The sequence below is a fragment of the Dreissena polymorpha genome, chromosome 4, assembly GCF_020536995.1.
Source record: "Dreissena polymorpha isolate Duluth1 chromosome 4, UMN_Dpol_1.0, whole genome shotgun sequence".
Lineage (NCBI taxonomy): Eukaryota > Metazoa > Mollusca > Bivalvia > Myida > Dreissenidae > Dreissena > Dreissena polymorpha.
In genome coordinates, this window is record NC_068358.1 from 130,594,725 (window position 1) to 130,666,813 (window position 72,089).

At 33.4% G+C, this 72,089-nt stretch overlaps 2 protein-coding genes and 2 long non-coding RNA genes across 6 annotated transcripts; 1 reads left to right on the top strand and 3 right to left on the bottom strand.

The window, feature by feature from the left end:
- The first annotated feature begins 28,756 nt into the window (after nucleotides 1-28,756).
- On the top strand, nucleotides 28,757-30,537 carry LOC127876490 (uncharacterized). 3 transcript variants are annotated; one of them, XR_008047886.1, is made up of 4 exons: nucleotides 28,757-28,792; nucleotides 29,288-29,401; nucleotides 29,655-29,813; nucleotides 29,967-30,537. It is a non-coding gene; the product is annotated as an uncharacterized LOC127876490 (long non-coding RNA). The 3 variants fall into 3 exon arrangements; XR_008047887.1 differs by lacking the exon at nucleotides 28,757-28,792 and adding an exon at nucleotides 29,142-29,160; XR_008047884.1 differs by lacking the exon at nucleotides 28,757-28,792 and having other exon boundaries at nucleotides 29,201-29,401.
- A 776-nt stretch (nucleotides 30,538-31,313) lies between these two features.
- Nucleotides 31,314-33,959, bottom strand: LOC127876489 (uncharacterized). Its single transcript, XR_008047883.1, has 4 exons — nucleotides 33,813-33,959; nucleotides 33,200-33,304; nucleotides 32,682-32,821; nucleotides 31,314-31,952 (listed from the first exon to the last, which is right to left on the bottom strand). It is a non-coding gene; the product is annotated as an uncharacterized LOC127876489 (long non-coding RNA).
- A 1,981-nt stretch (nucleotides 33,960-35,940) lies between these two features.
- Nucleotides 35,941-40,637, bottom strand: LOC127876464 (uncharacterized). The gene is made up of 4 exons (XM_052421770.1): nucleotides 40,289-40,637; nucleotides 38,484-38,676; nucleotides 36,595-36,767; nucleotides 35,941-36,186 (listed from the first exon to the last, which is right to left on the bottom strand). Exons 1-4 carry the CDS (start codon nucleotides 40,535-40,537, stop codon nucleotides 35,965-35,967), a joined length of 837 nt encoding a protein of 278 aa, XP_052277730.1. The 5' UTR covers nucleotides 40,538-40,637; the 3' UTR covers nucleotides 35,941-35,964.
- Nucleotides 40,638-64,245: 23,608 nt separating this feature from the next.
- On the bottom strand, nucleotides 64,246-65,313 carry LOC127878784 (QRFP-like peptide receptor). Its single transcript, XM_052425313.1, has one exon. It carries the CDS (start codon nucleotides 65,311-65,313, stop codon nucleotides 64,264-64,266), a length of 1,050 nt encoding a protein of 349 aa, XP_052281273.1. The 3' UTR covers nucleotides 64,246-64,263.
- Nucleotides 65,314-72,089: the final 6,776 nt, after the last annotated feature.

Consider the following 72,089-nt stretch of genomic DNA (forward strand, 5'->3'; position numbering starts at 1 on the left):
TTAAATAGCGTTGATGCCAGTGATATGGATGTCAAAGCATGACGGTGAAGATGACTCTTAATTCGTTGTATGAGACCGATTATGAAAATGTTTGTGTGATCCAACCACATCTTCCCCTTCATTTGAACAGTTGCTACCTTTCCAATGAATACTGTCTTTAAATTAGGCCTTTTTACATGTAACGGAAGATTCGTTTTAATAATGCATCGTTACACAAGCTATGAAAATTCTGTTTTGCTAATTTTCGAAATGGTTTGCATATTGCACTGAAAAGTAAAAGTAAAAAAAGCATTCGTCCACCGTGTTAAAGTTGGCATCAACTTTGGAACTCAAGTGTTTGTTTACTTTCCTCGAATAGTCTTGTGCACTGAAATTTAAGCTTTCGCTCAAGCCGTGGTTGGACTGCAACGGCTCAAGTCACCAATCTGATTTTAATACAAAATCATAAACTTTAAATATGATTCTCTTTTTACGTTTTGAATTGTTTAAATGTTTTGCGCACACCTTGTTTTTATAAAAAAAAGGCGAATGTCTATAAAATGTTCAGCCAGCAAGTAAACAATTGGCGTATTGTTAAACCGTCTCTGACGTTAGACAAACAAGTATTGATTGACATTGAAAGTCGTTCAAATCGTTACATTTAACTCTCCGAAATAACGTTTGTCAGCCGTGGAAAACTGTATCTATTTACTTAAGTACTAAATATTAAATGGAACATTTCTGTGCTTATGAAATAACTAAGCAAAATAGTTATATGCCATTTTCTTTCAAGCTTATTGCTACTTGTGCATTGTATCATTGTGTGAAACCCCGTTTGTTAATTGTACTAAAATATCGCAAGTTAGCGATGTGCTTTTACACACGAATCAATGGGCGTACAAAGTAAAACAACTCAATTCATGGGATATTAATAGTGTATTAACCGCTTTATAACATATTGTCGCAATTTAGAAATAATTTGTTTGGTTGCACAATTCCATACACTAATTAAGTATCTTTATTAATATTAAAACAATATTTCTGCAAGTGCAACATGATGTTAATTCATAGTTATTCACCCAATAAGTTGTCCAGCTACTTGTCTTCACTAGCGTAAGATCAATGGTGTCTGACGTTGTCAAGTTTATCTCTAAATGTGAATTTTCTCGCGCATGATATAAAATTCATTAATTGATATTTGAAAATGCAACTGTTTTCGTAAGACACGGTTCGATAGTCTGGCTGATGGAATCGTTAACGTGCTTTTATCGTTTTTGTTGTGAAACTCTTTAAACTGAAATAACAAATGTTAGAGTATAAAATTGTTCTACTAATCATAAACCTTTTTATAACATAGCATTTTGAGGTTTGAAGGAAATGCATGTTCGATATTACCATACTGTCAGTGTTTGAAGTTATTAAACGTGTTTGATATTTGTAAACATAGTCACTTATCAAATATGCTTAGCTCAATCTATACGTTTTCTCATTTTGTAACGTTTTAGTTGCTCTATCAACACATCGGGACAGACATGGTAAATGATTTAAATATAAGTTCAGTATGGGTATTGGCTATATTGTCGATAAGACGATTACAAAATCGCGTACTATAATGTGTATAATGCTTCAAATATATTTGGACATTTATATATATTAAACAAGTATTTGAAATTATAATATTCTTTTGAGTTTTAATTAAAATCACAAAAAGAGCAGCATTTTTGAGTTGTTGCTTTCGACCGATCACATATTTACTTACAATTATCAACTCTAATGGTTATACTTATTTAACATATATACGATTTTCGATATCTCGTTAATAAGAGGTGATTTTTGCTGAGAATATACTTTCTTTTAAAATAAAATATAACAGTGGAACGTGTCGTCCCTGATAATTCTGTGTGAACTGCACTGGCTTATCTGGGACGACACTTTGCGCACATGCATTAAACCTCCTTTTCACAAGGCACGGCTCATGTGTACTAGTATAATCTACTTGGGTGATTTGAAAAAAGTTTTTCGTCGCTTGATCCCTTCTATATGAACACTTTAATATAATTAAAAAATGTAAAGACATATTATGACCGCTTATAAATATGATATTTACAACATTTTGATTCCTACGGAATATCCCGTTTATGACAACACTTAATGTAAGTTGTGTTATAAAACATTTACTTATTCGTTATGACTAACATTAAGATTTGTATTATGTGAACTTAAACATTAAAAAATCTAATTCGTACAAGAAAGATCTCAATCGTTTCATTTGGCGACTGTTCTTTAATCAAAAACACATCCAATATAAATACATTCATAGTTTCAATAATATACAAACACTCGTAAACAGTTAAATGTTTGTGCACACATCTCATTTAGTAATAAATACTTAAATTACACACTAGGTCTAAAACTGATCGGTTGCAATATATGCGGTAGATTTGTTATTTAGTTTAGAAATCAGTGCATGCATATATATTTGTATAATACACATCTAACTATATATAGTAGCATATTTGTACAGTTTTTCATGCCATTATCACCATTGCGGGGTCATTATAAATTATTTATTATCGGCCCTAAGAATGTGTGCGTATGACGTTCAACTGGAAAAAATGTCGCCCACATTCAGTTTAAGCTACAAATCGACGAAAAAATCAATCATAATTTGATTATTTAATGACAGGTTATTTGGATAATACAAATATCGATTGAAACTGAAACTCCGCTTCACATTAGATTGATGCCTCTATTTCGTTTACCGATATTATCGACCGCAACTAATCTTTAGGTCAAAACAATACTGAACTGTTCTATAACGTTGTCACACAGGTATTAACAATATGATAAAAGGTTCGAGGTCGCCTTGATTTGAATCGAAGTACATAACCCCGTGTTTATATGTAGTGTTTATTTACACATCAAGTGAATTAGTTGGACCAATTTTCACTGAGTTCCGAATAATAACTGTGAAAATGCTCATTATTAATTAATTGAGATCTAGTCATAATGCCTTATATTGTACATTGAACAATAATTTCTGGTGCGCTAAAAAACATTTATACAACTTTAAGCACTTGAAAATCAATACATCAACTTATTCAAGTGTATCTTTTAAGTTTAGTTCACAAACATAATATCTTAGAATCCGTATTTTGTCAACATATTAACGTTGAAAGAGATAGCACGTGTCCTAGGCATATATATTTAGAAACAACGGGTTTAATTTCACTCGCAGTAAAACATGTTCATACTATAAAGAAATTCTTTTTCCTCTCTAAATCACCACAATTTGTGAAATAAAAAAGTCTTTATATACAAATTACGACTCTTTTTTTTACTTGATCTACAAATTCAAAAAATATTTTGTCACACATTAAATTGGTGTACAGTACCATGTATTTATGCATTATTATCTTTCAACGTTGTATATTCATGTATGCATTATATTTTACCTCTTGAAAATAATACTATAAATTATAGTTCTACAATTGCTTGTATACGTATATACTAATTTATATGTGAGAAACGTTCTGGGAAAACCGGACGTTATGTAAGTGCGTAAAGTATCGTCACACATTAGCCTGTGCAGTCCGCATAGGCATATAAGAGACAGCACGTTCCGCATAGACCGTTAAGACGATAGTTCATATACGCAAACAATTCAATAGATCGGAAATTGTAGTAACTGATAAGCCTATGTGGACTGGGGCGACAATGTGCGCACAAACATATAAGTCCGTTATACCCAGAACGAGACTTATTAACCCATTTATGCCTAGTTGACTCTCCCATCCTTCTAAATTGGATCAATTTATTTCAAAAATTTGGGATGTCAAGTATATTTATTTCTATGTTTAGAATATTTCATAAAGAAATTCCTTTTAAGCAAACAGCACAGACCCAGATGAGACGCCGCATTATGCGGCGTCTCATCTGGGTCTACGCTGTTTGCTTTGTCCTTTTTTAGGACGCTAGGCATACATGGGTTAATATGTAGGCTATGAGTTTGTATAACCTTATTTGCTGAATCAAAGTTCGTGTTATTAATGTTGTTGTATGTGCATAATCAATTAAAAAACCGACCTTTTGTATGATATACGCACTATAACTATAAACCGTTTTTTTTTTATAAATTGATACACAACGACAAATTGAACAATATTTTTTTCATGAAACATTGTTTGTTGGATTGTCTGCAACGCTTAGATAGGAACTTTAAGATATCCTTCCATATTATACCATAGGGCAGTATTCGTTTATATATATTTCTAACTAAACGCTCGCTCAGCCAATTATTTTCTTTTTTTGTTTTTGTTTAAATACTTCAGTTTAATTTTACTGTAACATTAGTAAAATGTTCGAAAAAAAATGTCCCAAATGTTTGTTTTGGCAATTGCTCTAAACACAAAATAACTGGAAACGTTGTGTCTGCATGAGATACTGCTGAATGATTTACAAACATGTTCAAACTTTTATGGTGGACATATTTTGAGTGTCATGCAAGTACTCATGTGACTTTAGCTTTGTCAAGAACATTCTGTTAGTACAGAGTTAATTATACATACTGTTCAAAAATTTTCATAAATATACTCGGTTAAAAAGGGGCTTGTAAAATTGTATACTATGCGCTTTTGTTTCAACATATGTAACACATTTCACTAAGTCAATGTAACACAAACAAACCGTAATGACAATAAGTCAATATAATGAACTGCACTTGTATTACCTCGAGGTTATCTTTCACGAAGTGCTCCGTTGTGAATCAGTACTCCAGATAAGTAAATCAATATGTTGTCTTATCTTAATAAATGTCGTCTTTGATTTGTTGATGCAGCGACGATGGCGTGGAAACAGTCAAATGTAATTCACACATCGTGCAATAGTAGGGTATTTCAAGACAGTAACGTTACATGGGAAAAAATTATATATAGTTGATTGAATGTGACACTTGTCACAAGTTACTATGAAAAAGCATGGGTATTGAGGGAAAGTTATTTTACAAAAACTGAAAGCAAGAATGAATTTGATGTTGTTATAGTATAGTCGTACAATAAACATTATTTTGCTTAAATGTTTATTAATTTTCACATTAGGGCATGCATCGGTGTGGCCTTTTGGTGATATCAAATGTGCTTAAATTTAATAGGACAAAAATAAAGTGTTTGCTTTGAAATTCGCAGTTATTGTTAAAGTTAAATTTATACCACTTAGATACAAGATTGAAATGTTTATGCTTCGAATTATGCATCGTCTTGTATGATGAGAAATGATATTTGGTTCTCAAAAAGCTTCGATTTGATATTCTTTAAGACATTTACAAACGAAGATAATAAATAAAAAAAAGTAAAAAGACAGCACTACATGTACACATGTATTTATAAAAAGACAAAAATGAAATGAAACATAAGGGTATTAAATGCTGACCTAGTTGTCATATTAAGAAAATTCACCTTCATTTAAATCTCAGTCAAGTGTTATCATCCCTAGACGATAATTACCGATACAGATGGTATCAATTCGATCAAATAATAAGGTCAATCAGCCATGCTTTTTTTTTTTACAAAATTGCTTGTCTAAAAACTGGGTCCCAAGTAAACAATCGCATAATCACATACTAAATTGTCAGTTTACACAATATTATTTGCTTACAAAGAGATAGAAATTAGACCTTTTTAAGAATTATACCATGATAACGGCCGTGATTTCATAATAATCGGTAACACAGTGTATCGCTCAGTCGAGATTTCACACGACATGGTTAGATTGGAATCCAACGTTCACCTATAGATTATTCATAACAGAGAAATAAGTGTATACATAATTCACAAATGTGTATTTACACAATCAGATTTAGAATGTTCAAAAACATTATTACCAGGGCTTTTTTTTATTGAATGAGACCGCGACCGATTTAATAATGTTTTTACATTTCCATGTCCTTTGTAACAGCATTGTAAAAAGTTGTGAAGACCGCAATTTTTAAAAACAAATGTTTAGGCCGGTTCAAACTACCTTCTTTGCTTAATGTTTCATTAGATGATATAACCACCGCACGTAATATACTAATAAAGCACAATACCAAGCATTAACCATCTTAATAAGGCAGCTGGAGCTAACACTGTTTACAGTTTCGAATAGTGTACACATGTCCTATATGCAAACTAGATGGTGTTCAGAATGTTCAATAATTGTCTTCACATTTGCGGTAATCATGGAACATATTGTGTTCATCACAAACAAAGTGAAACTCAAGTGGCATCTTGAGGAGATTTTCATCACTTGAAAGTCCTATATTTTAGGACAATGACATTGTGCGATTCATTAACACAGGGCAAAAACAAAGGATAAAGACAGACACAATTGAATAAAGCAGAAGTAACCGCCTTTGAATTGTCAATCTTAATCATACGATTGGGGGTTTCTCACCGTAATAAGGAAGCATAAACATCATAATTGGTCCAGATCTATTCATCGAACATTGCTAAAACATTACTGTGTAATGTTGGCATTTGGGTTTACACATGTACGTTAATAAAACTTGTTCGAATCATTTATTTAAAGTTTCGTTTGCTTATACTTTTAAGAGTTACCCTCGAATTAATTCGCGAGAAAGTATGGCTTCATAAAGCTGTATACAGTTTTTTTTCCAATATCTGTTGATATATCAATATAGATACATTCCCGGAAAATATCATATCGCCTCCTTAGTGCAAAAAGGTACCATATTGCATTAAAATTAGAAGACCAATGGCACCTTTTTGCACTAAGGAGGCGATATGGTATTGTACACTACTGCGACACAGATTAAGAATTAAAATACAATTTTTATGATTAGTTGTTTATGTTAATGTTTTTGCGAAAGAGCTGCTCAGTTGTTAGGAGCAGTAATATGATGGTTCGATATGGTTATTGTCATATATAATATTAAACAATCACTTGAAATTCCGCAATAGGCATCAATGTCTAATAAAAGCATGAAACAATATTCTAAAAAATATCGTATTATATTTATAGTGATTCATATTCCAATATTTATAATTTGGTTGTATGCTGTTCAACAGGTGCCAATGAAATCCCACCAGATAACTTGTGGGAGCGGGGATTGCGCTTTTAAAATGGGACACCATTTCCGTGCTAAAATACACACTCTCTTCACTGCATGAGTAAGTCGAACATCTTTGATGAACGCTTCCGTGATCTCAGGATCAGTTGCAGTCAATTTATTTTCTTGTGATATTTTAATTGTTTCTCTGGGCACAACATGAAAACAATTACACATTTGGAAAATGAAGTTAATAACAAATGGCACTCATATTGTCTGGGAGTGGAAAATACCAACGTTCAATGCGTGTATGTACATGGGTTGATAGCGTACCACACATGTGTGTGGGCGTGCAAATAATTAGGCGCAGTGAATTGAAGCTGAAAATGACACTTATTGGCAAAATGTCCATAATAAAGAAGATTATGACAGTAACCATGGATCGTTTTGAGACAAAATGGTATGTTTCAATAAAATGTTAGTTGTTCTTCTTTTACTGTAGGCTAGTAATCAGAAACACTTTTTATTTGCTTTTTAAATTAAATATCAGTAGTGTAATGCATCAGCCCTCGCAAAAAACAACATAATTATGGAATTTGAACATGTTTAACGGCAAGATATAAAGGGTCATACAGAAATCATTACATTGCTTAAGACAATTAATCGTAACCACTGTACAAACAAGCCTGATTGAAAATCATCTGTTTTCGTAAAATGACATTTTTTTCTGAAGATCCAGTTTGAGGTTTACATGAAACAGCTATGCGAGTTTTGAACGCATAACCAAAGATTAAGATCATGAGGGAATTGTAGTTATCATGAACACGGGCAAAATTCTTTATATGCCCATAACAATAAGATGAATTAGGCTCACAAATGTCAGTTGGAAATGTAGCAGATAAATCATGTCCGTCAACGTAATGTTGTTAGCGAAACTCATTATGTAGCGTAAAAAAGAAATTCCAATGCCTTTCCTCTTTTTGTAATGCATAAAGTCTGAGAATAAACAGTGGCGTTGCAAAACTCACTACAGCAAGTATAAACACACCTTTTTAAGTGTAATATTCTTACAATTTTAGAGCAAATATAAGTGCACTTATAACTTTACAGTGCAATCAAATGATATGTATTTCATATTTTATGTTTTACGATAAGCGTTATATTTTATAGATTTATCATCTGTAGCACAACACCACCAGACGTTGGCCGTTAAGTGAAGAAGAATGTCGCTTCGTTGAATGTTTAATTTTGATTACCATATACCACACACACACACCTTTTAATATTGCAAGAATATAATCAATCTTCAAGAATTGACTAACTAGCAGGTCTTTGAAGTTATTATGTTCTATAAGGTCACCCATATGTCTTGCGCACAAGTGGTGCCATTATGTTCTATAAGGTCACCCATATGTCTTGCGCACAAGTGGTGCCATTACGTTCTATAAGGTCACCCATATGTCTTGCGCACAAGTGGTGCCATTATGTTCTATAAGGTCACCCATATGTCTTGCGCACAAGTGGTGCCATTACAGCACTCCCTTGAATACCAAACTTTAATCATGTTTATATTTGTGGTGCGTTCATAGTATTGTAAGTCTTGTACAGTTGAAAGGAAACTTGACCAAAATAAATATTCTAGCAAATAAAAACAAACATTTCTTGGATGATTAGTTAATGTGTAAGAGCTTATGTGTAAGTCTTCAATACACATAAGTCGTTCAAATAATGCGATAACAAATAAAACAAATAGGTTAACTTAGGTATAAACGTGTTTATCAATTATTTGAATTTTCGTTCACGCTTAATGAAATTATAAAACAGATTCTTATTTTGAAGTTATCGATATCGGAGTCAAATTAAGATGGGGTTCCTTTTCTCTAATATCATTTATAAGTTAAGTGTCTAAAATTATGATGAGAAGTACATTTGTGACGCTTCTGATGCTTGTCAGGTTCAATAATGTGTTTAATCGTCAAGAAGCACCGGACTAGCAACTTTTTATTGGACTTAAGCTCAATATATTTGATTTTAAGTGCGCTATACTAATGGATATACAAACAGGCACGAATAATGCAAAATGTGTATGGTCAATAGGTTATAAAAAAGCACATGAAAACGATGCAATTAATCGTCTTGGTAATCTATTGCACATCAAATACATTTGTCGGTAGAGCTGCCATAATTCTAAATTGATTATGTGTTCGGTCTAACCAATTTAAAACAAAACATACAGCATCTATAACAATCCGAATATTTGCCTCATCGAAACAGGTCGTCATTTGCATTTATAATCGATCGATGTGCCACATTTTTAAGGAGCTATACCACACTTAATTTTGAATATTGCAATGTCCCATAAATACAACCACACATTGCGGCAATAAAAAAACAACATGTATATTTAACCAGGTAAAACTATTCGTTGATCCATTACAATTTCTAAAACGAGAATGCGTCCATTGTGTTTGGTATGATAACGAACATTTATTGATTTGAGAATATTCCGAATTCCAGCGAAAATGCGCGAATTGTTAACGAGATTGTCATTTATATTCATTGTGTTGTTTTTTAATGTAAATCATGATGTGTTGGTTTTACATTAAATGGGAAATTGCGTGTACTTGACTCACCGGAAATTAACAGATTTTTAACCCTTTTCTTTATTTCGTTTGCAATTAAATTTGCTGTACTTTCTTTGTTTTATATTTAAGGATTCTTAACGTCATTATCAGCGATTTTATTTGGAAGGTATTTATTGCAGGATTACGAGTATTCTATGGTTACTTAATACGGAATAGTCTTAAGAAATAAGATCTCCGTGATCGGGTTGCATTATTGTAAATAGAGGTCATTAACATGCAATCGGCATTAATATTTTGAATTAGTTGTGAAACTTTTAAACTACACTCACACAATTTTAGCAGACATGTTAATTCCAATACTGGTGAACGTTTTGATAACAAGTTTTGAAAGGGGGTTGAAGGGGCGCCCTCAGCAACAAATGATGCAAAATAAGATGCGCACCTTGGAACGTTGTATGGTTTTGAGTACATTAAATATATTTACGCAGATTATTCGCTCCGCTTGGCTCTGTTTGGAAAACTGCTACTAATAATGAAAAAACTTATAGCAATTACTCGCTTTAAGTTTTCTTCCAATAAAGTCATTCGGTCAAATAAAGAAATAATACACATTTAATACAAGGAAACATATACTTAACATATATGCCTCCGTATCTCAGTGGATAAGGCGCTTGCGTTGTAATCCAGAGGTCACGGATTCGATCCCGGGTCGGGGCACATGTATGCTAGTCATGTTTCAACGGAATGCTGACTGACAAATAAAGGCTTAGCTCGACATCAAGACGTTATTATAATTATTACTTTATCGTTGCTTCTTAAGATTTTCAATGGTAAAACACAGTGTGATTGAAAACATATCGTTCTTGACCACAAGTTGTATCAGGGTGAAGAATCAACGGGGGTTTTAGGGATTGACACACGGGCTGGACAGAATACAATCACACCGTTAATAACTTTATGTTTGCAAATATCACAAATTATCGAAATACATTTTCAAAAATCTTAAGTGCATAAACACAGTATCTTTGCAGTTTGTGCCAATATTTTAATGTATAAGAATAAATCCTTGAATACGTCTGAAATCGTTGACAAAATTTCACATTGCTTGAAGCATTACAAATCGAATTTTGAACACAAACACAGGCTTATTAAATGCACTAGTTGAAATTCTTCAGAACAAATGTTTATAAAAAAAATTTGAAATGAAGCATCACTTACCTTCGTGTTATCATCCATTTAAGTTAAAAGGGGGACCCCCCCCGAAGTAACGTGATCCTGCATTTTAGTATATGACAATATAAAATACGCTAAAGCGGGCTCCCAAAGACGATATTACGCACGCATACATTTTACATAATCATGAGCGACGACTATATAACTATGCTCGATGAAAAAACACAGCAAATACTGCAATCTGGCGGCATGTCGAAAATGGGTTATTGCTGATCTCGGAAAATGTGAAATAACATGAATCTTTATTGTGTTATTTTGACGTGGCGTATTATATCCAACAATTTCATTCAGTAATATAAAGGCAAATGATAAAGGATGCCATTAAGTAAATGTTAAAAGCGAAAACTATACACGTGAGAAAATCAGGGTTGTCTTGCGTTTATCTTGTCGGTTGGATTAATTGTTGAATAATTTACATGCCACACAATACGCGTTATATCACTAAAAGATACTAAGTCGAGCACATATTTCGGAATCAAAACCGCTGTATTATGGAAACAGAACGTCATTTGCATCTACAATTGTTTGTAAAAAGATCTAAAGATTGTATGCAAGTTTGATGTACGATCTTTTAAATAAGAGGTTGTAAATACGCGACATATTATAAATGGCAAAGGTTTTGGAAGAATCACTCCTACGGGAATTGCTAGACTATAATATGCGATCTTTTAAAGAGCGTGTGTATATTAATTACTGCGTCTACAACACACCATGTTCATATTTACACATGGTATTTGTATGTCAGCGAAGCATTGCTAAAATTTGCATTGGGGTATACTACGTGCAAATCAATAGTTGATAGTTTTTCGACTTTATGTCAGATCTTCGCATTGTTATTCAATGGACAATTTCGTTAATATAATTATATTATTTCTAAGATACATATAAACATATAATTACTCTTCATATACCATATTTATAATAAATTTTAACAGAAAATCATAATTGTTTTGTTAGTTAAAATGTTCCAAAAATGCCAGTATTGTCTTATTCTATACCAGTACACATTTAGGAATCTATTCCGTTTAAAATTGAAACAGGTCGTCCTTTTGGATCTTGAAATGCTTTGCTGATTGCAAACTATTTGAAAATGCACTATAGTAATTTCCACATGCAAGTAACGATCGGGGTTTGCACAGGCACTATCTGCTGAGAATGCGTTACATTCAGATATGCGTTGTTCACGCAGACCACTATGAGCCTAAGCGGTGATAATGCATGATTAAGTTCAGACCAATATATATAATCAAGTTAAATTCGATGTTTTTAAATTTGCGACAAGAAACCAAAACACCTAAAGCAAATGTTATTTCAGATATCCTGGAATAAATTGACTAGGTCAAGTAAAAACAACTATTTATACGCATTAAAGATGTCATATTTTAGAAAATAACAAATCTGGTATATCCATGTCAACAGACGATGCGCCTTTAAACGGATGACTCGATCATTGATCTCACGTATATAACTCTTACAAATATAAGTAAATTTATGCTGAAACTATTAAATTGCTTCATTGTATGTCCGGTATTAGTTAAATATTATCAAAATTGTCGATGCTTTTCAGTGATGACTTCTTTATAACGGATGAAGAGGAAAAGGCTAGGAATCACGCTAATAAAATTATTATTGACAATATAAATGTTATAAACCTTATAAGGAACGGCATATATAAAATGTAATATGTTTTGTATATATATATTGATGACTATAAAAGTTTTTTTTTTAAAGATTCGTAACTCATTGTTTTTTTTTTCAAAATTCACAATGAAGTTCATTAGATATCAATTAGGTGTTGAGAGTAAATGTCAATATGAAAAATAAATCGGACCTAAGCTGACAACAATTTGACAGATAAATGAGTGTATGTGCAAATGATTCAGAGTGCGTTTCACTAACATAGCGTATATTTACGTAACTTTAGGTTTACGCACAGAATTTACGCCGAACGAAAATTAATGCGTACGCCGTTTCACTAAAATGTGCGCAAAATTTACGCTGCGTGTAAGTGTTGTTTAGCCTGTCAGGTGCGCGCGGAAGCGTAAGAAAGTAATCGACTGCAACAGTATCTACTGTAAAGCGATATTTTACGATTTTTTACATGTGTTAAATTGTAATATATTGATAAAATATGTTACATAAACACAGATATATAGATAGATAGATAGATAGATAGATAGATAGATAGATAGATAGATAGATAGATAGATAGATAGATATATAGATAGATAGATAGATAGATAGATAGATATCTAGATAGATATCTAGATAGATAGATACCTCTATATAATACCCTCCGGCGACAGACGATACCTTTCAACGATTTCCTTTTCGCTTATACCTCAGTCACAAATAGACACCGATAACCGTCCGATCAGCGGCCGACGTATTTTTCCGCTCATCGTGCTGGCGACCGGCTGATGATCGCACGGAAACCGGGTCAATTTGTAGCATCGGGCGGCGTCCTTAAAATTTTACCCGAATCGAGTTGAGATCGAAACAAGATCGGACGATCATTGCACGTGTATTGCCCGGCGATCGCCCGATATCGGATTCATTGAACGTGTATCGGAAACAGTAAAGGTATTTCCCAGAGGCATATAAATCGGCCGGCGACCGTCTGAATGCCGGAGGGCCTCCGCACGATGCCCGACGGACGCCGGACGATGCCCGTTATGATACACGTACAATGAATCCGATGTCGGGCTCACGCAGGGCGATAACCGTTCGTTTTTTCGATCTCAACTCGATTCCTTCCCGGGCCCGATGTCGGGTAAAACAAACTGTCATCCAAAACAGATCGGCGTTACGCCAATATTCTGATTTACGCGAAGTACATATCTGGCGTACATTTACGACAGAATTTAAGCACTGAGTTAATTTACGCTGTTTAGTGAAATGCGTTTTTGAGAAGAAGATTTGCGTACGCAAATATTTACGGAAATTATTTGCGTATGCAGCTTAGTGAAACGCACTCTTAGTATTACACACTTTGATGGAATGATCCAGTGTAAATACGTTGCAACACGTGAAGTTCTCATGATCACGTTCAACGAATGTACTATTTACAGTCCTCTCAAATACGTACGGTTTATGAAAAAGACAATGTCTGAACATTACGGTCACAGACGGAAATGACAGATATCGATAGACAAATGTGATGTGCCAATTATTTCTAACAACGAGATCATCTTGGCCATTTAAGTTACGTCTTGACATATCAATGAACAACCCTCCATAAAGTGAAAACGAACAAGGTTTCTTGCAATTATTTGATATGTCAATCACTTTTAACAACGGAAAACAAACCAGTTTTCATCGTATTCTGATGAAGATTTTTTGTTTGAAACTTAAGCATTAGGTTTGACAACATTTCAGAGTGACTTTTCCATTGAAGATTTCCTAAGGATGATGTTTAATATGAATTATTCGTCAGTTATTATAAATTTGCGTAACATATAACGCATGGATAATTACTTGTATTAAAGACGTATAGAAACCTATATATCGTTAATGTGAAAAGCGTACACAACAGTTATAAAACTTAAGAAGTACGAACATAACTAAAGGTTATTATCCTGGAAGTGTTTTGCATCAGGTAGATCATTGCTTGCATAACGGAGATTACTGAAAGTGGAGTATATGCGGAGCTTAGCGTATTAGTGTATATATGTAACAACACCTGAAAGATTCCTAGCCAATTCGCACAGTTGGAAAATCTCAACAGATGCCTATTAACATGCATATGTGTTCAAACAATACACCTAGCGTTTAGCACGCCTTTAAAAATGATATATATCGTCAATAGTTGAATTGCGTGCGGAGTGTCATTTATTTGTCTCAAACATGAGATTGTATGCAATAGAATTCTCTTGTTTGTTTTGTCTACTAAGGCATCAATGCAAGCTTAGTCGAAATCAAACATTCATTTTAGAATATTTATTTGATTCTTATTTATATCATACGCCGATTTGCATATTATGATTTTACGTGGAAGTGCGTTTACTTGAAGACACGTCTTTCATTGGCAATAAAACATGCCTCCCTTGCTTCCTTTTGTACATTCGCATTGAATGGCTATACGATTTTGCGATTTTGCAAGGCGACATTTTGGTATTGTTTTTTGAGTCCATTTATGGTACCACGCTTAATACGTTTCCTTTAACCGATTGCGTAAACGGAACACAATGCAACAAAAAAAGTATTATCTTTGTTATTGTTCACGTTTTTTAAGTTGAATGACTATATTGAATTTTAAATTTAATTGCAAATATTTTATTTCAGTTTATAGTATATAACGGAGTTACATTATTCTAAGTATTAATACTCAAATTAAAAGGTAGATTGCAGCGTCACCAACTTTAAAAATGTATTTTTATATCAATATTACCTAAGAGTTAATATGAGCCTTGTTCTGAGAAAATTGGGCTAAATGCATGTGCGTAAAGTGTCGTCCCAGATTAGCCTGTGCAGTCCGCACAGGCTAATCAGGGACGACACTTTCCGCTTTTATGGTACTTTTAGTTTCAAGGAAGACCCTCCTTACCGAAAATCAAGTTTATGCGGAAAGTGGCGTCCCTGATTAGCCTGTGCGGACTGCACAGGCTAATCTGGGACGACACTTTACGCACATGCATTATGCCCAGCTTTCACAGAACAAGACACAATTATGTACAACATGGATTTTATAAAGAAATGCTATAGACATATTTTCGAAATCTACCATTAATACAGGAAGTAGACTTCATAATGTGTCAAACAAGAGGAATATTCTTTTTTTTTATAATTCTACCGTGAATGAAACCTTATTTGATTTGTACGAAATAAATAATTAAAGCCTCCGACAATCATTTTAATTTGCTGATTTAGTGTCTGACGCTTATTTGTTGACATGGGGTTTCTATTTTTTTGGAGCAATTTAACATTTTTATATAGCTATAAATTATTCAAGGTTTCTTTATATTTGCCACAGTAGTAGTAATTTAGAAATTAAAATAAATAGCCATTGTGCATGGTCAACATTTATAAGAAAACACACACACATGTGTTCAGAGTGCACCCATGAACAGAATTACACTATAAATGATGACTTGACCATTAGCCCACTGGCTGCAATTAATTGCAAATAAATAATGAAAATGTAAACTTTAAATGTAGTAAACTCTGATTGTTTTCTTTTTATTCGCAATGATATTTTCTTTCGAAAAAACACACCGTATAATTTCGTGCAAACGAAACGTATTTAATAGTGCGAAACATAGCAACACATAGCATATCTATGAATGCCCCTTACTACTCACTAAATACTAGCGATTAGTGAAGCTGAATCTGAAAATCTGTCAATCTAGATAAATCATTTCAGTAAAAATCTAGTAAAACACAAAACATATCGTTATATTACATTTAACTAGCCTTTCTTGATACATTTATTATAAAAATTGCTATGCGCATTATGTATTTATAAATATATATTAATACGACATCGAATAATGTATTATCTAATTGTCCAACTTCAAGGTTCTTTCAAATGGGGATGAGCGAAGCTCTCTCGGTCGCTAGTTCTACCAATTTAGCATTTCATATGATGTGCAATCGTATGGAAAGACATGAAGATAAGTGTGCGCTACGTTAACTCCGCGTAATTCGTTTTGCATACCTCTAATAGGACATAGTCACACGACATTTGATTTGGCTTCGAGCTATAAAATGCATTCCGTTGAAACTGACATGGGGAATAATACGTATTAAAAAGGCTTATTAACCTCTAACTGTTAAATACTTGTAAGACAAATGGCATTTAGAGGCAAAGCGCAAACACTCACAATATTAGCAGATGTTGGGTTATCAGAATTAGCCCTGCATGTACAATTCAAAATGAAATCGCAATCTTACACACGCAAAAATAACGCGTCTCGTAAAATATCCATCTGAAGAAATACTATTTTTTCATTTCTGTTTAAATATTTTGCTGTATTTTCGAGATTATATAGTCTCTTTCAAAGTAGTATTTTCCAAGTCTTTCTTGTATTACCTCCATAAAACGTTTAAGGCTAGAACAATTCCCTGATGTAAATCAATCGTTTATAGTAACATGTATGTCAAATGGATTCCAGATATGTAAAAATGTATTGATGGCCCCCAATAGGCAAGTTTCCTATTCTTCGTTTCATAGGGAATGTAAAATATATTTAAAAAAGTGTTGTCCTAAGAAAGATGTTCGACTTCTATTCCGTGTTTATAGTAAAATACAAGCTTCGTTCTGTCACCTTATTTAGTGACCATGAATATGTTATAGTATTGCAATATATGCAACCATACATTACATGTAGAGCTATCAGTATTTGTACGCAATGTTAATCTAAGTAAAAAGTGGCATTACTATGTTTAATATGATGACAGAGTGACGGGACGTAGTTGTTTAAATTGTATGAAGATTCAAAATATGTTTGAAGTTTCTATAGAACATAGCGTTGTTACCAAGACCTTTTTTCATTTAGTTAGTTTGCTATTGTTTATACCTTGCCAATACATCAAGAATCTGAAGAGAAAGAGTAAGTTTCACTCCTTAGGGATCACACTACATGTGGATGCCGTTAAAATAGATGAAGAATCAAACAGTGCTGCGGTCAAAACATTTTTGCGATGAACGATAGTATTGGTCGCCTTATTTTCCGCGGCTAGAGATTGTAGATTCTACCTAGTGTATCATAAGATAATCAACATAACGATCTAGAAGATCTACTTCAACATAACGATCTAGAAGATCTACTTCAACATAACGATCTAGAAGATCTACTTCAACATAACGATCTAGAAGATCTACTTCAACATAACGATCTAGAAGATCTACTTCAACATAACGATCTAGAAGATCTACTTCAACATAACGATCTAGAAGATCTACTTCAACATAACGATCTAGAAGATCTTCTTCAACATAACGATCTAGAAGATCTACTTACGGAACTGGACGAAGATCTACTTACGGAACTGGACGAAGGCAAATCGCATTCTGTAAATATTTATTGAGAGTCTAAGGGACAGAATAGAGAAACGCATTGTTAATTTACGACGTGTGAAAACATATAATGGCCAGAAAGTGCCAAACGAAGAACACCACACGGACCCCCCCCCTTCCAGATATTTGACATAAGTCGGATCTGACAATATCGAGATTCTCACACCAAAGTAACAATGATTTCTCTGTTGTATTTCATGGTGATGTGGTAAAGTGAGTAGACGACTTTGGACTGGTTCCAGGACTGGTTCCAGTTTTCCGTTATTTCCACAACACCATACCTTGCAGAAATTTTCATATTTCCGTTCGTTAGTTAATGACGGCACGAGTTCGTGTATAACGGGTTTCCAATTGACCAACGCTAAGCACAAGGAAGGCGTCGATTTGCTCATCAATCAACGATTCGGTAAACTATGAAAACATTATAGACGTACTGATCCAACTAGACCCGCCGAGCAACACTGCTGATAGTCTATAGTCGACTATCGCGTCATTCTATAACGTAATTTGCAGCCCTGAGATAATCTATGCAAAGTGGAAAACAATGTAAGACACCAAGCGTCAGAATGTGTTCTGCCATTTTGCGAAAGCGAACGTATTGCATCAACGTGAAGTGAAAACTGTTACGGATTGAAGACCACCGAGTCCAGAGTTAATTTTGAACAAAAGAAATAGTTTAAATAACGTTTCTCTCGATGACGATCTGACTTCCATTCCAGACACCAGCGGCGTATATCTGGTCGGTGCAAGATGACGACAATCTTAATCGGGGAAGTTATGTTACACAGTTAATGCCCACGGTCACTATTTAGATTTGCGAGAAATGACGAGGCGCAGGCATTCACAAATCGTCCCATGATGAAGATATCCCCTTTAGAAATCGGAGCGTAAACAAATAATGAAGTAGACTAATAACGTTATTATGAAAAAGAGACTATTTCAGTTATAATAAGTGATTGGACACAATACTCCAGCTATATTATTTTGTTCTGTGAAGTGTGTTAAATATTTAATAATACATTTAGCGTAAACAATTTAATTCACGATGTTGGTACTTTTAATTGCATTCACATTGTGTTCGACATAATTTGAGATTTAGATGTATGGTTTGCTATAAAACAATATTTAACACCTGTAAAGGTCTTTGTAAGCACAGGTGGTTAGCGTATGGCTATGATATTAATTAGTGAAAACATCATTTTGAATGATAAATAATCATACTATAACGAAAAATTAACATTAATGAAAAAAAATCACGATCAAATATATATATAACAAGGTATGCAACTCAAAATCACCCCAAAACGGGGTGCATCGCTTTGAACAGCCATATCTTCATCAATTGTGCAGCGATTTTCACGATCCTGGTCTTATTCAACGCAGAAATGAATTTCCTTTCTGGAAATGTATATGTCTTGTAATATGTTTACAAATGCTGGGTCAACTTTTTCGGCGTAAGCTGTATTAAGCCAGCTTTTCACCTTAGCTGACCTTTGTAAGTGTCCAATAAAATTAAAATACAATTTCCCGCGGCTAGGTACGAATGAATACACCTCATTTATTCCATTGGCTGATTTGAGTATACCACCAGAACATTGGAAACATATCCGCGTCTTTGTAACACTGTTTTACTGTATGAAACAATTTTATCTCTAATGAAAGGCTTAATAGATAGAACAGTTTTACACTCAATTCTCGACATCAATACAGTTTGTGCGTACACCTTTTATTTTCAGAGTATTACCAGCGCAAAAAACGTTTATACTTAAAAGGCTATGTTCTCATATTTAGTACTTACTTCCATATTCCTGTCAATATGTTAACATGTAAAAGTTTAAAGAGCAGTGGAAGCGAGGCCTCACTTTAAAGCATTGCATTTCAACCCGCGAGGTTTCGGGTCAATTCGCGGACATTCAGAGTTTATATACAGGTCATCACCGGAGTTCGCGGCCAGTAAAATAATCGTTATATAATAAAGACGCTTTCCGTGAACTAGGTGACTTGGAATTTTCTTTAGACCAGAAATATGTTAAATGAATATATTCAGCAATATAATTATGGTATGTCAATAATAGATTCTTATGTGTTTTCAACAATACAATGATAAATATTATTTTTGATAAATTTAACAATAATTATTCCACCATATTGCCTAATGTACTAAAGTGATATTATGAGCATGTAACAGTTTACAGTTTCTATCGCAACCGTTGATTATTTTTGATGTTTCTACTTCATATACACTTATATTAATTAATGCACCATCAACATACTAAAACAATATACCAGAAAGAGAAAAATAATGCATTTGAATATCAACCGTACTTTCGTTTGACAACTGATCATGCGTTTACGAGTTGAACCTAAATTTAGTTTTAGTGCAGATTTGTTCATACGACACAAAGACACAATATTGTTTTACGGATCATTTCGGCTTACAGGACTGGGTGGGTCACGTAAGAATATCGAATATAAAATATATTTTTATTAACATCTGGTAGCAAGGTGAGTTGCAGATAATTGATCAGTAACCACATTTTAACTAACTATTTTGACCTGTTAATTCTTTTCAGCTCAATTCAACAGTGCAAAATGCCCATAATATCACTTTAAGCATGAGCACGATGATTCTCGATACTGTTAATAATCGAATCAAATAGCAATGCCCGACAAACCACTAAAACAGGTTTGTTCGAAGAACGCGCCTATAAATACGTTACTTCTCGTGTGGCCGGTTGACTCATATGTTTAAATTTCACTTCCATTCTTCTTTTGGTTTTCTGTTTTGTATCTATAGGTTTATGACCAGCAATATGTTATAATGTAAAATAAGCCGCGAAAACTCCCCGTAACATCCCGTACTGCGTGTGATGCAGCTAAGAACTGCACAGAAAAAGACATTCGCTATCCTTGATCTCATTCATTAAACTATTAACGCCGTATATCTTTTTTAAAGATATTTCTTGTTAGAAATAACACGATACACAACTCGCATGACCCAGTTGACAATGATCACACATATGAAACAAGTGCAAAATAAGTGTCCATTTAACTTTCTAAAGTTAATGTATTTAATTTAAATTGAAGACGGCTCTATGAAAGTTAATATATTAGTGTAACTCAAAAGCGTGTCCATATTCTGGCAATTCTCTCATATGTTTTCGACTCCAATTTATACAATTTGCAAAAAAGTACATATTCAGTTTTAGTCACATGAAATGTTGAAGTTTTTTACACTGCAGGACTGTGCTATGCCAATACAAAAACTGTCGTTAGCCCTAAAAAAGGATCCATTACTTTACTCTTAAAAAAAATTAAACTTGCGCTAAAATAGGTTCTAAGACGAAGATACAATTTATACAACATTTCATAATCTTACCGTACAAGGAGGCAACTAGTACTAGTAATTTACCGTGAGTTTGTTTCAAATTTCAAATATATGCTTATGATAAAGAAGCTCTTGTTTATTCAAATGCACACTCACCCAAGAGATGTAATCATTTCTATTGGTTGTAATAAATATGAGCTAAATCTACCTATAAAGACCTAAGAAAAACCAAAGTTAAGTTGTATTATCAGATGTTTAAAATAAACAGAATATGAAATTATGATAGAAGGATCTGCATTTTATATATATTGAGTTCAACAAAGAAATATTAACAAAATATTAGTACAACGTCACGAAATAACATAATAATATTATTGCTTATTTTGTTTAGCTAAACATTTTCATTAGTTATTCACATAATATGTAAAACATTTGTCGTCTTTATGGTGGACGTTCCTAAAAGCAACATGCTTATGCAAACATCCTGACACTTTCCTGACCTTATCCATGTATTTTGCGTGCTGTTATTTATCATGGAGTCTGCTTCTCTAAGAGAATTCGACATCACAATAATTAAATACATTTACTGTGTGTATCAACGGAACGTCGCTCATAGTTATAAGGCCATGCAGAAAACTTCAGTGGCAATAGGTTTTTTAGTTACGATGCATTCGCTTTGTAAGACAATAATACGTTTGTACACGTGTGCCAATAATCGTTAAGGTATATAAAGAAACCTGAATGTGTCGATAGTTTATTGCCACACATGCCGACACTTATTGCCGGTATAACAAAAAACGTTGCTTTTCTTCGCTCAACATTTGGCACAGATTCTGTTGTGTACTATCATTTATCTTATTTGGAATTTTACCTCACGTTATTTTCTGTTTATAAACAGTTTTGTACTTTGATTACTTTGCTTATCGTTTCAGTGTGTCAATCCTATCAAATACACTCAGATATGCGTTCGTGTAAAAAAAATCTTACACTTCTATAACATAAGTTAACAAGTCATTTAAATAACTATTTTCGGAAATTACTACTTAAACTATTTGTACGGGAAGAACAAATACAAAGTGTATTAATATTGACCGACCAACATATTTAACCATATATATATGACAGATTCAGAAATGATATTGAGGAGTTATGATTTTCCCAATTTTTTTGATAATGTTGACAAATAAGTATCGTAAATCAATTGGTCGTTGAAATGTCAATATGACCGACATAACGTCAATATCCATTCTGCTAATATGATTCACAACCAATATGGTAGAATTTTTTTTAGGGGACAACATATAACACTGTTTACCATTTGACTTCCCTGTGTTAAACGTCTATGTAAAGACCTCACAAAGTAGTAATTCTACGTCTCATGTGACTTATTTTGTCAAGCTCTCCGCGCACTTGGGGTATAAACCAATACATCGTTTTCCTTGACGGTAAAAAACGAGAAAATCTAATTTCCACAGAGTATGCTTGTAAAAGCTGCATCTGTCAACCTTCATTTTTTCATTTCAAATGCTTCAAATTTTTAGTCTTTGGAGTCGTAACATTTATAATTTGCTTTCATTTTGAACTGTAAAAAAATTCGATACGACTTCTAGTCAGCTATACTTAAGCTAATTAACGTTCGAAGTACAAAACGCACACGAATACTTGTGTCAGTAAATTAATAAAACACTGTTCATGGTATGAATTTGTAAACAAATAAACACAAACTTATTGATATATATGCATATCTTGTAAGAATAATGTAGGGATTCTCTTGCTTATTATCCCCCGCCAGAGGCGGAGGGATATTGTTTTGGCGTTGTCCGTCTGTCCGGCTGTCCGTCCGGCACTTTTGTGTTCGGAGCCATATCTTGGAAGTTCTTTGGTGGATTTCATTTAAACTTGGTATGAGTATATATATGCATAAGAGGATGATGCTCGCCAAATGGCATTGTACACCATCTGTTAAAAACAGACTTATGGCCCTTTGTATCTTGAAAAAATGCTTTTTAGTGTCCGGAGCCATATCTTGGAAGTTCTTTAGCGGATTTCATTGAAACTTGGTATGAGTATATATATGCATAAGAGGATGATGCACGCCAAATGGCATTGTACACCATCTGTTAAAAACAGACTTATGGCCCTTTGTATCTTGAAAAAATGCTTTTTACTATAGGCACTTTTGTGTCCGGAGCCATATCTTGGAAGTGCTTTGGCAGATTTCATTTAAACTTGGTATGAGTATATATATGCATAAGAGGATGATGCACGCCAAATGGTGTTGTACACCATCTGTTAAAAACAGACTTATGGCCCTTTGTATCTTGAAAAAATGCTTTTGACTATAGGCATTTTTGTGTCCGGAGCCATATCTTGGAAGCGCTTTGGCGGATTTCTTTGAAACTTGGTATGAATATATTCCCGCGCCAGAGGCGGAGGTATATTGTTTTGGCGTTGTCCGTCCGTCCGGCTGTCCGTCCGGCACTTTTGTGTCCGGAGCCATATCTTGGAAGTGCTTTGGCGGATTTCATTTAAACTTGATATGAGTATTGTAAACGTTGAATGTTTTTGTGGCAAACGCACGACTTATTAATTCACCTAAATAAATTGTGAAGGCTTAAGAACCTTCCTTTGTCTTAGTTTTGTGTTATTGTCCTCCGTCCGTCCATCTATCATTATGTTCATCCGTCCAATTTGCACCCATCCTCAAACAAAGCATATGTTGCGGGGGATAACCTTGGGCCTTTCAGGCCCTCTTGTTTTAATTATAAGGAGATCGATTGATATGAAAAATCCTTGCCATTATTCGAATCTGTGATCGCTCACTTTCCTTTTTTACTTTCGGTATGCAAAAAATATTTCTATTCAAAGAAACTATATAAACAGCATCTTTATGTACGTATTAGTGGACTACCGTTTTTTCGCCATAGTAATTTAGAAACTGATTCATCTCAGTAATACATTTATTTCTATCACATGGACGCAGTGTGAAAAACAATCAAAGCTTCATATGAAGCTGGACAATCTAATATTGCTGCCATTTCTGATAATGCAAGACCTATATGCCCGGACAGTCAGGCCCGAAAGCTTTTGCATCAAGGCATGATTGAGTAAGATGGACAGGGGAAGAGAGATTTTCGCCATATTGTAGCACTTAGTTTGGTGACGCACGTATTTGACATTTTGTTGTTTACGGCGAAAATTAATCTTCATAGAGATTCCAAAACGGTATATGGCAATAATACGTTTGTTTCTAAGTTATTATATTAAAACTAAAGACCGCTGGAATGATTTACAATTTATATGATATAACTTGATGTGACTATCATTTGAACGATTTGGTAAGTGGCTTTAGCCATATTTCCGTAGAATATTATTTGAAGAGTTCTGCATGTTTATTTCTTCCTGCATTGTTTTACATGTACTCATAACGATAAACTCTTCAAAAACCATTTAGTGTAGGAGTGTAAAAACGCGTCGAAAAAATGTTTTTTAATTTAGGTACTAGAAATTGGCCGTGTTTTGTGAAAGGGGGTTTAATGAATGTGCGTACAGTTTCGTCTCAGATTAGATTGTCCAGTCCGCAGAGGCCAATCAGAGACAACACTTTCCGCCTAAACTGGATTTTTTCGGACTGCACATGCTAATCGGGGATGACACTTTACATACGTACATGAATTTACCCCCCTTATTCACAGCTGTAATTATAATACAAGGACGAGAAACGTGTGGTATCAAAAGTTTTCGCGGCACATACTCAAGCGTTCGTATTAAACCGGGGGGAAAAGCGTTTCTTTAATTAAAGCTTTATCGAGAGCATGTAATGGTCTCGCGTTGTCACCTATTGTCGTATAGGCAGTTTATAAACCCCACAAGGGTTTTAATTTGTCAGCAGTCTTTCCTTATAAAGTTGTCTTTGAATCTGTGAATTTCTGACAATAAGGCAATCTACACATATTCGTATATGTGTATGAGCATGTATGGGACATTATTGTACACTCGATGTTATATTTATCATTTATTCAAAGACGAAAAACTTTGATTATATATATTAATATATTATATATTCATATTTTATACCGTGTATTAGTATGCTGCTACCTTGCTAAGTAGTTTCACATCTTATTTAAGTCACACTTGGTACATACATATAATAATTATTATAATATCAAATCAAAATTAAAATAATAAAATTTGTAGTATATTTAATCATGAAATATTTTATATCAATGTTTGCAGTATCACCTAGCCATGCAAATGGCTTACGATCTCTAATAAAACATGGATAAGTGTAGCCGTCTTATCCCGGTTAAAAGTATATAGTACAATTATCACTGATTTTATAATAAATATAGCATTTATAAATATCATGTTTTTTTTAAAATAACCATAATGAAGTCATATCGTCAAACACAGTTTACTTTCTCGTTTTATGTAGCAATACTCTATACATAACGCAAATGTATATATCACTTTTTTATTCGTCATTTGACAAAAAAGTCTGTCACTTAAGTCCATACGAATCAGGTCCTGTATTATTAATATGATCGAATTATAATACGAAAGCCTAAGGCTTGAATAACAGAAACATTCAAAGAAGATGTGGCATTTGTATTGGATGTTATTTTGTTCAGTGTAGAGTAAACGCAGCCTCTCTTTATCCTTCAGGTGTCGGAATCTCCCTCTCTCAATGCCTAGTGGCAACTTTCTAGTTTTGATCTGCGCAATAAACGACCTGAGGTGATTCGAAACGCACATTGTTAAGCAATTTTTGCACAAATAATGATATTTTATTTTTCGATATGTTCTGAGTTTCGAGGCCCTTCGTCTATTTGTTGATGTCGTTTTTCTTACAGTGTTCGGTGACCATATATACGCTTTTAAGATCCGTTATTTACACGCTGGTAATGCGGATACTTTGATAACAGATGGCACTTCGATAACAGAGAACAACAAAAGCCACGCGCGAGAGGTAAGTTCCTCATTTTTTTTAAAGATATATCCTAAAGATTACTTTTTTAGACAAGGCACATGATTGAGTTTATAAATGGTGTTTGTTTTTATATTGGGAAGACAAATATTCACGGAAGAATGGTAGATATTTCACATAAAAAAAAATTCGGTCGGAAAAAAGCATGAACTGGATGAACAGTAAACATTTAAATAACATAAAACTAATTAGAAATATTGCAATAAAATGTTTGATATTCCAGCATGTAGAGTAAACACTGTGCTTCAAATTCTAATAATTTTATAGTATTCAATGAAATATTAACGAATATACGGCGTGCTTTAATTGGTTGTATTGATTCCCGATAAAGGACACTTCGGAAAACATAGACTTTTAACAATCTGGGCACTCTGATCACAGAGTTTTACCTTCTACATGAAATGCATTTACGTATATTATGGCTATTCTTACCAAACATTCTGAAGTACGAATCAATGTGCATAGTCAAGCGAGACACATTGGGAATCTATGCATAACTTAATTACAAACAGTATATGATTAAAGTGTATCATTTCTTTTTTATTTGTCCACGCTTTTCTGAACAACGTACTACTCTTTTTGAAACCCTACACGCAATTGAACAAATAAATTGCAATACAATGCTTTTTGGTAATGACATGTTAGATAATGACACCAACTGCTTCATTTTTAAAAATGTTCAGATATTTATTAAGACGACAAAGCGTTTTTCATAATGTTGTTGTAGCGCATAGTTATGTATATTCTCCTGGACAGGACTTCACTATCTCAAGGTTGTACTGTATGTTTTATTTCCAATGCTTTACAAACCATGATTTTCTTTTGTATTTTACTTGCGCACTTGTATATTGCTTTCTTAATACAAATGTAATCTTGACCATGTAACTTACAGCTTTACAAAATCACGCTATCGTCACGAATATATGCAATGCAAATAACAGATCAGGGAAACATCACCAATAATGTTGTTAGAACTTTAGGTCCTACCCTTTTTTCAAAACAGTTGTATTTCTATATATGTTTTGTAGTTGTGTAACTGTTTTGGAAATAAAATATGTTTAAACCAATTACAAACACATCTGAAATATAACCTATTACATTGCTCGTTTTCAAAAATCACATTTCAACTAATAAATACTATTTATATTATAATTGCAATTTTTTAATAGGATTTAAATGATTATTTCTCAAGAATATATTTGAAGTGACGACCGGAAATAATTGTTTACATAATTAACTTGATTTTTAGTGGTAACTTTAGATTAAAAGAGATTAAAATACAACGGATAACGTGGATCAACACGATCGTGTTTAATTTTACTTATAGCAGGGCTCCAAATAACGGGGGCGAAGGGGTCTTTAAGAGGCAAATGCTCGTTTGTCCTACATGAAATGTCTTTGGTGCTCATTAGAATCGCATCATCAAGACGATACTAATGCATAACCAAAAACTTAATAAGAGAATTGAAAAATCCCTTTATCTTAAGCTCTGATTATAGGGAGCACTTACTTTAACGTGATAATTTAAGCGAAAAGTACGATTTACCTGACCCTCAATCACTTTATTGTTTGAGTTAAAAGAATTTCAGACCTGCATCGCTACTGATATTTATCTTGAAGAAGCAGTTTTAGCATGTTTCATGACATGCTATCTAATATATAAGTAAATGACCATAGTACATTTATAAGGACATAGTTGTACATGCTTTGGATCAATCGTTTCGTTACAAGGGACATTAGTTAAAAAAATAAAGCTCGTGTACTTTGAGAAGAGTCGATGGTTTGGTTATTCGAAAACGGGATAATGTATATTCATATAGACGGTACTCATCAGACATATCGAATAAGTTTCACATGTATCTTTCACATTCATACAAAATCACAATCATAATCCAAAGGGATAAGACAATGTTTATGCAATTCGTTTTGAATTTACTTCAGTACATACATTTGTTTGCATTGCCTGCTAACTTTAACAGTATTCCACAGCAAATTCTGTATTTTTGATTCACTAAAAAGAGTGTGTTATATCTGGTTAAAAGTGTCGACTAATCGGGAATAAAAGTGCAATTGTCATTGAGATGAAAATTAGGCATCCGACTCTTTAAAATTTTGAATGTTCACAAATACTTTAGAAAACTAAAATGTAACATGTTGTAACATTAATGGATATATTCAACTTTTATTTCGAAAATAAAGGACGTTTTTTGAATATCTCCAAGTATTTTTATGTTGTTGAAATATGTACTGATCACCCAATTCATTCTGACCATCGATGGAATTTTATCTTTTTTTAATATAAGCCACCGCTTTTCTGCAAATTTCTTTCTTCGCAATACGAAGTGTTATACCATTAATCGACCAAAAAATGTCCCCTGTCTGAAAACCAAATGAACAGAACACAAGTGCAAAAGGTATAAGTATAATATGAATAGGCCGTGAGTGCTCTTTATTACTACTAATATACACCCTTTCAGTTATTAACTGATTATAATTACCTCCCCTGAATGACGTCATCCGGGGATACCCGATTATCGACTGTAAGCAAACAAAGAGATGTCTGTTTGACAATGTGTGTTTTCAACGGTGTAAATTGACATAAAATATGAACGAAAAGGTTTGTACTGACCTTATTATTAATAATTTATTATTTTCTTATGCAATTTTGATATTCGGTTTATAATGCTGATAAAGCAGCGGTATTGTTTTTGTCTGTTATATGTTTTCGCGAGGACGAAACGTTCAAACGAAGGATTTTTTACTGAAATAAATCCTGTTTAGAAATGTTGATATAGATTAAATAGGTGGAAATATTGACTTGTTTTATCTAAGGACATTTCGTATTCGTCAAAGTATGAACACTCGTTGGCATTTATATTTTGAAGCAACTAAAGGACGCTCGTACTGGTCTTAGTCATACCGTGCTTTTGTACCAATTGACCATTTTTTTAAATTGAAAGCCAACGGCATCCAATGCAACATATGGTTTGTTAAAAAGCTATTTGTTTGATTAGAGCTTGTACTAAGCTATACCCGGCCTAATGTGTATTAATGTGTAAAGTACAATGAATCAGTTATCATGAATGTTATGAAACAGAATTTTGTTCAACAGATTAATGACCACGACTATGCTGTCCAGTTTTACACAGCAACACCAGTATTCGACTCAAAACCGGATGGAAAACAGATTCAAGACATTACTGTATCACTCGAGAAGAAGTTGAAGGTAAATTAAATTGTTTAGTCAATTGATTTGTTTAAATAACATTTGGGAATAAAACATTTATAGACATATAATAATTAATATCAATACAAATAAAATGAAATTCTTAACCAATAGGATAAAAACACATCTTATTATTTGTTAACCACGTTTGTGGACTTTGTTATACTGATTTTAATGATCCAAAATAATTGGTAAAGTTGTTGTTCACTTGATTTTTTTTAAATATTATTAGTTGATCTTCATAAAATTTCAGTCTAACAGGATCTGCTGTGTGCCCAAATGTCACACCACTGGCTAAGGATTGTTAGAAGGCCATGGAAAGCCCAGCTATCATGCATTTCCAGCTGAAGATGATCCAGTTCAAGCTGTTTGGTTGAATAAAATACGAAGAGATGAAGACAGACATTTTAAGGTCAGTTGTTAGTGGTTTCAGTAAAACTTTAAATGATTTTGTATAAAGAAAAATAAAACATGTAAAGTACTATACATTTTCATGTCAGAAAAATAGTGTTGATGTGATTAAAAAAAAGCACACATATTTATTTATTCTTTTTTTTTCTTTCAGATAAGTCACAATACGGTTGTCTGTTTTCTCCATTTTGAACGTGACTGTCTTGATGAATCTGGATTTGCTAAGCGGAGGTATCTAAAACCAGGAGCCATCCCTACACTATTCGACTGCTGGAAGGACAAACCACATCTGTTGAAGCGAATTTCAAGTGGAACGTGCAATTAACAAGATTAAAAGTTTTCACATATTTGATCAGGTCATTCTGGTTTCTCTGTTTGGGATAATTAATCAAATTTGGACAGTTTGCTCATTGCTCACTCTTTTCCAAGACCCAATTATACCATGTCCTGGTGTTTAACATACATACCATTTATATGAACATTTGTTGTTCGTGTACATCATACTACATGTAGGCTAATGAAAAACCATTGGCTGTTCATGTAATATTTGTACATTTTTTGGCTTTGTATAAAGTTTTTGATAATTATCTTGATATAAGCATTGATTTAGTTACAGATTAATGCTTAAAGAGTACTTAAAGCTACACACCTTGAAATAAAGTACATGTTCATATAGATGCAATTTGAAAGTGTGCAAAATTTTCATTAAATCTATAGTCTAGTTAGCAAGTAATTTATTATTTTTCAAACAGGAATAACTGCTTTTAAAACTGAAAGAAGGATTTCTATATTAAACACGATTATTTTTAACTTTTTAAAGCGCAAAAAAGATGGCTTTCTACCTTGTTACCACCAGATATATTCTAGTTGGCATAATAAAATTAAATCTATAGCCTAGTTTAATAGCAAGTTATTTTTTTTTTCAAACAATACTGCTTTTAAAACCGAAAGTAGGATTTCCAGACGTACACATCCATTTCGACAAACGCGATTATTTTTAAGTTGTAAAGTGCAAAAAAGATGGATTTCTACCTTGTAACCACCAGATATATTCTAATTGGCATAGATAAAATATGTCATTCATACTTAAATTTACTATGCCAAATAAGGTGTGTGGCCTTTACATAAAAATTGTATATACATCTTTTTAATCATGTTTGTTAATTTGTTTTGATTGTATGACTACTGAATAAATAATTTTGTTAATAGAAATTTTAGTTTTTTTTGGGAAATATTAGGTAAAACTAAGAAAGTCCAATGCATATTGAGACAAATCAGTACTTAAGTTCGTTTCCTGGGAAGAACCATTACTGATTCTCAATGGGGATCGAAACTGGTTGCTCCAGATTGCTTAGCAGACACCATAGCAACTAAGACTCTGCTACAGATTTGCGTAATCCTTTGAGTAAAAACACTTTGTAATCAATGATATAAGCTTTATTACAACAGAAATAATGCAAGATAAGCACATTTGAGTAGCATAGTTCATCACAAAACAGTATGAAGTATCATTAATTGTAAGATTCATGATGAAAGACAACATGTGAAAGCTAGAAATCATAAACTAATTTAAGGAAACACAATCTGAAAATTACAAACATTCAGATACAGGTATTGCACCAAAATGAGCTGAGATCCTATGATTATATTGAATGAATAAATGTGATTTGAGGTGAATCTCACAAATACTGACACTAAAATAACACAAAATTGAATACTTTCAAATATAATTTAGATTATTTCAATACTCTTTATTTCTGATTACCGGTTTTTCATGGAGCGGAAACACTTGCATCTAACAATTGTTGAACTGTTACGTTCAGATGTCCATGTGTCGAATACATAACCGTCATGAAAAAACACATAGCCTCGTTGAATAGGCTTTTCAACACCCAGTTTTGAACCTTTACCAGAACTTTTGGTCCATTCCAGAATGTTCATGTACGAAAAGTCTTTGAAGATCGGTCTGGTGCTTTGGGTCCATGTGCATTCTTCCAAATTAAGATGTTCTTCCGCTGTTGACACTGTTGATTGTCCTTGACAGTTCATACAGGACGACTTCTGCTTAGCTGCAAATGGCTGGTCTGGATAAGGATCCACAATTAGGATGTTATCCTGGTTGTCACTGAATTTCTTTACCCTGGAAAATATATAAAAGTAAAGATTTAAACTTTGTAACAGAACATTAAGATTTAAGGTGTTACAAAAAAAGCACTACTCCAGAGTCTGTTTCAGATACTTGTTTTCCACCTAATAAACGCCACCCCTACCTTCTTTGTGACCAAAAAATGTATAAAGACAATTTAACTAGTGGCAACCAATTTCTAATGCAGACTTAAGAGAGTAATGTAACTTATTATGTCAGGGATTTTAATTGAAGCAGAAAGCTGTGTGCCACTATGCATGTTATATACATTGTAAAGTACTATATGCTGTGTGGTCGAGTCAGGCTGACTAAACAGATAAAACTTATTTTTAACAGACTGGTTGACAGAAACATAGAAAAATATTCACAACATGAATGTGCGTTTTTAATATAAAAAGCAGGCTTTTTCCTGGCCATTTTGGGAAAAAAGCAATTGCAGGATTGTGAATTTTTCGTGCCAAAAATCAACTGATTTGGGAAAAACTAATATAAAATAACCCTTCACAATCATTCAAATTAGATGAAAAATCATATTATTTATGGTAATGTACTTTGTTAGATGTCATTTACATATAATTGAGTTAAAATAATCATAACCTCTTCTTTCTTTTTTTATTGGGAATTATTTTTTTCAAATTACAATTTAGGTTAGGGAATGGGTCCGTTTAACTGACCCGTAGATACACCAGGAAAAGGCCTGAAAAGGCGATATAAAATAAGTACCTCAAGCAAAGTTCGGCTTTTGTCTCATTCGATTTCACAGCTTGTCCCCGGCATTTCAACCATATTCGCAACTCTGTAACTTTGCATCTTTCTGGTTGAAGTTGCGGTAAAACAGCGCCAGGGACATCCTTGGCATACAGCTACAAAAAATAAAAAGGCAGGTGTTAAGCATTATTGCTTCTTTAGAAAAAAATCATGTTACTTATACAACATACAAAATTCATCATATTATTTTTTTTAGAAAATGGTTTGAAATAAATATGATCGATACTGAATGTAGTGTAAGTTACATGTTTTTTTTTAAAGTGGCAATAATGCTTAAAACCTGACAGCTGAACTTGTATGCTTTCATGTTGGGTCTCTGTACCGAGTCAATATTTATTAGAGTGTATTTATGGTACATGACTATGTCCGGATATATTCATGCCACCAATGTGTATGTATTTGCATAATTATATTAATAATAAACTTAGGAGTATTTATTATAGTGAATTCACATTTTAAACAAAAAAACAAACCTTATGACAATCACAGTCGTGTACTGTTGTACTTTCTTTTCTGTTACAGGATCTGGTTCAGCCATGGTACTTCACTGTTTCTGAACATAGCATTTGGGATGATTCCTGAAAAAAAACCCACATATAATGCTTTTTTTGCAGCTGATTTTTATATTATTTCAACACTTCAGTCAAACACTCAAAGAAACAAAGGATAGTTTCGGTTTTGAAAGTTTATAAATAGAGATTTTGGTGTAAAAAACATGAAAGTTAAATGACCCGTTCTCCTGATTGGTTTTCATTCACATTCTTCTACTTTCTAGTTCTATTTAAGAATAAAAAAAGCCCCGAAATCATATAATTCCTATGATAAAATCATGATTACAAATATAAACTTTCTGAAAATAACTCGTAATACGCTTTGCTTTCAAAATTTGGCATTTTATACAATATTTACTTTTAGGTTCCAATCCAGGTGTAATGGTATATGTACGAACATGAAATGTGTCTTGACAAAACGGAATGTTTAATGCATTTTTTCTCACTTCATCGTACTTAAAAGTAAATATACAACAAGCGATAGCTTTAATATGCGTCAATAAAATAATAAAAATAAAACATGTGTGCAACTTACGCATATATTGTGCTAAAGACGTTGATTTCTTCAGCGACACAGTAAAATTTTATTTTCTCTGGCGAATTTCTATCCCCCGTTGACGTCACATCCGGCTAAGGGACACAACTCTAACACTAGTAAAAGCGAATAACTGAAAGGGTGTATAGCTTAAATGTTATTTTATTGGGCAGCCAGAGCTTTTTGCAAAAGGGCTTAACATTCCCCCGCATGCTTCGTCACAGGTATAACACCCGTGTCCGTGGCTTATTAAAAGCGAACATAACGCAGCAACATGTGGACAACCCGCTCGCGTGAAGAAGGTGACTTGCACATATACAATTCACTGTGATGGCGTACTTCAAGTTTCAACTCAATAGTTAAAGAAATTAAGACTTAGTTTGACCAAGAAACTTTTTTCAGATCATGTCTTGTGTACAATGACCTACTTCAAGGGCACGCAGCCAAAGGAAGTGTTGTCATTTTGCATGAAAAAGGTTTCCTGCACATCAACACTTATGTTAAGGACATATTAAAACTTGTGATTTAATCGCTTGAAATATGAAGGTAATTTGCTCCGCAAACATAACATATAATCCTGACGGACCGACCGGAAAACGATATATTAAATTGACAGAAACTACTTTCCTAATTTTAGTCCTAATGACCATATAAATTGCCAGACTGGCTCCACATGTAATCACATGGTATGGCTCAGTGTATGGTTGCTGAATACAATATCAGTGCAATAGAGCCAAAGAGTAAATGGAGTGCAAATATTGGTCTTGTTTTAATTACATCGACCTTGACACCACTTGTCCCAGAGGAACGTTTATTGCAATAAGCAACATGTCCAAATAGATGTCCACGTTAGATAAGCATGTAAGCAACATATACACAATATATCATCAGGTTATCGATTTGTTTTATCTTGCACCAGTGTTTTTGAATTTGACCCAACTGGCACAACATGCAGGGTCTCCATGCATCTTGATTTATCTAAAAATTCATCAAAGAAGATACAAAGTACACAATGGAAATTATTCGGTTAAATTGCACGTCTGATATACGACCCTTGGTCACTGATCGTTTGTTATGGCCGTTAAGAAAAACATGAAAAATAATTGATTTTAAATGTAAGCATCTGTAGTAGAAACAAATATATGGACTTGTTTCCGGTTAACGCGTTCTACTTTAAATTTCCATATACACATGTAAGACTTGGACGTCCCCCATATTCCCCTTTTGTCGGGCTACGGCACTTTTATTGTGAAGATCTGAAACAAACTACGGGCGTAGGCACGTTCACATGCAGGTGAATATATTTGTAAAGTTGCATCACTGTTACATCAATGCTTTTTGAATTACCTAAGAAACAAATTGAGCACATATTTTCATTTTGTATTAAGGTGCTACGACTCCGAACCTAAAATTCAATAGTTTTTTATTTTACATAACTTAACTGTCTACGTTAAGAGCATTTGTATTAATACAAAATTGGGCATAAGCCAGCTGAAGGCTTGTCACATTCGGAGTTCAAAGGCAGTGACTTTTGATTAAGAACCTGACATTATATACATTTGTCTGAAGAAGACATTTTAAATACAAAACAGACTTAATAATGTTTAAATTGAACGTCCTGGTTATGGATCTACGTATCTGGCCTCACAATATGACATTACACTTATATGTAAATTGTTGCACACATATTGTAAGAGAAGGTATAATCAAAGACCATAAAGTGTTCGTAAAGTATTGAAAAGTTGAGTTTAAAATTGAAAAGCAACACGAGATTACTGCAGAACAATTTTTATTTCAAATTCAATCAGAAAAGCGAATCAATTACACACTTAAAGCAAATTTTTGTAAACACGTTAGCAACAATAAATTATTGTCATTATACATGTATTCGTATTGTACGGAGCAAATCAAGATTTTAATAGTTGCTAAATGATACAACACATCCCCATTGATTGTTTCTATGTTACAACTAGACTAAATTTTCTTTACAATCTTTAAAATCGCAAACGTGTGGTATTTAATAATTGGTCGAATGGTTACAATAGCAAAAGAAATATACGCAAAACATGATACGTGGGTTAAGAGTTTTCAGAAATTAAGGAATGAATTGAAAAACAAACGTGTCAAGCGTGTTTTGAGCATACGTGCAAATTTAATTTATCAGTAGTGTTACAAACGGTAGCAAGAGTCCGAATAGAATGCTGTGATGCAATTTGTCGCCATGGCTTTTAATGATCAGAGTAAAGTCCGTAGGTTCCTTAATGGCAGTGTCGTCATAGCAACTGATCTTGTACGTCCGGAACGTGCCTGGGGAGCCACCGATTATTCCATTGTGGACGTTGGCAGTCGAGAACGAAATTATGACGGTCTGAGCCTGTAGTTGTAAGAGGCGAACGGTGTAAAAATATATTAATTGTAACACACGCATTTGAATGGATACAAAACAGATAGATAGATAGCTATCTTCTATCTTCATTTGTATTCTCATCCAAATGTCAATTACTTACGTACTGAGTTTTTTGTTTGCCAAAAATTTCAGTCGTAGACTTTAACAACTTTGTTGTTAAGACAAGGAAGACCTTATAAGTTATAGAAAATAATAAACGCATATTGTATTTGAGGTAATTGAATACAAAAGAAGTTAATTAGTTAGATATCAAACTAGTTTTTATTTATATCTTACACATTTGCTAGCCGATTGAAATAGTGACAACATAATTATAAACCTTTAACAATTATCATCTTTAAATGTCATCAATATACTAGATCAAATATCGCATACCAAGCTGCAATCGTATATGGCAACGATTTGGTATCCGTCGATCATTTTCGTCTTGCACATGGCATTTGACACGGAGTCGTACGCCAGGCAAGAGCGGAAACGGAAAGGGTCTGGGTTGCCAATGTACAGTATACCACTGTTTTCAGGACTGCATTGAACCGGTTGAATTTCCGCTGAAAAAGGAGTCGACGATATTCAACTATGTTGAACATATACGCCAGTGCACATCATCGTGAGATGGTATTGATAAACGATGTGAACTGGTGTTAAGACATACACTATTAGGTCAAAACTACCATATCTTGTTGAAGAAATGCCAGAAACAAGAGGACCAAAGGGCTTTAGATCGCGCATATGAGTCATGTAGAAAATATGGTATTCAGATTTTATGATATTTTTGTAATACTTGTTTTTTTTATATCTAAGTCTGATCGTAGCGCCTTGATATGCTTTGAGACCGTATTAGGACAATAAACGTCTTATCGATAAACATGAACGAACACAAATACCCTGTAGAGAGGAGCCAGTTCTGACTTAAGGGGCATGATTGTGTTACCACATTCAATATTAAAGCCCCTACCCTTGTGATTACAGAGAATACTAATTGTAAAACCATTTACAATTTAAGAATTTATAAATAATGTGAACCCTGGGGTATAAATAGTTTGAATCACAGGGTAATGTTAGGTTAGTGGAAGAAAGTTATACTATGGAACACACCAAATAGTGGACCCCTGGTCCGCGCGGTTTCTGAGATTTTTTAACGATAATTACTGTGCTCATTTTTCTCTTAGGAAATGCAAGCTTTTATCATTGGGGCATGACTTGAACAAATAAAACAACTATATGACTTTACATGCCAAATACCAGACGTTTGATCAAGATTGTCTAGGGACTCCATAGGCATGATATGATCAAATAACAGATATCGAACCACTAAATCTAGATCTAATTCCAGAAGATTTTAAAAAGTAATTTACTGATTAAGTCTACATAAATCTTGTCAACCTTGGGAATGGTCATTGTATCCAGGTTCGACCTTAGGCGTAGGATTTCAAAAAATGGTTAAGGACCGCCACATGATGACACATTTCAACCGCAAAATCTCTCAGTCATACGGTTTCAGATAAATGTTTACTGTTTTTTTTACTATATTCATGAACTGAAAACAATAAAACAACAAAACGATGCCAATTTCGACTCCAGCTTTATTATTTGAAATTTCGTAGAGGACCGCCATATAATGCTACACACCAAATATCAAACACCTGACAGTGAAAAGATTATACAAGCGCCTCATGCACACAACTTACGCACGTACCAGTGACACGTTATATAGAACCCACCCTCCGTGAGCACTATTTGCTTAAAATGAGCAAAATACCCAACAAGAAAGGCGTTTGTAAAGTTTGTAAAGTTGTGCAAATGTTGAGTTAGGCGCAAAGTTAAGGTGTGATCTTGACATTGGTTGATTGTGAAAATCCATGTCATCGTATGAGCATTCGAGCTGACACATGCTTCTTGCCAATTATCTTATTGACCGTAACATCTTAACAAAGATCATGTAATAAAGTTAAAATGTGCATGAAAATAGAACATATGCACACATTAAAAGAGCGTACAGGTGAACACACAGATAGACGGCAAAACGACATTCCTATTCCACCTTTCATGATCTCTTCAAATGATTAATGAACACATTACATGCCAATCACTTTGAATACATGTTAAACATGCATCGTCTCTAAAACTGGTTGAGGTGTTTAAAAAAATCACGAAAAAATGCGTAATTATTGACATCTTATAGAATCACTTAATGTGCAATATATTTTACAATGTGAATGTATCAATAAATAAGTGATTTCGTTTCTACTCTGCATACACCTTACCGAGATCGGAAAAAACCAGCTTGGACTCCATGAGGACACTAGTGGTAGCCATTCTTGTGCCATTATCCGTGTCGCCGATGACAAGGCGTCTGACACGACCAGGAACGCTAACGTCATACAAGTCGGTACAAGTGACATCAAGCACGTCATAGGCGTTTGTACCATTTGCAACATAGAGTCGAATGGGTTTCATCTGTAAAATTAATGCAAGACAAACATCTTAAGGTAATTAAAATAAAAAGGACTTTTAGCTTACTTGTGTAGGATCTTTTTTTGGCGTTATGATCTTTGCGGATATAGATCTCCTTCTACTGTAAGCTAAGAAACCTGTAGAAGGTCTCTATAATCTTCTATATAATCATAATATTAATTTATATGCTTTAATACATTTTGAAAACGTTTATATATCTATTTCTTTGAGTCTTCGAACATGTATCTGTATACATGTACATAATATATCATAATTAGTGAATTATTAATTTTTAAAAGTAAATGAGTGACAATGACATGAAGACGTAGCCATGTCAATCATTAATGTGAATAAATACAGATAAGGCACTACGAATTGAAAAGACAAGTACAGCTAGTGGCGTGCAAGCTTCACGAAGCAGTTTAAGCAGCGATGTGCAATAATGCGCTACGGTTGTTTGAATCACAGGGACCTTTTAAAAAATACTCTACATACACTAAAATTATACAAGGGATACAACTGTCAAATTTCCTGCACAACACCATGGTCTGAACAAAAGCAACATGTTCGCTTCCAAAGACATTAATTACACCAAATAACCTGTATACCAGCCAAGACATTGATCTTTCTGAAACTAATGCATTTGGCAATAAAATACGATCTTTTATTACATTTAATACAAAAACCCTTCTTTCAAAAAAGCTAAAAAATGCTTACTTGGACAAAGGTGTGCTCAACCTTAAAACCAATAATTCTAGTTGTAATTTCCATATTCCATTGAAATTCACCTCTTTTGAAGGTACATATTCATTGGCTAGTTTTTTTTAAATTATAGTTTAAAAGAACATAATGACAATTAAATATGATTTTGTATGATTCGTATAAAACTGCTACAATTTAACAATAACAATAATTTTCTTTCATTTTGGATAATACACTTCATGTATTTAAAACATGCGATTTTGTTGGTAATTCTCCACTGCAGTACATCCCGTTCAATGTTACATTACCTTACAAACTGCACATACACATTGTTGATGATTGTAGACACTGTGAACAATTAAGTATTTACGTTGTTTTTGCACACATGCAGTAACATGCCATCATGAAAACTGTCTACTTTGATTCATAAATTTTCTATGGATAACAAAACAAGGTAAAAAGTGCTGAAATTCTCAGTAATTAATAAATTATGGAACAAAATGTGCCATGTGCGAAAGTGGTTGTGCACACCTGTGTCCAAGTTAGAAAATGTAACAGTTTTCTAAGAAACTTCCGTTTCAAACAAAACTATTTACACGTTTACTGCTATACATATAGTTATATTCTGAAAGATAAATGTCTTGGTTGTTGTTATACAGTTTATAATTTGCAGTTATTGCTATGGGAAGCTAATATTTTTCCTTTGTTCAGACAAGGGTGTTGTGCAGGAAATTTTACAGTTGTATCCCATGTTAACTTTTATAGTTTGTAGAGTATTTTTCTTACAAGTCCCTGTGGTTTGAATAACTTTAAATTAAGTGTGTCACGTTAAAAACAATACCAAAATGAACAGTTATGCAATGTCTTATTTGTTGAAAAGTTATTGTACAATACGGCAAAGGTTGCTACTTACTGAACCGCAATTCTTAACTCTGACGAGCTCGTCAATTTTGTTTGCGTTGCATAATTTGTCTTTCGTCATCGCGAAAACATGTGGCATTTCGTTCATGTCTGCGTCTGTGATTACCGGCCACCGTAGATAAACGCCGTCATTAGCACAAGAAACGTCATATTTTAAGGCGTTTATGTCCGCGAAGAAAAACGCCAGCAATACTAAAATAAACATCTTTCTCATAGCATTTGAAAGTGTATGTGAACGCATATAGATGTAGCATTTATATGACAGACTGTCCCGACTTAACTATGGACGCAGGCATACAACTCTATCAGTTATAGAGAAAAACGGCCATGTTCCTCGCGAAACACGAGCAAATGTCTCTATTCCTTGCGAACACTAGCCAGTATGTGTGCACATATTTTATGCCGAACATCTAACACATTTCATATTTGGTATCCTCGTGTTTAATTTGTGTCGCGAATACGGATCCGTTTTGTCTAAACTCTAGGCGTTTCACACGAGGTTCTCGAGGTGACTCCGAGAATACACTGCACACAATAATTGCGTCGTATTAGGGGAACTATAATGCTACAAATTGAAGAATCTCTTCTGCACATCGGACATATATTGGTGTGTTTTCTTATCACAACTATTTACATAGTTTGTGTGAGGTTATTTGGTCATATTTAAAGATTAAAATGTGTCAAGAAAATAAATTATGTACACACACGTACACTAGATAAAAATGACCTTTATATGCCATTAATCAATTAATCACTACGGCCAAGTTCCTTGACAATTTTGTGACGTAAGGCAATGATTAAATAAGAACAAAAGTCTGCGAGTATTAAAAACTAAAAAGGTTTTCTTTATTAATGATTGTTCGATTCATTCACATTATTTTTAAAATCTTTTTTGTTCATACTAAACGTTTGACTAGGTTTTGAATTCGTGAAACTTTGATAGTTACATGCTTTCAAATATGAATGCCGATTTTCACTTGTCATACTATTAAAAGCCGCATGCCCCCGGTAGGATGGTATATAGCATACCGTCCGGCAAACCTTTTTCCGAAGGTTTTTTACGCAACTCTTTCATATAAAGAGCTGATTTTTGGTATGTGGATCTACTTACATGATCTACAAATAAAATCTGAGTTGCGTACAGGCCTATTGATGTTTGGCGAACTAATGGGCGTTGGGCGTGGAGATGTTCTCTGTAATAGCCTTTTTCCGGTTTTCGGCGAAACAGATGAAGTGTGGGTTTCGCAGGTCTATTGATTTAAAGCGTAGTTATGGGCCTTAAACCACGAATTTCTGAGTTTTCAGGAGGTTAATTTACGAAACGCTTTCAGATATGTAGCTGATGTTTGGTATATGCCTCTACATACATGACTTACATATGTAGTGTGTTTCTTTTGAGTGAAAAGATTTTTGGCGTAGCTATGGGGACTTCGCAAGTTTTACATGAAAACCTCAGATTTTGATCTTTGGTATATGACTCTACCTACATGTCCTATAGATACAGTGTGAGTTTCTTTTCGGTCTATCGTTTTTACGAAGAAATGGGTCTCGTAATTAGACGTTTTTTCTATTAACATCGTTTTCCACAGGTGTTTTACGCAACGCGTTTATACATTGAGAAGATTTTAGTATGTGAGTCTTCAAACATAACTAACAGATGAAATTTGAGTTTCGTTCCAATCCATCGATTTTTGGCGAAGTTATGGGCCTTGAACTTCGAAATGTTCCGTTTTCCGGTGTTGTTTTTAAAAGCTTTCTGATATGTAGCTGATGTTAAGTATTTGAATATATCTACATGACTTACAGATTAAGTGTGATTTTTGTTCCGGTCCATTGATTTTTAGCGAAGTTATGAGCCTTAGACTTTGACATTTTCCGTTTTGCGTTTTTTTTTATGCAACGAATTGATCTATTGAGCTGAATTTTGGTATGTGACTACATGATTTACAGATGAAGTGTTAGTTTCGTTCCGGTATATTGTTTTTGGTGAAGTCATGGGCCTTGTTCTTCGACATTTTCTCTATAATAACTTTTTAAATTGTTTTTTACACAACGCTTTCAGATATTGAGCTCATTTTGGTATGTAAGTCTACTTACCTGACTAACAGCCAAAGTGTGAGTTTCGCCCGGTCCATTGATTTTTGGCGAAGTTATGGGCATCGGCCTTCGACATTGTCTCTATAATTACAATTTTAGAGGGTTGTTTACGCAAAGCTTTCTTATATTTGGCTGATTTTCGGTATATGAGTCTACCTACATGACTTGCAGATGCAGTTTGAGTTTTGTTCCGGTCCATTGATTTTTTGTGAAGTTACGTGCATTGGACTTTTCTTTCAAATAAAACTTCCGGATTTTTTTTCCAAAACGATTTCAGAGTCTGTCCAAGGCCCGTCTCTTTTTTTAATATCTATGGTTAATAACTCCGTCATCATGTTTTCAATTTGGATACAGCTGTTGTGTGGCGTCAACGCACATAAAGGGGCATTGTTCACAAACGCAGCTCATGTTGAATTTGCACTTCTGTTTTTGATGAACTCTATTTATTTGGAAAAAAGTAAATTGAGTTTCTGTCAGAACGCATTCAGGTTTTGAAGGTTGAACATTGATAGTTACAGTTTATATCACTTTTAAATAGTAATTATATACTTTGCTATTTGCGTTGACTTTCGATGAAAGTCCACATGCTGTTTCCCGATGAGTGATTTGAATATTTCACTAGCTTATTGGTGTGCATTGGTAGTAATTTTATTATTACAGGCATAACTATATGTTATTGATTAATATTGCAATGTGTTGTATTGGTTGGCTGACATGCTATTTTATATTCATAGGTATAGATATTTAATGATTATTGAATATTTCTGTCGACCATCTAACTCTCTTACATATAATACAATAATAGAAAAACCTGACTTGAAAATGGCTTGTTTTCAGGCCCCTCTAAATGTAAATTGAATATTTAGTGGTGTGTTAATTAAAAAAAATAATGTTTGTATGATAAAGTACAAAACTGTGTATCAGTTATTTTCAAGTTGTAATAATGGTGCAATCAAAATACGCCTTTAAATAATACACGGGGAATATAACTTGCCAAGTCGGGTCACTCGGCATAAATTTTATAAAAATGTTACTTACGTGATAATACGCAACACCACAACCACCACTACCAAGATGAAAAAGAACTACAACAGAACACCACTAATGTCAACATCAAAAACAGTGAAATTACTAATATCTATACGCCTTGAAAGCAAACATTACAAATGCTTTTGCGAATTATCAATTATTGCCCGTATGGTCTTGTCATTCATCATTTTTGGAGGCATTCCCTTGTGGATAGGTAATTGAACATATTCATGTGAATGAACTTTCCTCGACAAGGTTATGTCGGATTAAATGTTATGGCCGGAGTATCTTCAGGTTCAAACGTTTACGAAATTATGAGCTTCAATTGCGTTATTTTCTCCTATTTTCTTCAGATGTTCGGATGTATTTCAGGTTTACCGGTCCGTCTGTCTGTCTGTCTGTCCGTCCGTCTGTCAAATAAAGATTCTTCGGTAATCCAGATCGTTCATAAGATAGGACTAAGCCGGTTATTTCATTATGTTTGTCTATCCATCCGTACGTCTAGAAAATATGAATCATGCGATGATTAAAACACACTTAAGCTATGGACGTTATGAAACGCTTTACGTGGATAGAAGGCCATATGGATGATATGCTCGATATATAAAAAAAAATTCGTCAGACAAATATTGTTTTTACTATGGTTACATAAATAGTCGACACTTTAACCTCGATCTTGGCGCAACGTAAACATTACCTGGCTAATGAAACTCATTTTGTGGATAAATGGGTCTTATTGTGAATATATACGTTATATACGTTATCGCAGTTATTTCTGCTGTCCGTGCGTCGGTCTGACTGTCCGAGAAATATGGGTCATGCGATGAGTAAAAATTCTTTAAATTAAGTTAATTTATCTTTTTAAGTTAAATGGCCGTATTGCAAATTAGCACGTTATTTCAGTTGTTGGTCTCAATCAAATTTTAATTCACATGGTTACTTACATTGTTTGAAAAATAAAATATGCACCCTGACATAAAAATACTTCAACTTAATTAAATGAAACTTATGGAGATTTTTTTGTTATTCCGACACCTTAAACATATTAGAGGGCTGTTGACATATGTTCGAAATATATCGTTGTAAATAAGTCTTGCGGCGGACCGCAGTAAATGGGTGTTCGAAGAATCATACATATCGCGAAATTAACCTGTTCGAATTCCGTTGCTATTATCCAATTTAACGACGGAAATCTACACAAACTGCCGCATCGTCATCATAAAAAATGAACATGTATATTTCCGGACTTGTGGTTTAAAGAATCAAATGCCTATGAGGCTAATATATAAGAATACCACTGTTCACATATTTATAACCCTTTATGCACATGACGCGATTTGTCGTCTTTCAGTTCTATTTTTACGCTAATTTATGGGTTGTCTTAATTATAGTCATATTAAACTTCAGTTTTTGTGCTCTTTGCTGCACATGTGAGATTCAAATATGCATTGCATACATCACGTAGTCTTTGAACGTCCTTCAAGCAAACACTAAACAAATTATGTATAAACCCACCCCGGCCGACTTGCAGGCAAGTCGCCCCTGTTACTGTGACGTTAAAGTGATATTATGGACATGTGTCACTGTTGAATTGAGCTGAAAAGAATTAACAGGTCAAAAGAGTTAGTTAAAATGTGGTTACTGACCAATTATCTGCAACTCATCTTACTACCAGTTGTTTATAAAAAATATATATTATATTCGATATTTTACGTGACTCACCCAGTCCTCTAAGCCGAAATGATCCGTAAAACAAAATTATGTCTTGTGTCGTATGAACGAATCTGCACTAAGTCTAGATTTAGATTCACATCGTAAATCGAATCATTTCTGTCGTCAGTTGTCAAAACGAAACTACGGTTGATATTCAAAAGTATTATTTGTCTCTTTCCGGGATATTGCTTGAGTATGTTGATGCTGCATTAACAAATATACGTATATATGAAGTGAAAACACCAACAATAGGTGTTGCGATAGACGCCTATAAACTGTAAGATGCGCATAATATCTCTTTAAAGCGGGTATATACGATTTTGTCAAATATTTATGAATTTTTATAAAATGTGTAAAAAATTATTATATAAGTTAAGAAGAACATATGTCGAAAATGCGAAATAAGCCAGATATTTAATTCTGAAATTGAAAACGGCTGTACAGCCGAATTCGCCAGCATGTATACCACACATGAACGATGTGAATCTAAACTTAGTTTAACGGTTTATTTGAATTCCCGCAACGATATCTATTCATACGACACACGAACACTAACTCCGATCCTAATACAAAGACGAATGCTTCGGTTATTGTAGGAAAATATGTACGTCACAATCGGCTCGGGCGCTAATTTGTCTTTGCTGCATTTTATGAAATTCGGCTTTAATGTATAATTTTTCTTTCCCATTTTATGTTATTGTAACATATTTTATCAATATATTACAATTAAACACATAAAAAATCGTATATACCCGCTTTAAATATATTGATTTAAAATTAACTGCGTGTCATACTTTTTCATGACTTACCGCCGTACTCATTTACCGTTATATGATCTATAGATTTTTCGACATAACGCATGTAAGCAATTTTCTTGTAACAATTACATGTTATCTATATCTTTGATATGTTGACCTCCCGGGTAACCAAACATATCAATTCAGATAATCGAAGTGTTCTCCATTTGTTGTTGGAAACCTTTTTAATTCTACAAGTCACTGTGACCTTATGAACACAAACTTAATAAGAGGCTTAATTTGCTCTAAAATAATCATTATACAAATTTGCTAGATTGTTGCTAAATATATATGAGGAATCAAATTGTATGGTACAAGCCTGTAAGACCTTGGCATTTGATTTGGGTACCTAAACACCAACAGGTGTCATTATATCCTGCCAAACAAACAGCTTACCAATCAAATCATAAACTCTATTTCTGCATAACTTAAATAAATTAATGTTATAAACATATGTCACCTTGAGATTTAACCATGCAACCTCTTGTTAAAAATTTAACATTTTACCAGTATACAAATCAGCATGATCATAGGTCCAAGCGTTCTCAAAATATAACAAAGATACCAAACTCGTGTGCAACAAATTACTTGTAAAATAAATAATAGAAATCGCAATTATAAGATTAATTCAATTCGTATCCGATTAGAGCTTCGTTTTTTTCTTGGCATTGTATAACTTATTGTTATTATACTGACAGTTTGCTTCTCAGCCATTTTAGATGTCTCTATTTTCATGATTTCTACACTGCCGCATACTATTCTGGTACAAATAAAATGCTCAACATACAAGATTAACGGAAAAGCAATTTACGATAATGTTTCTTAATTTAAATTTTCATTTTTTTCAGGTAAATGAATCTTTCAAATATTGGTTTCAATTCCTTGTAAAGAAACTGTGCTGAGGTGTCATAAACATCAGTTCGCCATTTTAAATAAAATAATCATGTAATCTATTTCGAAGCATTACAATAAAGCTGTTAACATTATCAGATTCTTGATACATCCACCCGTCATTAAAACCTTACTTTTGCAAAAGTTTTCGAACGTCTGATGCCCATGACATGGAGTGAGGGTACTCACTTGCTTCTTTACATTGTCTACGAATAATATTGCTTAAACATAGTTGGACTTTTTTCGTTGAACAATTTTAAGAAATATTTAACTACTCGTAAATTATATTAATATATTATTATTATACACCGGGTTTCTACCAACTTCGGCATACAAAACATTTGAATTTGTAGAAGCTTTCACATTTTAAAGCCATTTCAGAATTTGCGTTGGACTCGCTCAATATTTTCAGCTTTAGTAAAGTAAATCACCTCACCTTGCTTCCATAAATAAGAATTGACACAACATAAGCATTAAACAGATTAAACATGATTTTAAAGTGATATTATGGGCATCTAGCAGTTTATAGGTGTCTATCGCAACCGTTGTTAATTTTTGGTGTTTTCACTTCATATACACTTATATTTGTTAATGCAGCATCAACATACTAAAACAATATCCCGGAAAGAGAAAAATAATGCATTTCAATATCAACCGTACTTTCGTTTGACAACTGATCATGCATGTGAACCTTAATTGAGTTTTAGTGCAGATTCGTTCATACGACACAAAGACATAATTTTGTTTTTCGGATCATTTCGGCTTAGAGGACTGGGTGAGTCACGTAAGAAAATTAAATATAAAATATATTTTTTATAAACAACTGGTAGCATGATAAGTTGCAGATAATTGGTCAGTAACCACATTTTAACTAACTATTTTGACCTGTTAATTCTTGTCAGCTCAATTCAACAGTGCAAAATGCCCATAATATCACTTTAACAGGTACATTCAAAGATTTTGTAATCGTTAATAATTAGTTAATCGCCCTATGCGCTTTGGCAGACGCAGCATGTGTGGGCTTGTATAAATGCGCCGCTGCTTGAGATAAATATTTCTAGATAATTAAAATTCTTCACGATTTAAAGAGAATTGTTGTTGTAAACACAAATATATCCCTTTTTTAATCTTCCTTTATAGAGGTGACAAATTTTGTCTCGGGCAATACTCAAGCAAATTGTTCAGGGATGATTGTTAACCATCAGAGGATTCAGAGATTAATACTGCGTCGTCGGCGAATAATAGAAGATAGATTGATAATTGATCAATAGTAATTCCCGCATTTATATTGGCTTGTAAGTGCAACTCAATATCATTTAAAACGATATTATGGGCATCTAACAGTATATGCTATGTTTATAGGTGTCTATCGCAAGCGTTGTTTATTTGTGGTGTTTTCACTTCATAACACTTATATTTGTTAATACAGAGTCAACATATTAAAACAATATCCCGGAAAAATAATGCATTTGAATATCAACCGTACTTTTGTTTTGACAACTGGAGACATAAATGATTCGATGTACGATGAGGCTCTAAATCTAGTTTTCATGCAGATTTGTTCATACGACACAATTTTGTTTTACGGATCATTTCGGGTTAGAGGACTGGGTGAGTCATGTAAAATATCGAATATAATATATTGTTTTTATAAACAACTGGTAGCAAGATGAGTTGTAGATAATTGGTCAGTTACCACATTTTAACTAACTATTTTGACCTGTTAATTCTTTTCAGCTCAATTCAACAGTGAAAAATGCCCATAATATCACTTTAAGAATAATGATGACATTATCGGCGACCATATCTGAACTTGTAATAAACCGATGTCGGATTCGAAAGATTCTGAATAACTATTCATATGTTTAACACCCAATTGGATCTGATTATACAAAGATCGACAAACGGACATCAATTTACCATCGATACCAGACTTAATGAGCCTAAACCAGAGATGCATATGATCCGTTAAGTCATATGCCTTTTAATATTCTACAAACAACAAAATAGTTTTGCTTATTGTTTATATGTTTATAATATTGCGTCTACTGTACTATAGCCCGGCTTGAAACCGAACTGTGCGTCTGTTAAAATTTCATTAGCAGTAGGCCATTTTTGTAAGCGTTCGCTTAGTATATTTAAGAAATAATTAGTGTACGTCATAGGTTTTTGTCGAATTATCCACGGCCGGAAGTTTAGATGTGTAGGGATTAAATCACGAGTGCGAAGCACGAGTGATTTGAAACCACGCATCTAAACTTTCAGCCATGGGTTATTTGACAACAAAGTATAACGTACACGAATTATTTTGATTCTTACACGTTTTTTACTAAAAATCTTATTTAACTAATTTAGTATTTTATGTCAAGTTCTGTCATAAATACGCCCATAGTTTGTTGTCGAATAACCCACGATCGGAAGTTCTTCTTTGTGTAAATGAAATTTGGCACGTGCCGTGTAAGAATAGTGAATAACAAAAACAAATCACACAGGTTATACCAAGATATAATGATTTTTGGGTAAAGACGGATCGCCTCTTTATAAAGGGGACTCATCAAACCCGTTGACCAGCTGTGTGGGAATTTACAAGACTTGAGAATATGATTAATTAATACTTATGTTACTATGTATTGTAATTGTTGCATGTTGGTGTTTGCATTGTGTTATCCGCTTCTGGACACACTTTATAATTATGTTATATCCAAAGTTTTTATATCGTGAATTCGAATTGAAAATGCAAGACGAGGAATTGGATATTAAGCTTTAATAATGCTGTAAAATCTTTTTTTATTGTAAATACGGTATGTTGTTTACAATTGTTTCATTAGAAAAAAGATTTTGTGAAAAATTCTGGACACAGTATAATATCATTTTTCAAAATTTGATTTTCCCAAGACGATGAATTCAAAAGGACCACATACTTTTTTCGGTTTCTCTTGTGGTGCAGCTGAAGTTTTAGTATAAAACCAGACCTTGGTAAAATGTATTGTCACAAAATGCACATTACTACTTCGATTTAACCAAATGTATCGATGTTCTGTCTTTTAGTTTCAGAATTTCAAACGATCGGTCAATGAGGTGGTATTGACAATATATTTTGTATTCGTCCATGTTTACTTGAATACAATTTAAAGCAAGGATTGTTCACAGGAAATATGTAAGTTTTATTAGCACTGATTTCAGCAAGGTTAAGCTCTTTCATTATTGTTAAGAAGCCTAGTATATTTAGATGCTAAAACAATAAAAGGTCAAATAGTTATCTGCAGTACAAGAACAGGGGAATTTGCATTTTTGATTATTAGCATTTTCCTATTTTCTCTTTACAAAATTATTTGATTAGTCCATGTTTTTCGGAGATTAAGAGTGAAGTTATTCAATCTATACCGACATGCCTTCAGGGTACAAAACCGCCGATGCAATCAATGTCGCATGATTGTTTTATTTTGTACTGGAAAAGATAGCCTCAAGGGAATCCGTTAACATTAAATTAAAAAAAACACATACTACTCGAACTTGGCATACGAATTCAAGGTTTACTTTGAATATAAATAAGCGGATAATTTAAATTGAAACCGATGTGAAGTGCTTAAGAATTTCGTTTTGTTAGCGTCAAAGTAGTGATAAAGAATCTGACATTTAAACACTAGAGTTCAAATTCGTAGTTTAGGCTGGATTAAAATATTTACGGGCAAATACTCCATATTCGTACGTCATTCTTCAAACATAACATTTTATCAATTTTTACCCGGCTTCAACAATCATATGTTGCTTGGTTACGTCGAATATTGTGCTTTTTCCAAGAAGTATTTTGGTGTTTGTCGTAATTTTTAGCCACCTCATATCGTAAACCTTCAAAATATAAGCAGAACTATTTAATAAAAAACGAATATGATTATAAGAGTGCTAAGTAAGTGTCGAATGCATGTACGGTTCCTTACTCTATAATGACAACCTTAATTACTTGTCAATAATCTGTAATAAACGTTTCTACTTTAACTAAATCATTTATATGTACCCGTGTGTACCCGACATATTAACACAACTTCTGTGAAATTCTGTGTCAGTCGGTAACCGAGATGTATCGAGATCAACCGAGACCGAGACAAAAATTTACCAGTCGAAAACCGAGATTTACCGAGACCGGAAACGGGATGTGAGGTACTTTCAGTCAAGTGGTTCGTTAACCAGATAAAACTCGCACAGAAAAGAAACGTGTACGCTTTCTAGGTTCGAGTCGGCGTTGATCTTTATGCAAGATTCTTCAATCCTGCATATACCTTGGGTGGGAATTTATCATGAAATAATGCGTGCGGCTTCTAAGCCTTTTTCCTTTGATTTAAGGAGTGCAGGTAGTCGCAATTGTTGTTGTATGTGTGGCCCATTGTGAGTAATCACATACGGTGTTAAGAAGAATTGCTGTATTGGGATAATGTACGCAGCATCAACACAATCCATCTCGATCAGTGCTTCGATTGATGGAATTGCTCTTGCTAAGAATAATTAGAGAACGCCGGACTGTATAGTGGATTATTATAACACATTTATTCAAACACACAGTGGAATTAATCAGCCACGAAAAGATCACTGAGTTTTTAAAGCGCGTTTTAATATGGTCTGATTTTTATGATTGAGCATACTTGTTATTCCGTTCGAAACATTTTACTTTTACTTTTCGAGTCGTGCTATAAAACATTTTACGTATTTAAGATAAACTTATGTATGTTTTCGGTTGGTTGTTTGAATAATCATGATGTTTGCAAAGAAACTTAGAGATTTTCACTGTTTTGGACTCTGATGGTTTTTGTTTTAATGAGCGTGATACTGTTAGCTGAAAACATCAAACATGAGGGCAACTTATTTCAGCAGCAACATTGCTTTAGTAGCAGTTTTGATCACTTGTTTTGACTGGTTGCTATACATAAGATTGACTGTACTTACAAAAATATATTTTGGTTAATTGTAACAAGTAATAAGAATATCAAAACACACGCTGAATAAAACATATTGCTTTAGTCACCATTAAAACCTTCAAAGCCTTCGCCAGCATAATTTAAATCGCAACATTTTTCAATTCACAACTGGTTAGCCTTTATAAACCTCCTTCATTGTTATACCGTTTTTACAACATTTATCGATCGAAATGTCATCCTTTCAATCTACGAACCAATTATTGGAATATTGGTATCTGGGAAAAAGAAAACATGCCTTATTATTGTAAATAAAATACACACACAATCGTCGACGCTTTGGGGATATATATTCAACATTATGACATATAATTATTATATATAACGGTGCCTGTGCAATAAACTGTCGTACAATGTCTAGACAAATGCTATTTTGAAGAATATGAATGATTTGTCTATTTGTTTGTATTAGAAAGTCGGTTTTTCATTTTTGTCACAGGATTAGAGCGCGGAATTTGCAGTTGTCAGAGTTATGTACATTTATATTTGAATTTTGTATCTCGCGTTGACATTTCTTGGAAAGCTTGAACTCGGACTAATTCTATACAATTTACAGGCATGTTGCGTTTTTATTTAGTTAGAAACACCAATTAAGAAATATTGCCACAAGTGCATGGAATTAGAATTGAATTAATTAATTTTGTGTTTCTCCTAGTTCAAGTTCATTTGTATTAATGTCTTTTTCGTTTTTGTGTCTTGTTAGATTATTCGCGTTGGGTTTATAACAAAATCTAAGGACGATCAATACACTCTAATTGGGGGATTTATTGTTATGTTATGTCAGTGTATTAAGTTATGAATAATCAGAGTATCATTTTTCATAACACATAAATTATATGCAAATGGATCAAACGGTTAGGCTAAATCCAATTCTGGCATAGTATGAGTTTGCTTTCTGTTAACAGCTAATGGTCAATGCCCACCCATGTCTGCGGCTGCACTAGGCGGTGCTTGCATTCCGTCATCCACTTTAGGTCTGAACCATCTCATGGATGTGTCTGGACTAGAACTGTGTTTGTATTCCGATATCCGCTTATGTTGACCCCATACCATTATGTTATATCAAAAGACTTTATATATAAGATTCGATTGCTGTTTTTCTTTGTATGTTTCTTTAAAGTTTGATAATATATGTAAAGGCAGGTATTACAAGTTCATATATTTTTTTAGTTGGCAATCAAACAGGAACAGAAACCGGGATTGATTTAATAAAATCAGCCTTTTAATAGCAGCTTTTTATTGAGCGATTTATATGTAAAGAACAGGAGGCGAATCGAAACCAGTCTCGGTGTTTTCTTACCGAGGATACTGAACATACGTTCAATATACTGGACACCAATAAAACTGAAATATACTTACTCAAGACTGGGCTGAATGAGGAAATCACTTATATAAATGTACAATTTCGATGCATTTCAAAACCTTTCTGAAAAACCTAGCTATAAACCGTTATTATTTGAATGCAACTTTCATTGGAGGATAACATTCGCTATCGTTGTTTTTGGCGGGGGATTAAATGTCTTCCCAACCGATGTGATTCACGAATCGACTTGTGGAACGATTCTGGCATCTATTCCAACCAGCAATTCGGGCGCACCAAGATTTGAAAATAACAACAAAACAAGATTAAATGAAACTTTTATTATAAACTTTGTAGTGAATGACTATTTTTGAATCTATCCGAATATCTAAAACAAGAAGATTACAATCGAACATCTGAGCTTGTCCAACGATGAGGTTCAATCATCATTTGTTCGTAAGTAACCTCTGAAGCATTTGCAGACAGCATTGTAAATGATATGACCCGTGTCATTTGAAAATGGGTCCTATGCTTGATGCGGCCAGCGTAGGTCCAGCCGACATGCGAATCTGCGTAGTCAAGTCAGGGAGTACCCTGTCCGCTAATGACACCAATTATATGTGCGGATCTACAAGGTGGACTGGAACTATGCTGGCCGCAAATGACCTACGACCCTTTTTTCGTTTTTCGCGGGTCATATCACGTGCAATGATGCGAACACAACTCAGGGTATTCATATGTTTTCTTGCTTACGTACTGTACAAATATCTATGTAGACTTATCTGATGCTTAAAATAGCGTCTATTTAAAACAACAAAAACCAGAAATAACATGCAAATGTTTTAACAGTTATTGCGAGTTAGCGAAAAGTAGCTATCGGCGAGTAAGGAGTTTAATTAACATCAAACGTTGTCTTATTACTCGCTTAATATTTCTGACGTTCAGAAGAGATTGCAAGGACACAAACGGGCAAGGTAAGCGTGTTTAAAAAAGGAATTACATGAAAATCTTGAAATGCGTTTTCAATGTCTAGCCTCGCAATTGTTTGGAACGAAAGGAAACAAATATAAAGCCAAAAAGTCAATGTTGAAATGAACCCCGATACATTATTTGAACCTTTACAGAACCTTTTTAACACAATGCAATCTCGATTTATCACATTTATGATCCTATCCTTTAATAATAAAATTGTGTAAGATAGCTTCGATAATGATTTGTTACTGGAAGAAGTCTTAAGAGCTATTGCAAATTCGATAAAGGGAAAGAGTCGTCGAATTAATAAGCTAACACCTGACATTGTCATCGATTTTAAACAACTTTGACTCTATATTTTGCACTTTATGTGGAATGTGCGTGTAATAACGCCATATGATAAAGCGCTGTGAAACATTAATATCAATCGAGAAAAGTCAATTACTGGTAAATTAATGTTCCATTATATATAACAACAGATTACGTTAAAGATTATCAATACATGAAGTCATAAATTATTTTCAGTCTTGAAATCCGAAAAGTTACAAAATATTGTATTGTGTGCTTAATGCTTTAATCAATTACGTTTTTTATAAAGCAAAGCGACATTTTTTTATGTTTGTAAAAGGGCATTTAATCGTGCATAAAGGAATGTAATTGTATACAATTTTTTTCAAAATAAAGTTTCATCCGAATTCCTAATAAAGTAAGTCTTTATATAGAAGAATTAAATAGCTCGCACTTGCAAACATGGCATGAAACTCAGCAAACTGCGGATAATGGTCATTTAAAAAAGCAATGATAATAAATAAAACTTCAATTTTCGCACAGTCTGCCAAGTAATGGTAGTCAGAATTGTCGCTGGCATATTGTGTTATAGACTTATAATTTTTTATTAAATGCAATTTTATGATAGTGTATAATTTCATTTCCGCGTTGTTTGTTATTCACATATTTTCTTAGAAAATTAAGCAAAACGAAGAAGTGATGACTGCAAAAAAATACACTTACCTTTATTATGTTGTATTCTTCCATTTATCAATCATGCATTCGACGTATAATGAATTTATAGATTTCAAGACATTTTCACACGTAAACTTCGCCATTTTGCAAAACCGACAAAGGCACATTGTGTATAGGTCCGTTGTTGATATCATTGTGTTAGTAATATTAATTAAATGTAATAGGACAAATTGACAATAATTGCTGGTGCGCTTGTTGATTTACTCATTAAAATAGTTGTTTAGATTAGAATTACACTTTTAAAAAGTTCACATTAAGAAAACAAATTTTTCTTACCAACGTCATTTAAGCAAAAGTACTCGAAGTCGCTGCGAACGTCATATATTTCTCTCAAGGTCACCCATAATTTTGGTTCGTACAGATAAACTTAAGTTCGGGAGTTTGAACACATATTTAATAAGTTTATTCTGTTCTGTAACAAGAACCAATCCTTCTAGATTCAGGATATCAACGGAACATGAGCTACCTGTGTTATTTTAAATATTGATTGGCTTGTAAATGTTATTCGATTGTGGTGTTTTCATTTCAAACGCTGAACGATCAATGTTACTTATTTAAAATAACTATATTATAAAAAAACAGACTTTGTAATACAAAGTACCTATTCTAGATATTCTGATTTTGATGTGAATTCGTGGATAAAAAAATATGAATCAAACAAGTTTAAACAACAAAGTTTCAAGTTCTTGAAAATTGAACTAACACAAATTAAGTCCGCGAAATGATTTATTAATTATCTAGATTTCTTTCATGGACTTACGTGTGTACCTTGTCAAATAAATAAAAAATAAATAAATGCTTTTTAAAAAACATAATAAATGACCCTCAAAGTAACTTCTTCAGTTAATGAAAGCTTAAGGTACATGTTTTCATCAACTACGTAGAAATTGGGAAAATTGTTAAACAACTAAATTAACTAAGCCTTAGTTAGAAACAATTTTACATTGGAGACAGTGTAGCTATTGCAAATGTCTAACACAAAATCCAACACTTTCTTCCTGCAGGTTACAAGTAAATCATAAACCCAGAGTATCAGAGTAATATGAACTGTATACCCGAGTATGGGTTATCAGACCTTGAACACAGATACAAATGTGTATTCAAGTATTTTAACACGTGAGCTCTGAAAATATATGCAAAGAAACTATTATAGTTTTATTATTCAAAAGCTTCTTAAAATCCTATACCTACGAGGCTGCAGCATGCGAAGTAAAACGCATATGTGAGAGACATTCAATATGCTTGTTTAACAATGCTTACTACAAGTAATACATTTTGTTTGACAAAACGTCAACTATAAACCTTATCTAGTAACTATTAAACAGTCAGCAAATTCTATTATTGCTACTCCGTCTTCGCCACAACCCGAAAAAAGGCGAAGTTTAACAAACCGTACCGCGGCAAAACACTACCACATTTAGTGTACATCATGTACATTTCGCTAATAGCAATTTAAGTACTAAATTATACTTTCCTAAACCCGAACAAGTGTAAAAAGAATGCTTAAACACATATTGTATTGAGCGTTTGGAAAAAAGTGACATACATAAAGCAACCATTAAAGCGCAATACAAGAAAGTTTGCACAAAATACACTCAAATTCGAAAAATCAAAACCCCTTTTCAAACTTAAACATGTCCCTTTAAGAAATGACATTTTATAATAAAACAATATAGTTTCATTATATTTCAATATAGAGATACGTTGCAGAGTAACGGCTTTTATGATCGATGTTGCGTCAGTATTTTTGACAGAATGTTCAATCATATGGTATGGAAGTTGTGACCTAACTGAACTGTCTATGCTGTTTCTACATGCAAAATTTACATAAAAAAGGTTTACATAAGTCAACAGGAAGTTGGTAGGCTTTTTAATTAGGTACCGTATTCATACGCACCATAACACATAATGGCACAGCGCTTAATTAAAAAGCCTTTACCAACCTTGAACTTCCGACAATAACATTATGGCGAATGTCAACTGATGCGTAGTTCATGTCGTACATTTTACAGTTTATTGTTAATCTACACATGGCATAACAAACGTAGAAATTCTTGTTTCCTTTTAACTTCATAATATTTAAGACTGATAAGCGTTCTGTTCTTAGAGTCTGTATTTCTTCGAATAAAGAAAACAGTTTATAATCAAAGAAATAACAATGTATGCATTTATTACAATTTTGTATCAATATTTACAAATGTTTTAAGTAACCCAGCAGTCATTTGAAGAATTGGTCTGTTGTTGTAACGAAAAATTGTATAAGCATTAAGAATCGAAAAGAGGGAGATGCTATGAAAAAAGTAATGTTAATGCCTATCTTCAGAACGAACGAACCTCGCTTTAACTAAAAGACAATAACTGTTCAATACTACCCCCACTCCAACTTAACATCATCTTACCTCGCGTGAATTATCTCTAACATTTAGTTTCCATTCTATTGAAAACGTCATAACGATATGCCTTACGGAAACTCAAAGACCAAGCAATTATGGTTCACGACGGTTCCATTTTCCACTAATACTGGCATTAATTGCCTCTAGGAGGTATTATAACGCGTATTTTTTAGTAGAATGCATGCGAAGTAAACACACACTGGTTTTTTCGGCGGAACACATGCTGTTTTGGTTATTTGAAATACAGAACATTCGTTATCGGTAATAAGGAACACATTTAAAACTTCGCTTAGGTTTTTTGACATGAAGTCACCAGACATGGAATGTTTGTATTATGTTTGGTTGATAATACTGTATGTGCTTGAATTAATTAACGCTACCAAATTAATTGTGTATCTTGTGACTATTAACCTACTTCCCATAGCTGTTTCTGAAATGAAACCTACGTTACCTACGTATCATAAATACAATTATACCAATTATAGCATAAAGAGTGGCATCTGTTTTGATTGTGTTTGTTTAATTCTTGCCAAATTATAATGTTAGTGCAAAAAACATCGACACGAAATTAACTCAAAGTTACCAAATATCATTGTACTCACAAACACATCCAACTGGACTTCAGTAAACGACTTGCAAAATGATTTGACTTACTTGACATATTCCCTTGAGCTCCTTGTGGAGCATAGGGCACCGGCAACAGTCCTTCAGCGAACTCTGTTTCGGGCTGTTGTCTTTAGGTCTCCCCATGACATGTTGCAGTTCTTCATTTCTTCCTCACATTATCGCCTTTCATGTTAAGGTGTCGGACTCGTATTTTGCCCAGGGGATTCAACTGTAGAGCCTGTCGTGTAATGTCTTCTGGAGGTTTTTTAATATGTGAAAATCTACCTCCATTTCCGCCTTGCGTTCTGCTGTTCGATGGGATCCTTGTTTGAATGTTTCATACGTAGGTGTTTTTTACTTAGTCCGTCCATCCGATCTTTATATTTCGCGGGCACCTGTTCATGAAGAATTGGAGGTTTTGGTCAGAGTTTTGGTGACACTGTGGTTTCAAATCCGTAAAGGATCGTTAAGGGTCGCGTCATGCATATTTCAGTTATTTTGTATAATTGACTTCATACTGATTAAACCACATTGGCAATATAATAGAAGGAATATTATGTTGAAGGTCACAAGTGATTTTTTTAATTGAAAATAATGTATTATTTTTTATTAAACAGTAATGACAATGTTTTAATGTTTAATACAGCTTAAATTGTAGCAAAAAATAAAACATACATACATTCAGAAAATTAGATTAAAATGCGTTGACGCATAAGTCTATAGAATCAGTATTTTTCAATTTCGGAGTGCTTTAAATGTATGAAGAATGAAAGGTTAAAACTTTAATTGCTCTTTTATGATAACCACATACGCGTGACTTTTAATAAAACATTGCTCACATTTGCATGGAACTAGAACGCTTTCGTCTTAAGCACGTGTTCATTACGTCGGCTGGAGTGTCTTCGTCGCTTATGAAGCATAATAAGATATCTGGTAACATATTTGTATTATTATTAGCACATTATTGGACGCGTTTACTTCAATAAATATACTTGCGAAATTTATTTTAACACCATTTCACCAGGAGCCATGAGTGACATTTTACTGATAGACACACTCGGGATTCAACACAAAAGAAGACAGTTGCGTGGAAGTTAATTAAATGAAGTTTCCGGCCTGCAATAAAGACACGATTAAAACCTCTCAAGAGATTCTCAAGCGCCTGAAAAACGAAAGCTTGTGTATATTTCACACTGGTAATGCGCACAGCAATAGCATTAAATAATCTGGCGATTTATCGCCGATTCCGTTAGTATTAAATGCATGCTGAGGTCGCAGTAGCGTAGTGGATATGGTGTCCGCCTAGCGATCGGGAGGTCACGGTTTCGATCCCCACTGTTGGAGCGTTCTTAAGATTTCCAACATAGACACCAAGTACTGGTTCTAGTTCCGGAAAACGGATTTGAGAGCGTTTCAAATTAGCCATCGGCTTTCTATGCAATCGAGCTTAAATAAATAGGTTTAAACTAAACGCATGACGGTGTGATTGTGTTATATTTAATTATTATTATTATTATTTATTTTTAATAACAGTCAACTGCAGACAACGGTCAGTCTGGATTCCCCCCGACGAAAATCACTCTAATTACGCTTGAGAATAACTGTCAATCGTCCATAACGGCCAACGGCCACTATAATCCACTCCAAAAGTCATGTTTCAACTAAAGACAATGGTCACGCGTCAGTCGTTTCGAGTCGCGAAAATTTAAAACACAGCACATCATTTCTCTGTCTATTTTGTGGGTAAAGCATCTGATAGCGATAATTGCCTCAAGTATATTATAAAAGCGGCCCGCTTCGAGTAAACAAATAAATAGGTTTTGAGAAGATTTTTTTCCAGGGATGATTATGGGGGTATCTTCAAAAGATATTTATATATTCATATATTTTAATCACATTCGTCAATAATTATATGAACTAATTCAAATAAATATATAAACACGGCATCATAAAACCTTGATTTTGAACATAACATTATTTTATTCTTGTTTAGTAATAACAAGACTGATATGAATATTTTAAAGAAAACGATTGCCCGATATCTGATAATAATAAAAGAAAAGATAATGTTTATATAATTCTGCATCACATGTGATGCCTTCAAAGTGCACCTGGTTGAGCGAAGTAGCGCCCACATGACTCATTTTCCATTTGAATTGTACGATAAAAAAAACACACCGCCAAACATGTGATAGACCAATTGAACATTATTATTAGAACTATTGATCGAGCCGCGTAATACAAGCATTGATCTATGCCATATGTGGCCATCGTAGCTCCAGAAAAAGCACAGTCTGGCCATGAGATATCCTATCCGCTTAAAATGACGCAAGGGTCTCGTTATCCCATTAGCAGACAAAGTGGCCCATGACCAAACTAGGCAAATGCGTAGGCATGTCTGGCGCTATGCTGGCCGCATACGGACTTAAACACATTTTCACATGACGCATGCCATTAAAAGTTCCTCTTTAATAGATGTACGGCTGGTGGGATGCTCATCTGACACCACTGAAAAGTAAAAACACGTTTGGACTATCTTCTCAGTGGCTTAAAGTCCGTTAAGAAAGGCTCTATCCCGAACATTTTGTTGATTACTATAACAACCACCACAATCCATCGCATTACAACCTTTTAACATGAATACTATATCAATAAGCATTTGAACTGGACATATCTGGATTCGTCTTACTCGTGCAAGTATAGTTTTACACTAGATTCGTTTATGCTATGGATTTAGTTAAAATGATATTACAGTACATGCTTTCAAGTAACCATAATATGATATTGATGAAATTTAGAAAATATGAACGTTTGTTTTTAAATTTATTTTTAACCCATCGAGCAAAAATATACAGATGTTAGTTTTTCGAATTTACAATTACGATAAACATTTGGCAACCATAATACCGGTTGTATCTATTTTTTTTCAAAACACAGTGCCATTTTCTTATAATTCTTACACCAAAACAATTTTAATAATTCTTACATCAAACCGTATTTTTGATAATTTTGCTATCATGATGTAAGGCTATACATTGTTTTTATTTCAAAAGACAACGGTCTTCATTCATTTGGCATCATTAAGCTTTCAAACACGGAAATACGGTTTCTTATCATATTGCGAAAATATAGGTTTCGAAATATTAAAAAAAATATTTATTCAGTACACTGATTCACATCGGCATATTCGCAACATCTAAGAGAGCAACGCTTGATGACGCTCACAAGCGGAAAATCTCAATACCGTAAAAGACATTGTCATAATCAAACATCGGAAATTGAATCACTGAACATCGTTAATCAACATACGTCTGTTAAAAGAGACACTGAAATTGGAGAAAGCATTGGCGTAAATAATATTTTTTTCGCCGTAACTATGGTTCGCTGTATTATATATAGATCACTATTTCAAATGTTAGCCTATTTTAAGTTGTTAACTCTGGCAAGGTGTCTCTGTTTATTAATTATTTTCGGAGGAAAATTGCATACATTTTTAAAGATTAATTGATTTGATGAATAATAAGTTTTGCTTCTCGCCTGGGTTATTGCGAAAACAATAATTTAATAATAATGATTTCGTAATAATGCGTCTTTATTTAAGTAGTAGTTAAAGTATTTTATAAATGTCGCGTGCTAGCTCGTATAAAGTATGTATAATTTACGCATAATTATTTTAATTAATTAATAAGAGTAAAACATGACGGAAATTTTATTAGTATTTTGTCTTAGGTATTTGGTGATCATATACCCTTGTCTCATAACATGATAATGTTGTGTGGAGATCGATATGGCAATAATGATATTTGTATCCGATGTCAATGTCCGTATATTGTAACATGAAAACGTAATTTAAGACAACAATAAAACATAAACAAACGAACATTTTACAAGTTTGGTGTTAATAGTGCTAAGTTTCCAACGCGTGTATGATTGTAATTTAAAGCTCAGTAGTTTTCTTGTAAATTGCCTTCATTAACCTTACGATGAATTTGATGCACACATATATTTGAACGTCATAACTATGGATACTATTAGTTTCTTATTTCGACTCGAGTAATGCCGATCATGAAGTATCCGCCGCCTTGATAAGACAGCGATTAGATTGTTTAAAAAATTATATAGCGCATTTCATGCAACAATTTAGTATTGCATGAAAGCGCGATGTACAATGTATGTTTGATAAGTTTTGTCTACTTAAAGGGGCCGTCCAACAGATTTTGGCATGTATTAAAGATTGTCATTAACAGCTTTAAATGCTTTATATTGATAAATTTAAACATTTGAACTAAAAATCTCCAGTAAAAAATAAGAATACAATTAAAAAAAGAAGAAAAAACGTTAACCTCCACAGGGCTCGAACCACTGACCCCTAGAGTCATGGAAGCTTGGAGTAAAATGTTTCCCGACTTTACCACTCGACCATCCACGCTTACGTCAAATGCGGGGGTACTTTTTAGCTATATAAGCAATCCTCGTAGTTTCCCAAAATATCGATTCGTGTCGAACGACGTTTTAATCTGTTGGACAGTCCCTTTAAGTAGTTCTTCGAAAATTCCGAAACACATAAACGGCAATTATCAGATACTTACATATATTAATATATATTACGACTTTATTATCTATTTTTCATTTTATGTTTGTGCCTACGTTGATCTGATAGATTATATTGCTGTAAATGTCCATGAAGTAATATTAACATATATTAAGACTATTTTATGTCTGTTTTATTTTGTGTTTGTACCTTCGTTGATCTAGATAGATAATATTGCTATAATGGTATTGTTGTAATCTTACGTGTGTAATTCCTGCACGAATAAATACGAAAATAAGTACACTTATAAATCGCGTTGTGTATGCTAATCCGTTCCAAGAGTGTCATGTTGGATGAAACAATATTGAAATAACGTATGTTTAAGTGTGATACGGTCAAACATACGGTTTTGACGCTACGATGGTTTATTTTAAGTCTAGTGACGTTTGTATCTGCAGTGAAATATACTGGTCTGTTGAGTTTTTTCTCGCCATGACTATATTTGAACGCGCGATTTTCAAGAACGGTGAAATGACTAATTTAAATACAATTGTCATGTTTTTCCGTCTCTTGGCATTAAAACAATCTAACACTGTTAACCGAATATATAAAAAGTTACAGAAACATACACAGATATACATGTCTATACGTGTCTACGATTTCATCAAATGTTTATGTTTCCACAGAATGTATAAATAATATGTATGTAGTGAAAGATGTATTCCGAGATTTTTCGAAAAGACATACATTAATGTTATTATAAAAATAAAACATTAAAACGGTATTTTGTTCTTCCTGGTGCATAGTCTACGATATGAAAAAAGAGTCATGCGCTTCTATTAAACTGTGCGTTCTTCCTTTAATACGATTCTTAATTGCAAAAGTCATGTGCTGAAATATCCCATCGATTATGGGATTATCTATCATCAATCATTGGTGGCGAGCCTGTTTACGTATGCAGAGGCGTAGAATAGGAGGGAATAAGTACAAGCTATCATGAAAAATTCCGTATTATGGCTGACATTGATTATATAGTCTTGTTAGATCGAAATTTCATAATGTTTGGAGAATGAAGTGTATTGAAACCGACCATGCACGTTTAACGTTATAAACTTAACTAATTTAAGACACGACCAATGAATCAAGCATGCATTCTAAGATATCTATGCATTGAAAAGAAATTAATATACACGACATATGCAAACGGTCTAAACTATCTACACGAAATCACTTTCTTTAAATAACCATGTGTGTGGAAATCGTTATTTAGCTCATAACATTTGCATTGACCATAAGAACAGTCACCGTCTTTTTTTTCTCGGACATGTTTGAGCATGAAGTAAGCGAGTCTGAGATCTAAACGCTTGTGCATCATTTTATTTCACAAAATGCGCATTTGAGCATCACAAAATACAAATAATCTCTCCACGAGCAGCTAATTGCTAATTAGCGTTACACGATCAGCATTATTAACGTACAAAAGTACAATTATGGAGAACCAAAAATCAAGGTAAGTATTGATTCATTGATAACATAATAACATAATTTGAAAGCGAGTTTGACCGCTCGCTTAATGCTTACTATATTTGTGTTTTGAACACATCCTCTGATACAACAAACACGATCACATTGCACCTCATTGCACGTTTTAAGGATTAGAGCAATTATATGTTCTATTATGCCTTTGTTCATTTAAAGAAAGTCCCCGACAATTTCTCCGTAAAGGCAATTCCAAATGTTGAGATTTGTTCGCATTATTAGCAGTCCGTAATTTATTTCTACGACAAACGTATTGCTTAAAGTATACATACACGCCCAGGAAAAGGATTCCTCGGCAATAGTAAATTGTTGTGGACACGTCATAAAACGTGTTTACGGAATCTGCAACACTTGGAAACTCACTTTTCAATACAGTAGAAATTTCAAAAGGCGTATGGCATGTTATGAACACTATAAATATAAAGAAGATAAAACTCATTATGTAAAAGTACGTCTCAAATCGCTGTTTGATAGAACCATGTTGCTTTCGAACTATTACAAAACACTCCAAACTTAACACAGTACAAGGAACAATGAAAAGGACACACAAATCTAAAGATAAGAAAATAGACCGAAGGGACACAAAACGTCGTGAGAAAAAGCATGCTTTTCCATATAAAATTTTACCCGAATCAGACAGAAGCTCGAACGTTGTAATTTGATCACTGTCATAAATTGTATAAAATACAACTGCCCATACATTGTAAGCAGCCGAAAAGAACCAGACCAGGCTAATGAAGAACATGCACCTTCCAGCAGTGATAAACCTGGATGGGTGAAGAATGTTGAGGATTTTCTCTGTCGTTAGCATTATAACTGTGTACGATACTGCAGTTCTGGAAACGCAAAGGGCGTAAAAGTATCCTTTACACATATAGACGGACATGGATCTTCCCTGCGCAAGATGCAGATTATACGGGATCGCACCGATTGCACATATAGCGTCAGCCATGGCCAACGAGAATATGAAGACATTTGTTGTTCGCCCTAAGAGCCGTCGTTTGCAAATGAGGATTAGAACAGTTGTGTTTCCCAATAGATTTAACGAACATATTACTACGTTTGTCACAAACAATGAATACTGATTGACTTTTAAGTCACTATTATCCCCGACGCTGTCGTTTGTTTGCGTTTCGTTGGTCACTGATGTGGAATTCATTATTGATTCACCGTAATCCTTTGACCAGTTGCAATTATGTCCATGTTGTGCAACACAAGTAAAGGTCTTTTGTATTTTTTAGGTCAACCGTGAACTTGACCTTGTGAATTTATTAAAGCATTTGCTGATTCCATATCAACGAAGATTTTCGGATGATTGGAGTTAAACTAAGTTTCAAAGAAATTGTCAGTGTTTATATGCAATTATAATATCGCATGTATTTTTCAGTCGTTATTTGGCTTGGTCGGTTAGAAGGTATAACATGCACTTTCTCGCGTAGATTGCCATGGTGATGTCCCTTATACTCTTGCATGCTCACCAATCGTCTGAAATTAGAAATTATATGACGATACAAATAAAGTATGAATAGAAACTCGTCAACAATTATTTAGCATGAAAATATTTTTTAACAGTAAATTATAGTATGAATTTAACAAGTCTGAATTTATGACTTGGTTCTTCAGCCTGAAGAATACTGAATGGGTACATAAGGTTAAACTGGATTTGGATTACAACTTTTATAAAGAATGCCCCATTATGCAACGCTTTTATAAACAAATATTTAACAATTTATGACACAAAATACAATATCTTGGACGATTGTGTAATAAATTATTAGTGCAGACATATCGGTTTTCTAGTAACAAACAACATCTTACATAGCATTGTCCCACTTAATTATGTAAGTTGTTTGTACGTGCCGGATTATCCCGTGCTTGTTTATAGTAGATTTGTTCCTTGTTCATTTAAGTTCAGCGTTACATAATTCCTTTGCGTATCTTGAAATTTTCACTACCGTAAATTATGAAATGTTCTTAACAAACGTGAAATAACCCTTTAAGACCTGAACACACGAATTAAAATAACGTCTAATAATAATAATACTGATAATTATACTTTTAATAATAAAAACGATTATACTGACAGCGTCAACGACGATGACGATGGCGATGACGATGATGATAATTATGATGATGATGAAGACGACGACGACGATGCTGAGGATGGGGTTGAGGATGATGATGATGATAATGATGATGATGATGATGATGATGATGATGATGATGATGGTGATGATGATGATGATGATTATGACAATGATGATTATCATGATTATCATGATGATGATGATGATGATGATGATAATTATGATGATGATCATGATGATGATGATGATGATCATATAATTTTGGGAAAGAGTGATGTTCGCTGAGAACTTTTGTATATTACCTGCTTATTGTTAAAATAAATGTGGTTACTTTGAAAATGTATTTGAAGCATTACGACCATTGAAGCTAATTGCCAGCTTGTTTTCTGTTTGTAAATGAGGAGTAAATTCGCTTTGTGAATAAATAACTGTATTGTGCATTGATATGCTAATATATGTGGTTTTAGCATCAACGGCATGTTTGTTTGTGTACTGAATGCATACATTTCAAATGAACAATTCAATAGTCTTATAAATTCATGCCCTATAATTATAACTTATGCATTCGAACTACCGGTAAATGCTTTAATTTTTAACGCGTCAAAATGTTTAGACCATTGGTTATGCCTTAGAATTGCGTTTAGATAGATTGCTTACTGAATTAAAGCTTCGAACAGTTATTAATCTTTTATTGGTTTTAATTGATTGAACGATGAAATAACCAAACATCTTAAAATTAAATTCGAGTATTTTGTTCATTAATAACTGTATAAATAAATAAACTCAATTCTAATGGTTCAGGAATTTTTCGGCTCAGTCTAATATATTATAATTTATCGAAAGTCGTTTTTTGAGGCTTAATGTGTCCTTCAAATTTTCGTAAAACTCGTCTCCTACCTTCAGACTTCTGAAAAAACGTGATTGTTTCATACAAATGCATACAAAATCACATGCTACGAATCCGGAAATTCCGATGTAAAAGTTACGAATGGTCAAGAGCTGTCGCACTGTTCGAAAATAAAGCCGACGGAGCGATCGAACTTTTGATAATTTAAAAAAACGTTGATTATTTACATACAGTTGTTTATGTTATTTACAAAATGAAAACAAGAAAATTAGGTAGGTCAAACGTAACATAATGTGTTTTCTATGAAGTAAAGACTTGTCATGCTTAGTTTTATTGTTATACGATAGCAATTCGTAAATACTGAAGCAATTGAATTATTTCCGAAGCATTTCTGATCTAATAAGAATGCACGTTAGATCTACGTCAAACTTAATTTTATGTTGCAAACTGTTATACTTGGATGATTGAAACACAAAAAAACACGGTATTTAATCAGGTTTAACCACGAAACATTATTTTTTAGCATTGCCAAGTCTTTTGATGTTTTTTTTTAAAGATATAATTTTGTTTCAAATAAAAATATTTTAAAGATACTTAGTAAATATTAATTGTTGATTTTAGATAATCAGCCAAAAGAAACACTGTATTGTCTAATGTGAATATGGGCAAGTTGTATAACTTCCTTACTTAAATTAAACTTAATTTATAGTTTTCGCGTTGATATATTTTTTGACAAAATGAAGCAAATGTAATCAAAATCAACGTTAAATATAAGAGTGAAAATGAATAATAACTTACAAAATCGTGGACAAACAATTACAGGTCTTGTATGAAATTGAAGTCAAATTAAAAATAGCATAAAAAAACTGAAGAGCGCTCATATGCCACCAAGTTACATTAAGTCATTTCAATATAATATATATAAAAAAAATCTTGGTGCGTTCTTTGTACTTCAATGACTATGTCTTGTTAATATTTTAAATTGTTTCACTCATTTTTAACGTTAATGAACATCTATTTTAAAAGCGTCATTTTTTACATATACATGTACTTACATGTTAAACTGGTTTGAACAATGAAACAAAATATTCGTGCAAGGACTACACGTTGGTTTGGCTTATTTCAAATTTGATATTATTAGCATTTTAATATGTTAGATAAAGTATGAATTATTTGATGATCATAAAGGAGAAAGTGTACTAAATTTACCGATGTCAGTTCAATATTATTCACATTAGAATTGATGTTTCATTTAAGACATACATTTAAATTTCGACGCAGTTGTAGCTTCTGTCGACAAAACAATTGTGGTAACAATATTTGAAGTTATGAGTTGAATGAGTTATTAATTGGTGAAATTAAACGCTATAATATAATATAATGTATATACGAACCTGAAACATAGGTATATCCTAAAAGCAGATAACGTTCTCGTATTTATCTCTTAACAATATTTGTGTTTAAATAAAAGCATATATCAGCTTCATACTATATTTAATATAGCTATGTCATGATTTACATCACATACAGTTATTGAATATTGAATACTTTTCAAAAAATCATGGACTTCAATAGCGCATCCGAGAAATCCAATTCCTCACATATAAGCTTCGTTGAGGTTGCATGCAAAACTGACATTGCATTCTAAAACAGAGCGTCATTATTCCGATGTTGGTCGTCCGGATCAACGGAGCTGATAACTTAATTCCAAAGGCACAAACGCAGTGCTCTGCAATAGTTATACAATACAGTATAAATTCAAATGCTGCATATTGATGTTAGTCGATGCACTCCGGTTTGTAGAATGTTAATGGAAAGTATAATCATTATTGTTTAAAATTGTTTAAATAAATATTTCTGAAGACATAGAGCATAACAAATACTCAATCCCTAAGAAGCTTACCGAAACAATAACAGTGCAATTGATATCCCTTTTATATGAATAAGCATTAATAACAATCCCCAACCGCTCATATTGTATTTAAAAAAAAAACGCAATATCAGTAAAATATGTTCTTTCAAAGCAGCTGAATACCTAAAAACCACACATAGCAGATAACGAAAAACAAGTGCCAAGCAAAGACATATTGGAAACAGGGAGAGAAACTCCTATACGTATACGAAACGCTCGCGAATGATACAACATAAAATGCACATTATAATACTATAAACACCGATTTGACCCACCTTAAATAACAAACCTCACAATCAGCCAGATTGTACTCCTGCGCGCTAAACAACCATTCAAATAACAACACAGCGAATACAAATTCTCGAACATTAGAATTCATTGGTTTTATGACTTTGACCGATCAATTTGAATCAAATAGGTCAAAAAGCAAATATCGCATAATATGGCATAATACAATTAAAAACGATACGATAATCGGTAATAAATTAATTGTTGTTTAATTACCACTAATAGGATTGCATTCACCAAAACAAAACTATTGGAGTCTCTTCTGACTGCAACGATAAAAATAAAAATAAAACGATTTGTCAGCCAGAGCCTGTCTTTTTGATTGATAAAATATCTAAAATCCCCGTCATATAATACAAATTTGAACATAATCGTGTTTATCTCCGAAAGAAATAGTAATAGGCTACTCTAAATAAGACCTATGGGTTTTTTAATGAATAGGATCAATATTTCATAATATATTAAATATAAACGAGGTTATGCGGACGAAGAAAGGAGCTGTTTTTGAAACCTTTTATGAGATTATAAAACATACACATGCATTGTTTATACTACGATGAAAGCTAATGGCAAAATAGACACCATTAGCATTTATGTTATTGACTGTATAACAACTATTGATATACATGCAATTAGGCTATTTTGCTTGCTAACTGTATCTTTATGAACATATATTATACGGGTAAAGTTAATTTGAACAATTAAATAGATTCCCTGTATTTTTAAAATCGTATTGAAATTGTCGTTAAACATAATTTTTATCGCCAAAATCTCCGAATGTGAAACGCGTTTACTTTCAAATAATGTATTTTCTATGGTGAGTTAGTAAGATATATAAGGCGTTTTCTCTTCGGAAGTATAAGCTCGCAAACAAGTATGCAAAAAACGGTACTGCCTTATTAAAATGACTGAACGGTTTGTAAGTTTAAGCAAGCATTTTCTTCACCTAGCGTAAAACAAAACAAAATCGGCAAACTAGTGTGTATTAGTAACGCTGTATTATATTGAATGCATGCATGCATGTGTAGGCAAAACGTATACGATCAATAAGGTCTCATGGTATACGGCAATCCAAAGTCATGTTCCATATCAATATAATTATAACAAGTATTGAGCCAGACTAAAACCATGTCAGGAAGGGTTCGGCTAAAAACGGTCGAGGTGATCTCATTCGTGAAAAATCGTTGGGTGACAGACATTGTAAATTGTTGGTGACTAATTGTGTTATTTACATTTAAGTTCATATATTCATCAATAATGCAATCTAGTTGACATTCATACCATGAATCATGTTCTTAAAGATAATGCTACCATCATGTAATATTGTATGTTGCTGCGTAAAATCGTTTATTGAAACTCGTCGGGCGAGTATCTAAACGGGTTCATAGACAAAAAAGAAGGACAAAAGGTCGAGGTGTATTAAACAAAAATGGCTTGTGCCTTTGAATCCATATATAACTGAATTCATTTTTGTGTCGAACACCTTATCTGGAGACGCAATAAAACTGCAATTTCAACATACCGTGTTATCATCATCTAACAACTATAAACATCTTAGGGTTACATTAAGTTCAAATGCGATATGGACTGACCGTGTAAAGGTGTTGGTGATTCCTTTTCAAAGAAAAGTAATGTTCTTCGAAAACTTACGTATATACAATCGAAAAGAAACATACTTACAATCCATTGAACCTTTATTCTCTCAATCTTAGAGTATGCTAGTGAAGTTTTGGACGGTCATACTGAATATGAAAGCAAAAGGCTTGAACACTTCAAATTGGAAGTAGATAGAATTGCTTGTGGGTTACCCCTCTATTGTAGTAAAGAGAACTTATATTAATAATCTGGTATTAAGCCTAAGCCTCCAGGAGAAAACGGACAAACTTAGAAACATTTAATAAATTCACTCTCAATTAACAGCCTCTTATTTATCAAATCTATTTCCACAAAATGTCGGTAGTATATCAAATTACAATCTAAGAAATCAAGAGAATTACTCTTTCCCCAATCTCGATTAACTTCATACAGTGGATCGTATTTTCCATCTACAATCGATTGTGGAATAACCTTAAAATAGACTCAAGAGTAAAACCTACAATATCTTCTTTCAGATCAGCGATAACCCCACAGTCATATGTGTGCCCAAAACACTATAATATTGGCAGTAGAAAAGTAAACATTGCTAACACTAGTTTTAGAAATGTGTGAAGTAGTTTAAACTACGCTCTTTATTGATTAAATCTAATCGATGATCGGTCTTGTTTTTTGTTCTTTATGAAGTCCTTGTGAAAATGCGTGGCGTTTCTTTGTTGACTATTTAATTTTTGCACTCAAAAGAGGTTTACTATAAGCAAATTGAACCATAACTTTAATCTTAATTGTTTGCTATGTGGTGAACCCAACATGTCTTTGGATTTAAATGAAATAATGTTCAGAACGGTACAGGCATTCATAGCAAGCTCAGAAAGGTTTTTAATTTTCTTAATAACATTTGCTCACCTACTTTAATGTTTATTAATCTTTGTATGTGTTATACTAACTGATTGTGTTGTTGAACTATAAATAATGTATTTTAGCAATTTATGTTATAAAATTACATGTGAAAGGATCAAGATCATGTTGCAAAAACTTGTAATCCGATGTCACGAATATTTGATGCAATAATTACGTTTATCATGTTAAACAGAAGTTGGCCATTTAACGTGAAAGTACGTACGGCCGTAACTTTTAGCGTATTAGAACAATACATAATGAAATTGAACAATTTCATACAATGATTCAAACATTTTAGGATAAAGTAT

What these genes read in the sequence shown, in the direction of transcription:
- LOC127876464 (XM_052421770.1), bottom strand. Translation starts at nt 40,537, where the DNA reads ATGCGTTCACATACACTTTCAAATGCTATGAGAAAGATGTTTATTTTA. An exon ending in GCTGGTTTTTTCCGATCTCG is followed by an intron (nt 36,768 to 38,483) that starts GTAAGGTGTATG and finishes CTCCTTTTTCAG; the next exon opens with CGGAAATTCAACCGGTTCAA. An exon ending in CCATATACGATTGCAGCTTG is followed by an intron (nt 36,187 to 36,594) that starts GTATGCGATATT and finishes TTACAACTACAG; the next exon opens with GCTCAGACCGTCATAATTTC.
- LOC127878784 (XM_052425313.1), bottom strand. Translation starts at nt 65,313, where the DNA reads ATGAATTCCACATCAGTGACCAACGAAACGCAAACAAACGACAGCGTC.